General features: G+C 39.4%; 3 protein-coding genes across 3 annotated transcripts; all 3 read right to left on the minus strand.

Annotated features, from left to right (window-relative positions):
* Positions 1–45,006: 45,006 nt before the first annotated feature.
* Positions 45,007–47,158, minus strand: LOC148413672 (eukaryotic translation initiation factor 4E-1A-like). Its single transcript, XM_088431355.1, has 7 exons — positions 47,128–47,158; positions 46,387–46,493; positions 46,199–46,294; positions 46,061–46,124; positions 45,856–45,969; positions 45,644–45,783; positions 45,007–45,557 (listed from the first exon to the last, which is right to left on the minus strand). The coding sequence occupies exons 1-7, from the start codon at positions 47,143–47,145 to the stop codon at positions 45,443–45,445; spliced, it is 654 nt and encodes a 217-aa protein (XP_088287481.1). The 5' UTR covers positions 47,146–47,158; the 3' UTR covers positions 45,007–45,442.
* A 562-nt stretch (positions 47,159–47,720) lies between these two features.
* Positions 47,721–51,318, minus strand: LOC148413673 (alcohol dehydrogenase class-3). The gene is made up of 9 exons (XM_088431731.1): positions 51,226–51,318; positions 50,653–50,754; positions 50,442–50,583; positions 50,269–50,356; positions 49,018–49,237; positions 48,412–48,672; positions 48,208–48,343; positions 48,011–48,149; positions 47,721–47,906 (listed from the first exon to the last, which is right to left on the minus strand). Exons 1-9 carry the CDS (start codon positions 51,241–51,243, stop codon positions 47,882–47,884), a joined length of 1,131 nt encoding a protein of 376 aa, XP_088287857.1. The 5' UTR covers positions 51,244–51,318; the 3' UTR covers positions 47,721–47,881.
* Positions 51,319–52,125: 807 nt separating this feature from the next.
* Positions 52,126–54,981, minus strand: gar1 (GAR1 homolog, ribonucleoprotein). Its single transcript, XM_088431732.1, has 7 exons — positions 54,898–54,981; positions 54,472–54,671; positions 54,118–54,272; positions 53,975–54,034; positions 53,787–53,901; positions 53,267–53,398; positions 52,126–52,427 (listed from the first exon to the last, which is right to left on the minus strand). The coding sequence occupies exons 2-7, from the start codon at positions 54,653–54,655 to the stop codon at positions 52,417–52,419; spliced, it is 657 nt and encodes a 218-aa protein (XP_088287858.1). The 5' UTR covers positions 54,656–54,671; positions 54,898–54,981; the 3' UTR covers positions 52,126–52,416.
* Between the last annotated feature and the right edge of the window lie 17,108 nt (positions 54,982–72,089).

Below are 72,089 nucleotides of genomic sequence, written 5' to 3' on the forward strand. Positions count from 1 at the left end.
ACAAAATGATCCCTTGTGAATCAGTAGTTGGAAACCAATGGTCCAGTCATTGTCCACGTCCATTGCACAGTTCAAGCCTGTGTGTTTGTCAGAAGGCTGACACCAAACAAACTGTCGTCAAGGCCGATTCTCCTTCCCTCCCCATCTTCTGCATTCTCCCCCGCCGGCCTCTGTGACTTTGATTGAGTCGCGCGACGAACAAAAAGCCAAGCGACTCGCTTCCCCATCGTAGCAGACGCCGGGTTGCACGTCAAGTCGCGAGACTTTTATTGCTGAAGCCAGGGCTTTTTGTACGCCGCCATACATCTGCGTCTCCCGTGTGAGAGGGGAATATGTGGGATTGGGCTGTCAAGATCACTGAGGCAGAATGATGGCTATGTGTTTCCAGCAGTCTTAGCAGCCGCTTTGTAATTGGGAACGGTCTGGGACGTGGCCATGTGCATTGTGGGTAAAAAGATGGCAGTAGACTGTAGACAGTCATCTTAATATATGCCCAATACACCAAGAAGGCAGTATTCATAAAACATGTTTTATTTTATTATTGGATAGAGTTTTATTTGTAATTGTGTTATATTACAAATGTAAAGTGCGGTAAAGCATATCTTATCTATTTTTGTCATGTTAGTGTTTCAAGCCAAAGTTAAGGCATTAAAGTAGGGTTTTAAGGTAAGCGTATGGTTTAAAAGTAAGGTTTCAAAACATGAATTGGGTTTCAAGCTCGGAGTAGGGTTTCAATACAGGGAAAATTGGGTTTTGGGTTTAATTCTCAAATTAGACCTGGGTTCAGAGTTTTCAGTCCTTAAGAGTTAACAATTTGGATTTTAAATAAACATTGTTTCAATTTGGGGTTCAAAATTAGGATTTCAAAAGTGAGCTCATTTTTCAAACAATAAATTAACATACCACAAAACAAAAGGCCTCCATTGAAATCTTCATAATAAGATTCATCAATTGACCTAGTTCAACACTGTTATCCATCTACAATATAAATAATTCCTCCGACAGCTTATCCTTGATCATTTTGTGTTTTTGCCCACACCTTCATTGTTTTATGCGATTCAAAATCAACACTCACCGGCAGCTTTGAATTTAGGAACTCCTTTTTACTGTCACAGATCATTAGCATATTGTCAACATTTTCCGTAATGACAATGACAGCCGGCATTGTTGTGTGACTCAAGTTTGATTTGGATTATTTTACTTCATCACTGCCGCCGAGACACTTTGCTTGTCTAAAAATGAAGAAATAAATGAGCCGTCGCATTGGCACGGTCTCATCTCAAATGCACATTGACGCACTTTTGCAACGCGGTGCACCGCGTGTCAAGACAATGACAGTTTTGACAAATTGCATAGTAGAGCCATCCCATTAATTATTTGACTACTGTGAGAGTCATCTGGACTTTGGACTGTGCAATATATCTACTCATGCTGTTTATTTCTATTTTGCGAGATGGCTGAGCGTATTATCTCTTTTTTTGGTATTATTTCTCATTCTGTTTATATCTCCTCTGCCATGTGACTGATTGCATTAAATCTAATGTACAGTATATTTCTTGATCATATTTCTGCATGTGATTGAACACAGTGTGAATCTTTTTGACTGTGGAGCATTTCAATGCACCATTTTATGTTGTCCTTTTATTTCTAAGTGGTTGGTTACAGTAGATAAACACCAAGGGGAGCAAAAATGTGAGACTCATCACAATTAAAAAATAGCATTGTTCATCACATGTCACATATCATTATTTATCATTACCATATGTGACTTCTTTTTTACTCTTGATATTTTTCCTTTATTCTGTTTAAAATACAAAATACTTAGCGACTATAATCGATTGGCGAGAGGAGGAAACTCATTCGTTATAACAGAAAATTTCCTTCCACATGATGGCCAAACTTATAAAATGACCGTTTTTTTGTTTACAGTTGATTATTTGTATTCAACTTTTTTGTTCTTTTTTGTGCAGAGTGATGGTTGTCAGGAATAGCTGGCATGGAATCATTGTGTAAACAATCACATAGTAACACACTTTTGCCCTGTTGCCCAAGTGAATCTTTGGAGTCCATAATTCTAACGAGCACTGGCGGGTATTGGCGGCCCATCTTGACGGCGTAACGTTCAATTATTTTCCACAGCAAAGCACTCGTAACATCCCTCCCAAAGAAGCTAATGCCGTGGCTCGCAATGAACTAATGAGGAGTCGTATTTATGCGACATTTTTATGTATCCTCATGACATGTAACACTTACGGGAAATCAGGGCCACTTACTGTTTATAAATAGGACTAAGAAGATGTACCCATAACGCAAGAGCGTTGCATTTGGATTAATGTAGTGTTTAACCGCGCAGCCACCACATCACACCGCGAGCAGATTACAAAACACCTGCTGTTAATATTCAATTAATCTAACTCTGTGATATTGTTTGTTGGCCAAGAGAAATTATGCAGATGTGATTTTCATTTCCCTTGCGCAGTCCTGGTGAGCTGAGGGGACGAGATAAGACGCCGTGCGGTGAAAAAGCATAAGAAGTTTCAATTAAAAACAAAACCGAATGAAGGGGCATTGAGGCACAAAATGGATCTATTTACTTTACACTATTTATAATGTGTAGGATGGAATTTGGGGAAAAACTGGTGGGACGAAACGTCGCTAAAGAGAGACATTCCTCCAATTCAGAAAATACAAGCATCTCAAATTTACATTGTTGGACAGTTAAGAAAACCACTGGCGGACAAAATGATGTACAAGACCACACTGACATCTGTAAACACCGTGAAACAAATAAGTTGTATCTATTTATTTCTATTGTGCAGATCATCATCATAGAAAACTGGCAAGGGAAGATGAGAGTCACAGCAAGCAGGCTCCGGTCTTCTCAAATAGGCGGCAAAGGTTGTAGAACATTCCGGACCCAGCAAACCTCGTAGCTTGGCCTATCCATCACAGCGGTCCTCCATCCTGCTGATGCTGAAGAGAAATATTTGCAGATGGCCTTGGGCTGCCTATTAATTAAGCAGCCTCATTTACACTTGATTGATAAACTGCTCTGAGTTGCCTGTGTGCACTCACGAACGATTTGAAGGAGTGGGGGTTTTGAAGAGGGGCGTGGGGGGTTACTTTAAAGACATCACACGCTAATGACCTTCTTCATCTGAAACATCTCGTTTGAGTCACTTTGAAGACGTTTTATCACTGGGAGCAGTTTGAACGCTTAACTCAATATAAGCTGAATAATTAGTGCTGTAACAAGGAAAAGGCACGTACTTCCTCAGCAAAATACAACAATGAAAAATCAATACATAATAATAATAATAATTTGATCATAAAACTATTATTTCTTGTTGTAAATATTGTAATTAAACATCAGTGACATTATTCAGTTCTGCAATTTACAGTATACAAGATCCAGTATACAGCTCGTGACCATAGGTGAGGGTAGGATTGTTGATCGACCGTTAAATCGAGAGCTTCGCCTTCGGGCTCAGCTCCGTCTTTACCACGGCAGCCAATTCACCTACCATCTCCCACTCCATCCTGCACTCACTTGTGAACAAGACCCCAAACTACTTCAATTCCCCCACTTTGGGCAATAAGGATACTCCATTTTTTTTCCAGCTGAGGACCATGGTCTCAGATTTTTAGGTCCTTCATCCCTGCACTCTCAGCTATGAACCGCTCCAGTGAGAGTTGGAGATCACAGCCTGAAGAAGCCAACAGTACCACATCATCTGCAAAAAGCAAAGATGTGATGTTGAGACCCCCAAACCAGACCTCAATGCTTCAGCTGTGCCTAGAAATTCTATCCATGAAGGTAATGAACAGAATCTGTGACAAAGGGCAATCTTGGGAGAATCCAATCTTGACTAGAAATGAATTTGACTTGCAATGTGGACCAAACTCTGACATCAGTGGTACAGGTACCGCCCATGTCATGGGGTTTGGTATGCCATTTTCCCGAAGGAGCCTCCACAGAACTACCCGAGTGACACGAGTGTTGAGGAATGTTATCTCTCTTTAGTTGGATCACACCACACAAGGTCCCCCTTCATGCCAGTCCAGAGGCACTCCTCCTGATGTCAATGGGATGTGAGGCGAGTCAACAAGGACAGCCTAACAATATCCAGAAACTCTAGGCAGACCTCATCTACCCCTTAGAGGAGTTTTTTGACCACCTCTGTCCACAACTTCCCCTGGGACGTTAAAGAAATTCTGTCTGAGGTGAAAGTTAAAACTCCTACTGACAGGGCAGTCTGTTAAACATTCCCAGCAGACCCTGGCAATTGATGGGGGTCTGACTGGCATCCTCCCCCACAATCAGAGAAAACACACCACCAGGTGGTAATCAATTGACAGCTCTGCCCCTCTCTTCAGCCGAGTGTCCAAAAGATGTGACCACAAAGTTAATCATTGAACTGTGGCCTGGGGTGTCCTGGTGCCAAGTGCACATATTCTCAATTTATGTATGATGCATTATTTTATGTTTTTTTAGACCAGCTTTGACCTTAAATTTATTAAAGTAGAGACATTCAGGACATTTTTTGCACAACTGCATTGCTTTACCAACGAATGATTGCTTGTAAATATCATATAGTTTTTGTGAATGATTTTAAAATCAGATTGCATTATATACATTTTAACATTATAACATAAGTGTTATGTGTATACAACTGCTAAAAATGGTTAGATTACACAACAGCAAAATATCGGCCATTTGGCTAATAATTTTTTGTCAACGTTTAAACTGATAATAGTTTAATTGACCTGTTTAATCATCCGGCCAATTAATTGGGTCGACACTACAAATTACACTAACCTATACAGGATCTTGTGTGACTTTTAAAAAAAAAAAAAGTCTTTCCACGTGTTCAAAATGCTTTAAAAAGAGCCTTTGAGGGTGGTAATCAAGGTTAATGGTTCCCTGTTGTTGCCTGCCTCCGCACTTATGTCTACTTTCTGTTAATATAGTTAATTCTCATCAATCACACATAAAGCACATGAACAAAAAATCTATACATGGACTGTATGTCAAGTTGCCTGAAAACTTGCTATTTCTGCTTTGAGGCCTGCAGCACAAGAACAATTGCAGCTGAGTGAAGGTATAGTCATGTATGGAACACCCAACCTCTTCTTCAGGCACGTGCTTTAAAGGTTATCTCTCTTTTCATAATCGCAAATGGTGCTACTGCGCTATTAGCTGAAAGTCAAATTGCCCTTTTGAGGTGCAGGTGTTACGCTCCCACCACTGCTGAATAAACGCTGACTGACTCCAAACGTCGGCCCTAGAAAAAGTGCGATAACAAATAATTGAACAATAACCAGCAAATCTTGAGTGCTGAAATACACTTCAGTCTCTTTTATGCATTCAACCTCAGAATTTCCATAACATTCAATGACAACTAGATCTTGTATGAGGATTTTGGAGCTGCTCACTATCGAAATTTGCACTTAATCATGATCATTTTTGGAAAATTTTGCAGATGATTAGTTTTAAACATTTATACTAAAGGTAATCCACAGTCAAAAATGTCCACAAATATATCACATCAATGTGGTCATTTATTAAGTTACAGTTTTGGTTGTTATTCAGTGAACAACATATTTTGTATTTTGTTTTTTTTTTTTCTACAGGAAAAAGTTCCAATGATCCCAGTGGTGCAAGAAGATAACCAAAACGGCAAAAATTGGAAATGCCAGGCAAAATGTGATTCTCTGGACCATTCATCATTATGCACATGAAAAAGTAACACATGAAATTCACACCACATTGCAAGAATTAGATTGGTGCCTGCGAGTAACTAAATGGAGGAAACGTAATTAAATGCAGGCTTTATAAAAGAATCCAAGCGCGGGATTACAAAAAGGCTCAGCCGGGCTAATTCTGTAGAGGCGTGTTTCGCTTGCGTAACAAGTCATTGGGCCACCTCTGGCGAGCTATGAGCATATCAATGATATGCTTACAAAAACTTCATAGCCTTTGCTGTCAAAAGTATAGCCTTGCATTTGTCCAAAGGATGCTTGGAACAAAATTTTTAAAAAGGGTGAGATGGTGCCCTAAACATTCTATGTATGAACATGCACAAAAAACATGTTTTTTTTTTTTGTTTGTTTGTTTTTCCATACCAACACAGGCTCTGGCGCCCAAGTTAAATTCAAAAAGCCTTTGTACTGTAATGCAATCTATTAGAGGTGCAGGGAGGCTTATTGTGTCTTAAATGACTGACCTGAGCAAGCATTTGACCAATGTGTTCAGTGATTTATGTTTCCATGATAAATTAGTGTATCCAGACAATGGAGTGTTCACAATCATATTTAGTCATCTGATTACTGATGTAGTGTCTGTCTACATAAGCTACTGCAGTCTTTGTTTTGTGTGTATATATATATATATATATATATATATATATATATATATATATATATATATATATATATATATATATATATATATATAGTATGTTTAATGTCATTAAGTTCTCATTTTCTGAAGGAGAAAGTTAGAATGCACATTTCTCAGATTTATTTTGAGAAACACCACACCAATAACAGAGGCTCTTCTCTCCGATGGAAGACTTTAAAGTCCAAAATAGACTCGTCCCTTATCACTTCCCTTCTATGCATTTGCACACGCTGTCGCTGTGAGGATAATTCTGCACGTTTACAGGCGACACGCTGAGCACATCCTTCGGGGTGTAATACGGCGTGTCACTGCATTAGGCCGCCATTCAAACAACAACACCAAAGAAGATTCATGTCTCAATATATTGCCAGGGAGCTGCAAGTTGACGGGTTACGTTCCCATACAAATCTCCTGAAACACAGCATTAGGTAGACTGACACAATCAAAATACTGGGCAGCCTTGACTTGCAAGTTTAATTTCTGTTGCGACTTAGCTCATAACTCATTTTTTCTCCATTGTAAGAGTCATGAAACCATTCAATTCCAACTCCAGCTCTCTTCACTTTTCTTTTTTGTTGTTGTTTGTTTTAAATGGAGAAATAAAGCACTGCATTGTAAAAGAAAAAAAAAACCTAAAGTAATGGTATAAGGGTCATTCCTGAATTGGAAGACATTTTACATCCCACTCATCAGATTTTACAATATTAAAAATAAATAAATAAATAAATATATATATATATATATATATATATATATATATATATATATATATATATATATATATATATATATATAAAATATGTATGTGTATATATATATATATATATATATATATATAATATATATATATATATATATATAGTTATAAATTGTTTTAGAAATAATAAATACATCGGGAGTAACCCTAACTCACCAAACCTGGTTAAGCTGCACTCCACTTGGCCTGTCAGCTGCCTTTGGACTCCCATAGGCCAAAAAGCCCGATCGGACTCTTTCTTCAGCTTGATGGCATCTCTGATTGCTGGTGTCCATCCAGCATCAGGTTGGCGACCATCTTACGGCTACAACTCCAATTAGCCGCCTCGACAATGGAGGCGTGAAACACAGCCCACTCTGACTTAATGTCCCCCGCCACCCCTGGGACACAGGAGAAATTCTGCCAGAGTTTGAAACTTTTTCTGGCAAGAAACTCTGCCAGACATTCCCAACAGACCCTCATGGCATGTTTGCGTCTGCCAGGTGTGACCGACACCCTCGCCCACCACACCACTAGGTGGTGATCAGTTGACAGCTCCGCCCCTCTCTTCACCTTAGTGAACAAAACATACAAATCTAATGTTACGACCACAAAGTCGATTATCAAACAACGATGAGATAGCTCAGGCATTTGGTTAGGATGCCTTCTGGACGCCTTCCTTGAGAGGTTAGGGGCGCCCAGGACACACTGGACAGACTATGCCTCTCAGTTAGCCTGGGGACATCTAGGGATCCTCCTCGGAGAAGTTGGACCAAGTGACTGTGGAAAGGGAAGTCTGGGATTCCCTACTAAAACCGCTGTCACCGCGACCCGACCCCGGATGAGGGGTAGAAAACGGATGCACGGATAATGTATTTATATCCATCTATTCATTTTCTAGAGCCGCTTATCCAAGCCAAGGGTCGCAGGCTTGCCGGCACCTATCCGAGCTGGCTTCGGGTAGTAGGCAGGGGAAACCCTGAATTGGCTGCCAGCCAACTGCAGGGCACACAGAGACGAACGACCATCCATGCCCCTAGTTACACCTAAGGACAATTTAGTATGTCCTGATGCATTTATAATTAATTTTTATTTATTTAATCATTTACTTGCTTATCCAGTTTTCAGAACAGTATATATTTTAAATAAGTTTTAGTTCTAATTAACTTTTCAGTACAATACATTTGCATTTGTTTCTATTTTAGCAGAGTATCAATATTCAAACTATGCAAAATGAAACAATGGCTTAGAATAATGTTTTAGACTTTCATAATTGCGGTGAGGGACATGACTTTGGTCAAAGCCGGTGTGATTAGTTCATGCAAATCAGACCGCGCTTGCAGTTTTAAACCCTCCTTATTTTTCTCTACTTGTATTTTAATATAGATGCCTGGGATAGACTTGAAGGGATCAGCCTTGGTCTCAAATCTCACGGTTTTATTTTCCCCCCAAGCCGCCGGCCTGTCACAATCACGCACATTCAAACCAGAACGGTTTGCACGTCACAGAATAGTTTGCATGTCAGCCTCCTCACTGATGCCTGATTGTGAGCGTTGATGAAATCACCAAAGTCATACTTGTACACTTGCACTAAAAGGGCAGGAACTCAACTAACTCGCTAACACTGAGACGCACACACACACACATTCTCTTGCTCTCTCCCACACGAGCATATTGTGTCTGCTGAAAGGCTTTTGCAGAAATAATGCAATCACGCTCATAGCCTGATCGCTTATCGGGGGGCCCGCAAGCGGCGGACTGCAGCGTGAGCGGAATCTTGCCGCAGGAGGCGTTGCAACGCCTCCTGCTGCGATAAAAGTCGGATAGCAAATATGTATTGTCAGGCCTATTATTGGAGAATAATAGAAAAGAAGGGACAAGCAGTGGAGGCACATGAAACTGAAAATGCTGGTCCTTGTCAGCTTTTCGAATCTCCAGATATGGTAAATACTTCCTATGATTTCCATTGTTTTCCTTGTTATGATGCCCCAACCTCATGAGGCAGCGAGATGCGTAAACAATACAGGTGTGCATTCGCACAAAGATGGCTTAGAGGTGCCATATAATGATTATGGTGGCTCCTCTCGTCAGTTATTCACAATAATAGACAAACAAATAGGAATAATCCGCAGTCAAAAAACTCTAGGGAACTCTTGGTTACGCATTATGTACTGGATGTATGTGAGCTGCTTCTGGTTCTGTATGCAATGGTTTAATGGTAAAAAATGGATAGCTAGATTTACTTAAAAAAAAAAAAAATCACTCATTAATTGTGAATTTCAACAAGAAGGGTTTTTGAGTACCTTTATACCAGAGGTGGGCAACTTACATTTTTTTGCTGGTCTGACTTTCGTCAGAGCCCCGCCCCCTTTCCTTCATTGTCAATTCGTCACTTTTTCAAGCCAGGTGAAATTGTAATTGTCAGTCCATCATGTATTTTTGCCCAACCTTCATTTACCTTAACCCAACCTTTAATTTCTATCTCTTTATTTAGTTAGTGACAGCCCATAAGACAAAAACAGATATTTGTATTTTTACATTATATATATATATATATATATATATATATATATATATATATATATATATATATATATATATATATATATATATATATATATACATATAATTATCATATGCAAACAAACAATGTTGATGGCACACACAAGCACATGAAAAAGCACTATAACATGATAATATTTGCAATAACACAATAGAAAAAAACTAAAACTCATATTTTTGGGGGGGTAAAACAAAATCATGGCACACAATCACAAGATCACACAGTTAAATGTGTAGGCTACCCGGTCCTGCCCAAAAAAAACAACAACAAAAAAAAACAATGAAACCTCCGTCTGTTAATGTAAAAAAGCAAACCTCTGGCATCCCATTAAAAAAATAAAAATCAGTTATTTCATCCAAAAAAAAAAAAAAAATCCATACACGCTCCAGCTTGGGTTAAAACAAAATGAAAAACTAAACCTCATCTCAAGGGGTTGAGCAAAAATGTATTTGAAATTGAAATATGCAGAATTTCAGTTTTTAATGGTGTATAACATTTATGGGCATTTAAAAAGTGGCATGATTTAAATACCCCGGCTTGTTCTAATAAGCAACTGTACCACATTTAGGTCAACAAATTATTATCATGGTGTTACTGTAGAGCTTGATGTTGAAGCCACAGGAGACCACTTACTGTGAATGTAGTGAACTGATCTATGTCACTTCACAAACTTAAGTGTGTATATCCCGCCACTTATTGCACTTATTGTACAAAACAATTCCATATTATAATCAATGGAAACAAGCAACGGCACAAACAAACAGGCACAACAGTTGGCTTGCATTTCTGTCGGCAAAAAGGGAGCCTCAGAATGATGGACATCTGATGGAATGCCTACCCCGACGATTAGAACAACGGACATAATGCTTTCCGAGTTTCTTATTCTGTCGTTTTGAGAAGATTTTCCGTCATTTGGGACACCCTGGACTGGTTGCCAGCCAACCGCAGGGTAAACAGAGACAAACATCCATTCACACTCACAATTGCTCCTAAAGGCAATTTGGACTCTCCAATACACCCACCATGCATGTTTTTGGACTGTGGGAGGAGACAGAAGAAGACCCACGCGAGCACAGGGAAAAACATGGTGAGAACATCCAAACTCCGCACAGGCCGGGCCACAGCTGGAAGTGAACCTGAAACCTCTGAACTACGAGGTAGACGTGCTAACCAGTCATCCACCCTGCTGCCTGGGCCCGACCAGTCTTTCCAAAAACCTAAATACATAAAGCCCTTGAGCACAAAATCTGCTCACCCCGATCTTTAAGGTCACCCCCCCACCCCAGAAATCGCAGCTGCTGTCACGAGTTATCCCTGACAACCACTGCCTTTGCAAAAGAGATATCGACAGGAACACCGACAGAGAAGACAGAAAGGGGAAAACAGACAGATGAAGAGACAAAATGGACAGATGGAGGTCAGCGATTATTCCACAACCCGCAGATGGTCGACGGTCTTCTGACAGCCATGCAGGCTGACGCGCTTGGAGGCGAGGCATCGAGTGAGGACAAGGCACTTTCTCTCCCGTTCTCATTACACTTGTGCTCGGAAGAACTCCCTCCCTCCCCGCTGCCGCTGGCTGCAGTTCAACTGGGTGCACCGTGTCACTTCAGAATAGTCAGAGACGGATTAGCACCTGATGGTTCAGCAGGAAGTACCTATCGCGCACACACAGCCCCCCCGAGCTCGCCTGCCCGCCTCCTTCCGAACTCACGACTCCCTGAGAAACTTTTCCATGACCCTGGCGACTATTGTGCACCGCAGAAAGCAAACAAATCGGGACGCCTTCAGTGCGCGTGTGTGTGTATATGAGGAAGCTCGAGGCCACAGGTGATGCTCACACTTGAAGATGAAGGCAAACAACAACAAGGCGAAACCTCCTCACATGGCACATACTCGACCTCCATTCAGGCCTCGCTGACTTCAAAGTGCTTATTATTGATTGCCTCATGGATTTGGAATAGGCCTTGTTCAGACTGACGACCGAAGATCGAATTTTTAGTTCATGCAGATTGAAACTGAATGTCGTCTGAACATTTACAAAGCATATTATATCTGACTAATGCGGCACAAATTGGAACAACAGTCGGGATGGAGTTTCATTTCAAATTTATGTCACAGTCTGAATAGCACCAAACACACAGACTGAATTGGACTTTTTGTTGTAAGCGTCGAGAAGGAAAAGAAAAGTAAGTGCCTGCCTTCAGCAGTATTCTTGAGGTATGTTCAATGACCCTCTCATAGTACAAAGTCTAACATAGAAAAGCATCGACAACTCTCAACCCTAAAACAATGTTTCCATTATAATTACAGCCACCGTCTGCCAAAGTTTGCTTGTTTTAATGTTACTAAGTGATTGTCTGCTCCGTTGCAACGAATCGATTGTTAATGTAATATCGTGTAAAAATTTAATACATACGGTTGGGAATATATATATATATATATATATATATATATATATATATATATATATATATATATATATATATATATATATATATATATATATATATGAAATACTCACTCCTGGGTACCACAGGTACAGTTTATTTTCCAAAAAGAGATCTCAAGACATGTTAATCAAAATATTTAGTCAAATTGTGTCATATAAAGAGCATCCTATACTAGGGAACTGATAATCAATCTCAATCAATAAAATTTGTACCGATCATACAGACTGCTGATGTTTTTATTTTGCCACTTATAAGCTTAACAGTGAACCACATGAGCCCACTTGAATCGATTCTTCTCACAAATTGCCACAACTTATAAATTTGCTGACGCCTTGAACTGCAACGCCTGTTCAAAAATGCAGCATATGAGGAAAACTACAACAATGACAAAAACAAAGTCCAAGAATTCTTGGATGCTCCCAATTTGGCAAGCTGGCCACCTCAGCAAACAATTAGAGAAGGAAAGCTTTTATGTGACTGCAGAAAAAAAGATGACAACGTTGAAATGGATCATAAACCACCATAAAATGTGTTATCCTATTTTTAGTGCATCTTTAAAATTACCAAGCTGCAGTAATTTGCATAATGGTGATTGTCTCAGGTGGCAAAGCAAAACGACACTACAACGTGACAAAAAAACACAGATGTAGACTCAAAAAGATAACAAAAAAGACACGTTACTGTCCCTGTATGTCAATTTTTTTTGTTTATTTCTATTATGCACAATGAATTATGAATTATGAATCATGAATAACTGCAGATAACGGTGATTGCATGAATTGTAGAATGCTTTAAAAATAAAGTTGAGTTGATGTACTTTGCTTAGATTAGATTAGGTTAGATTTGTGTTGTTTCAGTCTGTTTGTAATACCTCAAAAAATATGTGCACAGTCTATGTAAAACTTTATGCGAAAAAGGATGTTGGCACAAACTAAATCGAGCCAATCACCTTCAATAAAAAAGTACAGGGAAAAATTGATAATATTTTAATAATTAATTAATAATATAATTAAAGTGAACCTAAAAGCTTAAATCACTAGCTACTGGTGGGATGAAGCATCAAAGAATTATTTTTAAGCGTGACAAATTGGTAGATTACACCATAGCGACTGTGTGCATAGAGCCAAATGACATTTAATGACATTTTACCTTACATTAGAGAATAAGTAACAAGCACCTGGTTTATACTTTTTAAATACAAGAATTAATTATAAAATGTTTAGCTGACCTTCAAGCTCCACTACAGAGCCTCCCGGTGACCTTTGATACTCACAAAGGCACATAGGAGCATATTTGTGTGACTACTACTCTGCTATCAAAAGATGCAAAGTGTGGAAGTGTTGCTCACATGTGACAACAGTTACAAAAATTGTGTTTATTTGTAACCCTTTGTTACTTTTTTTCCAAGGCTAAAGGCTTTAGTTAGGGTGTTCTTTGACAATGCATAATACTTTTAAAAACACTCTAAGTTGTCTTGGCAGCACTTTAATCCGTCGTCAGGGCGACTGTTCTGCGAGCAGAAGCCAGTTGTTCTTATCTGCTTAAATTTCAAAGTGTGGCTGAGGTGGACAAGAGCTCCCTAATTGGAGCTGCCACGACCTGCCGATATGCCGGGCTCCTTCATTGACATTCTTCTCAATGTCGCCGCAGCTTAAAAAGTTTTATTTTTTTTATTTTTTTTTTATCCCCCATCCACGGCTTTTTTTTTCTCATGTCTCCTGCCATTCTTATAGCATTTGAAAAGTTATTTATGAATATAAATAAAAGTCTATATGGATTCAACTATTTTGTGATCGTTAGTTTGTGGTATGTTTAGAATTAAAACTATTATTGGCAATTTTACTCCTTTTTGGGAGCTTTTTTTTTTGTATTCCCAGCAGTGTTCAGTCTTTGTCTTCCCAATTTATTAATAATATGCTCCAAAAAGTACTTAGTTCTGAGGCAGAAGTTGAAACGCTCACTTATTTGTGTATTTTTGTGTTCTTTCTTATCTTTAAATCTAAAATCCCTAAAATATTACAAGATGGCCCCATAGCCCAGGATAATTATAAAGCAGAAATTGGTTTCAACTAAATTTACCAATATAATCGACTGATATAATTGATATAATTGACTGTAAGTAGACCTTGCATGTCTGTGAAGAGCTATTTTTTGCCAAGGTTGTTAGTAGAAGTCATGGAGAGGTGTTTTCACATATTTGTTCTACTTGGTAGAAATGAAGCTGCTTCAAATTTGTTGAGCATGTTACTGCCTTCATTCAGCCATTTTGCATTTTGAACCACAACTGTCAATACTATCACAGATATTTAGCATTTCTATATTTTTGTTGTCGTTATTGCTCCATTATAATCTAGTATTTTTGATTATCAAAAAAAAGACTGAAGAACAGTACTCATACCGAATAACAAACATTTTATTTTTAACTAATTGCAACAGTATCTATCTATCTATCTATCTATCTATCTATCTATCTATCTATCTATCTATCTATCTATCTATCTATCTATCTATCTATCTATCTATCTATCTATCTATCTATCTATCTATCTATCTATCTATCTATCTATCTATCTATCTATCTATCTATCTATTATCCATCCATCCATCCATCCACCCACCCACCGACCTGTGTATGGATTGACATGGACTGACCCCTTGCAAAAAGTGAAATCTGCGAGGTATCTTTAAAATGCTAATAATGCTAATAATAATATTATGATTAAGCAAAATCCAGTGCAATGTAGCACAGCCTAAATAATAACAAACTAAATAATAAACCATCAACTTAATAACTCAGGGACTGTCCAGGTAAACCTAATGATGTGTGCAATGGGTGCATGACAAATCATATATGTTTTTACTTAATCTGAAATGATGGAAATAATTGCCCAGCGTGGATGAAATGCGTCATCGCAAACACCGCAGACATCAAAACAGAAATCCAATGGCTGGCTCATTAGGCCCGCCGGCTATTGATGTTTAAGGTGAACCGCAGTCAGCGAGCGCTAAGACGCCCCCACTGCTGCCCCTCCGAGGCGATGAGTCAGGGCGCAGATGGACGGCGGCCATTCTGGGTTGTCCGTCGATAATCCTTTCATACATGGAGATCAAAAGATGGAAAGACGGAGACCAGGCGTCTGCATTTATGACATTTATATGCGCCAGTCGGTTACTGTAAATATCACTTAGGAACACAGAACACTGCAAGTAGCCTGCGAGAGAATGAGTAGAAGCCCCCTCGAGGCCCCCAAACGCTCATCGTACACAAACTGGCGCTGCAGAAACACGCTTTGAAGAGAATTACAATGACTTGGCAGGCGCAAGTGATGAATATTGGAAAAGCGCCGTCTCATTTGAGTCAGACAAAACAAATAGAAGTAATTCAGACACTTGAATCACAGGCATAACTATAAGGCCAATTGCACAAGAGAGTGAAAAGTTACTCCAGACCACTTGGTGGCAGTAATAACAATACACAAAGGAGACGTGCTAGAAGCAGTGGATTTGTTTTTGCCTCCAATTGTCACAAAAGTCAAAATTCATTAAAATTGTTATATTAAGAGTCTCCTGTTAACATTATTAAATTCCAAAAATGACAACGTTACATTAACACAATGTGATATGTTTATCTTAACCTAATCTACATTATATGATAGTCAGATAAATATAATCTAGTATTTTGCTGTAAACAAGACAAAACATTACAAGTTAGATTTCAAACCATTATGTCATAAATATGTCGCTTTCCTAATTTTTCCACAAACACAATAAATAATCAATATATGTGTTTATTTATTTATTCATTCATTTATTTATACGATCACTACCATACGTCTTAAAATACTGCACATCTATGTTGTCTATAGCTATCAATGGCAGTGAATGAGTTAAAATGACTTTAATTTTAAAGTTACATTACCAATAAAGAATAACATTATTAATTTGTCAACTTTACATTTGCAGCATTGTATACATGATCACAACCACAGTAACATTAAAAAAAAAAAAATCAAGCAGATTGGTCATGGAGACTGTGAGTGGTCTTTCCTTAAACTAGTGTTGCTGAATGCTTCCTTTATTATGAAAATGTTGTGCAGATGACAAATAACTGTATTAATACTTAAAATCTTATGTCAGTAATGACTTCACCAAACTTTAACATGCCCCAAGGAAATAAAAAAAAAATTGGCTGCATTTGGCCTGAGAGCTTTCAAACGTGAATCATCACACCAATGAAATTATTCTTACAAAGGCAACTGTAGTATTTGATCTCAGTGGACTTTGCAGGCATACCTATTGAAGTGTCCGCCGAGATCTATACAGTATTCTACAACACACTAACATTGAACTACAAAGGATTTTTTTTTTTAACCACAAACACTTTGATAACTTTGAACATTGTGTTTTTCCCAGATAAAAAAAATATCAAGATTGTGGAAAGACTTTTCCATGTCATTTGCAAAGTGATGAAGATGAAAAAGATTTTTTTTTCCTTTCTTTTTCACAAACAGGTGTGATCCAAACGGACCACGCTTCCTGGAGGCTGCTCGGCATCTATTTCAATTGAACAGAAGGCGCTTAATGGAATTTCCTCAAAGTCAAACATTGCGTACACATGAATCGCATGGATGCAAACTGTGTGTCTATGCTCGACTATTTATTATTGATTGGGCTTATGTGTTGTTGCTTCATCGTCTGCACGCTGTATGTGCAGTGACTTCTACCAACTAAAGTGAAAATATCATGGAGTGCTTTCATACCCTACAACTATAATTCATGCAGCCAAGACTTGGGACATGAGTGTAATGTGTAGTAGCTCAAAATGCTTGTGACTTAAATCATATTTTCACATTTGAATGTATGCAAATAGCAATCTGTTTGAGCCTGCCAGCAAAATATAATGTTGGGTTAAATTGGCTTGGTTGCAGTTTTTAACTGATAATTTTTTTTACCATGACGTGAAGGGGTATGTGCATGTGCAAGTCAATGCCCCATGGCATCCATCTATCCATCCATCCATTTTCAATATTGTCACAAGGGTCGCAGGCTTGCTGGTGCCTATCCCATCTGACTTCGGGCAGAAGAATGGGGACACCCTGATTGAGGGCTGCATGATTATGGCCAAAATAATAATCACGATTATTTTTCTCAATAATGAAATCACCATTATTCATCTTGTTTGGTCTATTTGTTGCCCTTTTTATTAATTGCAACACAGCTAACTTATTTTCTGAGTGCAAACCAATGAAAAAAAATGAAGTATTTCGAGCCAAGCACATTATTTACTTTTAAGTAAATTTTAATCTATTAGCATTCATTTTCGGTTGAATGGTTACAATGCATTACAAGTTAATAAGTCCAAAGATCTAAACAATGTAGGCTGTCTATATATCTATAATAGCTGACACATATCAAGAATGATCAGGATGAAACTACTTTGATATTTTGACTTAGACCTTCTCTGTGTGTAACCAGGGCTATTTAAACACACATAACTCTCCCCTCTCCGTGTGTAAAAAAATTTATATTGATATAGGTTTGTTTATTAAAAAAATGCTGTTACACGACTCCACACAGTGCATTTTTAAATTCATATATCAGCAGACCAAGCTGCTAGGCGACAGTAGTTTAGCCAAATTCTGTCCAATCAGAAAGAACTTCCATCTCTTAACGTCACAGACGTCTGCATCTTTAGCGGTAAGTATGCCTTAGTCATACTGTTATATGCCAAAAAAGAGGCGGCCCTCTAGCCATCCTTTGCTTGAGAGCTTTGAAGTGGCACATAGTTGGGCTTGCAACAAAAAGCTAGCAGCTAGCACATTGAAAATGGTTACAGCAAACACAGGTTTTTAGGGGATGGGCATCCATGTTGAATCTCAAACACAAGTCATGCATGTGACCTCAGGGCGTGTTTGTTGCATCGCGATGAAGTCAAACTCCCGTATATGACTGCTATACACAAATGCGGATGCGGAGAATTTGCAAATCTCCATTTTTCATATTTACAATATATGGGTTATCTCGTCACTCCAGTTTACAATACTGAGTTCTATTTTATTTTTGTATTTATTTATTTTTGATTGGTGTTTTGTTTTTCAGCCAAGCATTTCTTATTATCCACCAAACATTTCCATTTCGGTGCATCCCTAAATAAAGCCATCAAAATATTAGGAATGTTTACTTCAAACTTGTTGCTATTACATTAGGTAAACCTAATGTTGAGAAAATAAGTCAATAGCCCATGGCAAAAGCATTTTTGAATGTTTTTAGTATTTACCTACAGGTACTTGTGAATGTATTTTCTTCTTGCAAATGTGCTACAGCATAGTCCGCATAGTTTGTTTTTCAATAGTTTGGGAACACAAACAATTCTGATTTTTTTTTTTATTACAAATATTAGTATGACATTTTTTTTATGTTTTTTTAATGAAACCCATCTCATGTTGTGTTTGTCTTTCACAACACGTCTCCTAAAACTGTCTCCAACCCGTCGTTAGCTTTTGTGATGTAGCCTATTCCTTGCACGCAACAAGTCCCAAGCTGAGCTCTTTTGGGTTGAAATGAGATGAAAGAACAACACTGATTGTGCTTCTTTTTCTTCCACTCCTCACCGCAATTGAAAGAAAGGAAAACACAGGCAAAGAGAGAGCTTTTGTTTTTGTAGATGGAGGTCTGCCACACAGCTGAGTCCCATCACCAAGTAATATTATGTTCTGCTGCGTCTATAAAAGGCATTTTTGCATTTTGTCACCATTTGAATAAGCCTCCAAGTCACTTAGTTTGTAGTATAGAGAAGACGTTCTTGTGTCCGCTTCAAAAAACGCTTTTGAGGTAGAAGTCCGAAAATATGATGTGATAAACTGTGGATTTGAAAACTCAAAGCCACAATGCCAATGAACACCATTAGAACTAGTCAAGAGTTACAAAAAAAATCCACGTCATGATGGATCATACAACATGAGCAAACACACGCCCGCAGATGATCATCTTGCTGATTACTCACGAAAACTACCACCTTGCAAAACAGAAAGAAAAAAAAACAGGAAAAAAGAAATGAAAACAGGTCACGGTCATCATCACAATAAAGTCTTTTTTTCTTGCCGGTTATTTATGAAGCCCATCACCGTGCACAATGGAAATAAACTGAATGATGTGCCATAACTTATTTTGAAAAATATGTACACAGCACACTATGTCACAAATGTAGGCGGTGATCTTTGCCAGTCATTCTCAACACTGATAAAACAAATGGTTTGGAGCTTTTGCATATAGCTATAGAAAATAATGCGAGATGAGCACTGTTATGGCAAGGCTGTGTTTATAGGAGTTATTAGCGCACACTTGATTGCTCCCCAGGCACCGCTGCTGCAGTTGTTTATTGTGGCAGGATGTGTATAATAGGTTTGCGATTGGTTCAAGAATGGGATGGTACCATGACAGGAGAATATATACCGTCAGTAATTACATGTGAGAATTGGTTGCTTTGAAATTTTGCTTCGCTCCGCACCTGCCACTATCCCCCTGAGGGACACCGCCACACCGGAGAAATTTGGTTCCGCCATTCTCCAGTCATCCTGCTAATGAGAAAACTCACAGCTTTCACATTTAAACACAATTTAAATTTGGTGGCGGCCGAGTGAATCCTGCGGTGATATAATCATACCAGTGACAGATGTGAATGCTTTTTTAACAAATTTGTGGGCAATTGGATGGATTCCGTAGGAGGAATTCATCCTTGTTACTGATGGTTTCAGATATGGGCAATATGTGTGGCTGCACACGGCGGGGTCAGTGGGTGTCAACACATACGCCTCCAAAAAATGCTCCATCAAATGATTTTCTATTAGTATCAAAACGTGTACTACCTCTTCGTGTTGCACCAAGAGTGAGTGATGTGTTCTAAACAATGAATCTTTTGAGTGACCGTGAGCCATTGCATCACTCCCTGAAGTGATTAATTTTTCTCTCAGTTATGACCAAACAAAAGGCAGCATAAGGTGGGGGAGGGACTTTACTAAATGCATTGCCGTTGACAAATGAATGAGTGAATGAAACATACGTCATTTACCATCCAGAACGAGTCAGTGAGTGTACGTACTGCTTTCTTAATTATTTGTTTATGTCCCGCTAGCCAATAAATGAGGGAATCATATGTCATTTTTCGCACAGTGCAATTCATCTCCTGTTCAGAACGAATCAATGAGTGAACAGGCTGCCCCTACCAGTTCAGTAGTGAACGTGAGTGATTTTCACCATAGAGGAAACCACAAATGTTACCACTCAGTGAGCAAATGTCCATTCATCTTGCAAGGTTTGGCTTCCATTGTTCATCCACTGTTCACAGTTGATGCAAACCGCATTCAAAGAAGCACATGTTTTGATAAAGACTTACATCAAATTTGTATTAATAACAAATGTATCATGTGCACGTATAGTGGTGATTCAGTAAACACATCTAAAAACTATTCTTTAGAATGAGCTGATCCTAATGATGCAGTAGACTTAAAAGAACTGTTATAAGGTGCATCATCTAAATAAGAGTATTTAGAAATCATTGAGAACCCCTTGGGTATTGCAAAGGTGATCGAACGACAAGACTGTCCAAGGTGAAAGAATGTTCACCTTTGTGACAACGTGCATATGTTGTAAAGCAAGATTTTAAACTTGTAAGATGCTGTCATATTGAGAGATTGAGCTGCAATCAGGTGGAATCAATCGGATGAGTTTGTTTTAGTGGAACCTGTGAAAATAACCCAAATTCTGCTGCAAAGTTCACAGCAGCTTTTTGTTCAGTAAAGCTAACAAACTGACGGGATGGCATCATCTTGGTAGTGTTCTCGTGTGTTTCCTCAAAGGTCAGCGTTGTCGATAGCCAACACTCTCGCGCTGAAGGCAACAAAGACCTTGGTACTGAATTACTTGGGACCCTGCGGGAGAATTGGTTTTGATTTCTGGAATTAAAGTCTATAGATTTTTTTTTTTTTTTTTTAATGAAAATTGACTGTGGTACTTTGCCACTGAAATATGTACTGGCCTCGTCTTCACTGAAATGAGGAAGAAAGTGGCTAAGACGTTGGTTTTATCAGGGCAACAGATTAAAGCAGATATGACACAATACAGAATGAAAACGGTGGCAGGGTTTAATTATTATTATTGTCATTGTTATTGTTATTATTATTATTATGTAGCTTGGATAAAGTCCTCAAACCATAATTTAACTTTGTTGCCTTGCTCTACCCACACAAGACACTGCATTGCCTTCGGATTTGAACATTCAAATGAAGATAGCTAAATTCCTATCCTGTTTTGGTGAAGGGTTCTGGAGACTTGTTTTGTGTGCAGTACCTTGTAATTAGAGACTCGTTCACCAAATTTTATGCTGATTACTGGAACTAGTACCTAGGTCTTATTCTTACTAACTTTCAGACAATCCACAAAATAATCATTGAATCATTGAACTTTGATCCTATGCTTCTGTCTCTCTAAGTGACCTGGGCAAAAAAGTGCTGCATAACCTTCTTATTTCAGTGATATCCCCAGTTGGAGTCTGTCAAAAGATGTGCCCAGACATTCACCCCAAATTTTTACTTCAAACCAAAAGGCTGAAGTCCCGTTCAGATTACGGCATTGATACTTTGAACTTTTTTGTACTTCTTATGAGAGATGCCACAGAGCTTACTAAGGCCCCTAATATAGTGTTCAGATTTACGTTGTGATGGTCTCTTACTCTTTGTGTACACCAATCTAAAGCATAAGATGGCCTAAAGTAATGATATGAACTCATGATCCAAAACCTTTCAGCACACCCGTGTGACCGATTCCCCACCAAATGCAGCAACTTTCCGAAAAGCGATCAATAAATATATTATTTTGAGTCATTATGGAAAAATCCATCTTTTCTGTTTTCTACCGCTTGAGTTGCCACTGCCTCACAGGACTTGCAATGAGGAGAAAGTTACAAGTATTTCAAGGACTGAGCGAACGTTGAGATTAATGGAGCCAGACGAACATCGGAATGGATGGAGTGGATACCGCTCGACTTTTATTTCAACGTCGACGTGCAGAGATTAATGTATTGTTGCTATTTAACAAACAGCTTCCAATCAAATTCTGGTTGGCTTTGTTTTTCCACATTGATGTAGCCGTATGCCGGCTGTTTGCCACAACCCAATACAAAAGTGCTGCTGTTTGTTGATACCGATTTAGCATTTAATCTTTCATTTCATCATGGAGTCATTTATCAGGCAGCTCATGCACAGCAGGGTGATATTATTCATAATTAATAATAATGGACTGTATTTGAGATCCGCCGGCTGCTTGTTAAGCCGTTGCCTGCCTCACAGGCACTCAGAGATGATATATCGACAACAGCAAGAGTCCTACTCACTCCTCAAAAAATGATATTTGGCAGTACAGTACTGCATATTTTTAAGTTGTTTACACTTGTTGCTTTCTGCTAGATTTAGCTACGCAACATGGGTAGGGAAATAGGACGCAAATAACGATGATTACATCCACCATAATTTCTATATTAACATAATAAACCTAGCTCCTCAGCCAAACATATAATGGTCTTAAAACTCTTGAGATGTGTCACTATCGCATACTTCTTTAACTCGAATTACTATTTTGATTTTTACTAACCAGAATTTTGGCTACGCCGTGTGCCATCATAGGGAGTTGTCAAAAGTGCACAAGTGAGTATGCTTTTAGTAAATAGATGTGGATAGTTTCCACAGAGAAAACATAGTGCACTGTAAATAGATAGGGGTTCACCCTAAGCAATGACAATAAAGAAGAGCAAAGACAAAAAGGGCAATATTCTCCTTAGAGGAAAATGGTGCATGTTTTCCTTGCTGGAAAGCTTTTCCAGTTGACCCACTGGGACGAGCAACACAGAAATTGGGGTATTCTTGGTCTAGTCCTCCCTTTAATAAATTATTTCCTCTGTATATGCACTTTTTCACTTTTCCCTCCATCAGTCTTAAATAGGTCAAAAGGTCCAGGAATGTGCAATCAAATTTTGCATTTCAAGTCTGAATGCAGCTACAAGCCACACATACAGGTATTAATAATTTTGTAGAACAGACTTCCAGAAAGCAATCAAAAGTATGTATTTAGGCTGTGACGTTGACAAGGCTTTTTCCATTTTAGTTTTCTTTCTTTCTTAACTACAGTCTTTTCTAGTATGCCAATGTAAGTGTCACCTAAAGATGGGACATGATACAAATCCCAACAAATGAGATGTGCCACATAATTGAATCCAGCAGAAAAGATATTCATGCAAAAGATGTAGCTCATCATAATGCCTAGTATGAATTCCCCCTTTTTCAAAAGGTTTGCTTTTATTGCGCAGACTGTCAGCACATTCACAATCTAGAGCTAATGTAAACATAAACAGTAGTCAGTTTTGTTTCAGGCTCAAGTAACAGTGCTGTATGTGGCTGCACAGTAGGAGGAGAGCAAGACAGATATTAAGCTGCAACATACAGCCAAGATCCATTTCAAAGTAAAATCATTCTAAGTCATTTCTGTCTGAACATTATGTGGTATGGCAAGATTTATTTTGAAGTTGGCCCTTCAGTCATGTGTTGCCATGCTAAACTGTACTTTCACGCAGAGCATTAAGATTTGTTGCTGCGAGTGATTTGTTCTTCATGACGTGTCCATTAAGCCAAGGGAAAAAAAAATATTCCAAGAATTTTAGTTGTATTTGTTTTGCCCGTATCAAGATAATTGTTCTGCTACTCGTTGCTTGCTGCCACTCAACCCAATCGGCATCTATGAAAAACAAGAAAACGTTAAGTATGTAACCGCTGTGTGAGAATCTTGGCCTCCATGTACCTCATCTGCCTTTAAGCTTTGGCACACGTCGCCACAGCCATCCCAATAGCATACTGTAAGAAATGAAAATCACTCATCTGATTGAGGAAGTTAAGAGACAATCAAAGTGTTTTGATCGCCATAATAGCTGCACACGGGGTAACTGTCACGATCATTTGGGAAGGAGACCCTCTGTGTTCGTATCAAGGGAGCTGCGTAACTTTGAGGGGTGCTCCTCTAATGCCCGACAACAGAAAAGACAAGATGGAAGACATTGCCCGAAGCTATTGGCGAGAAAGAGGTGGGGGCACCAAGAACAGCTCAAGTGGCCCCTGGCGAAGTGCGGAGCACATATGCCGATTGAAGCGATGGTCGCATCCAGTTGGTTTGGCATTTGACTGCAGAACCCGAAAACACCTTAAGATACACATATTTAGGATACAAAAAAAATCTGTGATAATGAAAATTAATGATGTCGAAAAATAACATCAGATTGCAGATACATTTAAAAATATGTATTATTGTGCAGGGTTACAATTGTTTGGACTATATTATCAGTACTTGATATTTGCCTTTTGAAATGATATACAACAGATTGTTAGTTTCCTTCTCTCTGTATTTGCAATGCACCATCATGCACCTTTCCCTCTTGACAGTGGAGAGTGAGAGTTTAAAGTGCTTTAAACGCTTGAAGATATTTCACCTTTTAATCCAAGGGGCCTCTCAAATTCAGAGAGGGCCATCAGCTGTTTCAGCTCCCTAAGACTCCAAAGCGGTTGGTGTAAATGAACCATATGTTCTGGATAACCTTCCTGATATATAAAACAGGGTTTTTCGACATTTCCCAGGTTTGAAAATACTGGCACCTGTCACCTGTGGCTCCAAATTTGATTAAATCTGACAGGCTACTCATAATTACAGAATGTATAAAATCATGCAAAAACCTTTGCTGAGGCACCGCTAGATTGAAAGTTTGAACCAGACCTATTGAAGCTGTTCTACCAGACAATCTTTCTACACACTACAGAATCTTTGTACATTTTAACTATACTTTCATGAAAGTACAGTGTGACGTACGTTTGCCATTCCTACAGGGTTAGATTTGTTTCACAAGCATAATGTGTGTTTTGTGTGCGCAATAAAGTTTTGTGCATAAGAAACAACCCATTCACTTGCTCAAAATGTGTTGAAATGCTTGCAAGCCAACTCTCTTATATGTAAAATAAAACAACCTGTTAGGATATCATAGAACGTGGCATCCACCTCAAAGATCAGGGACCCGAGGTCAAATCCAGCTCACATGTTCACCCCGAGCACTCCGGCTTCCTCCCACACTCTAAAAACATGCATCCTAGGTGTATTGGACACTCTAAATTCTCCTTAGCTGTGATAGGGTAAATGGGTGTCCCCCGCCTACTACCCAAAATTAGCTGGAATAGGCACAGGCAAGCCTGTTACCCTTCTAGGGACAAGTGGCTCTAGAAAATGCATGTGTGAGATCAAAGAAAGTTGCAAATCACTGCATTGCTTTTCTGAAACCTCAAGAGCTGCATTGTTCTTCAGAACCAGGTCTTTGGACCTCAAATTGAGCATGTGGCTGCCTGCAGTCCGCTAAAAAAACACACCTTCAGGTCACACATGAACCATTTCTGACGCCTCTTCAATAATCCCATTGATCTGTTGACTCTCCCCCACCGGCTTCACTCAGCATGCAGACTTCATTTTCTGAGGTAGCGCACTCGGCTTGAACTGGCATTTTACCGAAAAAGAAAGAAAAGAGCCGGCTCTACACAAAGACATTTGCATACTAAAGCGGTATTATTGGCCGACACAGCCGACTTAAAAATGGCTCCTTCACTCACAAAGCCCCGCTAAAAGTTTTCATCGGTGATTGACACAGAGCGAATTGCGAGACGCCTTCAGAAAAAGGATTTGAAAATATATCCGAAAGCAACAGAAAACAATCTTTATAATCCGTGAATCATAATTGCCATTTAGGCCCTACATAAACTATCAACAAGGCAGTTTGTCTGGAGCTTGACTTATTTTGGTACAGAAATCTCTTTTATTGAAGGAATTTGACTTTGGAGTCTCTTAGTCATAATGTGAATTTCACTTTCTGTATATGCAAGGCCACCTTACAGCCCATGTTTCAATCCCAGGTAACAAATTCTGTAAATTGATAAATATGATGTACAAAACACAAACAGTTTAATAAGTGCTGAATTAACCTGAAAGAGGCCATATATCAAAGTGAGGAAGCAATTGTTGTGAAAAAGCTCATAGGGCTGTATATTCAAGGTCAGCTCCACTTGAGCGTAAAAATCTTCCTCATTTGGTTTCTAACACTGCTACGAATGTGCCAAAACATGGCAACTTGACTGCGAGTGACATAGCTAATGACAAAATAAAAAAGGATAAACGTTTTGGAAAGGACAAATCTGATCCCAATACGTCACAGCCAATTGTGGTGGACACTACTGAGAAGTAGCTTCAATATAAAGCAGCTCTTATAGCCACGTAAATTCACTTTGGCCTAATCCACTGCACACTTTTATTTGTTATTCAATGTCTCTTTGATGGAGCTAAATGGATTCAAAGTGTCAGAGATGCTGAATTACAAGTACTATATGCTAGAGTCCAGCCTTGACTTCGCAGGGGAAATCTGGGACGTTCAAGATGGCTACTGCAACCATTATCATCTGTTAGCTCTGTCCTAGCCGCAAGGGCGCAGTGCTGCTGACCACATTGCTTTGACCTCACCTGCAAAGCTGCAGTGACTAATTTCTCCCATGGGTGATGATGGAGGTTATTGAAAGTGCGGGGAATAATTGGCAAGCCAAATGTGACAAAGGTGTTTGAAGGGGCATGTTCGTGTCCTTGTACAAGTGAGCTGCAGCGACTAGGAATATTGAAAGATTCATCAATTGAGAACATTCTTTAGAAGGAGTCAACAGAAGACTGTGGGTCGGCATGAGACGGCGGTAGAATCGCACTCCTAACCGAAAAGTTGTGGGTTCAATCCCCTGACTGTTGTGACTATGTCGAAGTGTCCTTGAGCAAGAGACTGAACCTCCTGATGATGCGTTATCAGCAGGTAAATGAGTTGTCAGTGTAAAGTGCTAAGAGTACCTACAGGAGAGAAGCTCCAAAAATCCATTGTAGCAACGTGGACCATGACACCAATAGAGAAAAAATTGAAACACTTGGCATTTAAAAATCATTGGTTCATATTCTATATGGGAACCTAAATAACCATATTTCTGTCATGTACCAATAATACAACTCATCCTTACTTGTATCCTGAACCAAGCTATCTTAGTCAACTCTAGATGAGGCTTGGTACATTAGGAATAAAATTTGATTGTTGAGTTTAGGAGAAGGGTAGATGTCTATAACAGAACATTTAATTAGATAAGCTTAAGAAATTGTAGGTTTAAAGTTGGTAGAGGAGTACCTCAATTCACAAAAGTAAATTCAATATAGTTTTTGATGTGGTATGAAAGTATTTAAGATGCGTATGTTTGGAAAGTACAATGATTTGGATGTTTTCAATTGGATTCTGATTCAATTTGTTACGGTACTGCATAGTTTGAAAGGATATAATAGAGTGACATTTTTGTTGTTATATTACATGCATTTTAAATAACTTGCCAGTTCTTTAAAATTCTTCCCTTTTTAAGATATATCTCTCCATTCAAAGGATGTTCAATACATACTGTATCTATGTTTTGAAGTAAGGTGACTCAGTTCAATATAATGCAGCTTTAAAAAGTTCAGAACGTTTCTTCATTGCACCACTAAGAGTTTGTAGGGTCAATGTTAAATTACGAACCCTTCGCCATTAGTCACCAAGTTTGACGTGCAACAAAAGGATTCATTTCAGCTCCAGCATCTGTGAGCCAGTGGCTGAGTTTTGCTGTATTTGTTTACTCAGTAGCCATGTGGCTAGAGCAGAGCCTGTCACATTTCCTATCCCTTTCCTAATGTGATTCAAAGAAAGCACTCACACATGCCTGTGGTTATTACCGTCTCCTTTCCAAAGGTTAATATTTCTCAATGAAACGAGTGCCTTGTTTTTACACGCCCGTTATTGTACCACCACCTTTCCTGATAGTGAAATAATCCATTCTCCACCCTTGGGATCCGCCTGTCCCTCATCCAATAAAAGCTCTGAGCGGCTCCACTTAAATCCTGGCTATCCTGCATGCCGTAGGTACACAGTTGTAATTAACACAGCAAGGAGTGGTGGGGAAGTTACAGGAGGCTAATACAATCATTTGATGAAATATTGTGAAAGGGCTACATTGTGGATTTTGCCTTAAAGAGTTTTAGTGACCCAAAGCTGTTATGCCAGATGCGTGGCCAAAATCCTCTTGCGATCATAGCTTCCCACCATAGAGTCTTGCTCGAGTGTAAATGCGTTCAAAGAAGACCCTAAATCATATTTAATGTAGGATTATAAACCACGGGCTAGTTTCCCTTTTGTTGACGAATACAACCTAAACCCTTATCCAACCCTGCACCCTACTAATTTAATACTAATGCTACCTATTGTAACCCATAGAATGGCAAGGCAATACGATTATTAAAACATCCTTTTGCTAGTTATCATGCTGTATATTGTGCTTGCAATCCATCAATCAATACTTAAAAGACAGAAAACATATGAGATTCAATTGGCCCCCGCTATTTGTATAGTAATAGGCTCTGGGGTATTGTGCAGATAGTGAAAAGCCATACATAATTCAACTGTATAGTTGTTAGACATCAATCACCCACAGATATTTCTGACGTGATGCCAGAAGCATACTAGCTGTGCAAAAATAACATCAGCCTAACCCTTAAATGAGTCCACCTAATGCCTCCCTCGTCACAGAATTCTAAATTAACTCTGTAGCCTTACCCTATGCCTCCATCCACCTGTGTCGCCATTACTCTACCCTTCCAACACCAACCACACTGAAAAGCCATCGAGGCCCACAAATCAAATCACATTATATTGTCATTTTCCATCTTTGCCTCACGCCATCACTCTCCCCTCCTGTCATCTCAACCCCTGCCCAACTGAGCCTCTCAGAAAAAAAGCATCAATGAGTCAAAGGGTTGGGAATTTTCCCCATTCCCAGCATGTCATTCCTTGTAAGAGCTGTCTGCCCCCAAAAAGCTCTGAGGCTTGCCTGATTGCGCCTTTGTGTTTTGCTGAAATGACATTTCAATGTCACAGCAGCGGAAAGTTTGCCGGTTCACTGTGACGAGAATTCTTTACATTTGAGTCACGTTCTGCACAGAAATGGAATGGTCTTAATCTTTAAAGATATGAACACATATACACGCCAAAGACTCCTTGTAACACTTTGTTTGTGAGAAAATTATTACCCTCTATTTTACCTGGTAAGCCATACAGGGAACATCTGAAGCATAAACCTGAGTTCTGATTTTAAAATCGGTGACTTGACCAGTTATTTGACCAATATAGTGAGGAAACGCTTGAAGATTCTGTTAGACCGAGCTAATTAATCATTCAAGGGGATACAATGGCCAGCCACGTTCGTAAATGGATAAAGGTCAGCAATGGTTCAGCATAGAACCTTTCAGGTCATGATAGATGGATGGATGGATGGATGGATGGATGGATGGATGGATGGATGGATAGATAGATAGATAGATAGATAGATAGATAGATAGATAGATAGATAGATAGATAGATAGATAGATAGATAGATAGATAGATAGATAGACTTTGCATCAGTGTGGAAAGGTCTAGATAGACTTTGCATCAGTGTGGAAAGGTCTAAAACTATTCAAGGGGTCGTTCCCTCAAGCGGAGTGCAATAAAAGACAGGTTGAGGATTTCAATAAATTATAGTGCAGAGTTGAAAAAGACACTTTCCCAAAACCATACCTGCCCAGACCCACAATCATCAACCTCAGACTCCTCGCTCTGCCTTGACCATTCACAATCAAGATGTGATAAAACACTTAAAGCAACAATGCAGGTTTGAGTTTTTGATTCAGTTTTTCATTACTGTACCTTTTGAGCTAGTTATAGTGCCATTCTGCTTCCGCCACCAATACCTCAGTCGCCAAAAAAGCTGTAATTTGAGTGTGAATGATTACAGGCTTGTCACTCTGACATTTATGATCATGAAGTCCTTTCACTGCCTCATGTGCGACCACCTGAAGTGCATCACAGAACTCTCTGCTGCTCCCCCTACAAAGAGGTCTGTGAATGACACAATCAACATGGGAGTGACAATACTTCATCTTGGAGCACAGGGACGTCTGCAAGGATCTGGTTCAAGGGTTTAAGGTATCCGTTCATCCCTGAACTCTTTTCCTCTAATCTCCTCCAACTCAGTGTCTCCCCTGCCATCTGCCAGTACACTTATAGCTTCCCGATGGGCAGAACATCACAAGTGTGGCCGGGTGGGGGAGACAACATCATCAAAATGCACCATCAGCACTGAGACCCCCCAAGGATATGTTTTTTTCTTTATTGCTCTTTTCTCTCTCCTTGAAAGACCACACCTCAACGACTCAGCATATCGGCGGGAAGGGGAGAAGTCATTTGTGGCATTTTGCACATCTCTATTTGTTGTGACATTACCAATTTTTTTGTCGTATTATAATGACTGTTGTTGATCAGTATTACCACACTGCTGGCCATATTAAAGTGTTTGAGAATGTTAAGTTCTACACTATTTGCAGAATTGACTCAATATCAGCATTATGGTTCTAGCAAACTGAGAGGGGGGGAATATAATATTGCCAAATATAACTGATGGTCTATTGGGCCAGTATCCTTAAACTTTAGATAGTCACTACAAGATACTCAAACGTTAATGTCAAAACCTCTTGGGCTCTGGCCAGTGAGTGTTTTACAGATAAACATGGACCAGTGAAGTTGTCTGCAAGAGTGAAAAGAGAGACAATTAACAAGGGAGTTGAGTTCTCAGTGTTGTTAAAGGGCACAACTGTGACAAAGCTGATGGCAGTGATGGTATATGGTGTCTGGCTCGTGGAGGAGAGTTTGTCAGGATGATCTATATAGTACAACACTGTAATCAAGGGTTGGGAGGACAGTCATTTTAATGAGAAGCAATTTAGCAGAACGTGTAGATAGTACAGAGGACCTCATCAGCTTTTAACTTTTGGGAGAAGAATGTTGATGTCTGTTGCAAATGAAGCAAGCGGCCTAAGCAGGGTTGCAGCAATTTTCCTTGAGAAATGAATGGAATTGCTTCACTCATTATTTGCATTTAAAAGTAACTTAATTACTTACTGATTATGTCATTTTTAAAAATAACCGTTAGATTTCATGTTACGTCAATAGTAACAACCAGCAGATGCTGATAATCCCTTTTATTTCATTCAACATGAATGGGCTACTTGTTTTTTTTTTTTTTTTTTATTTAATAAAAAAACCAAACAATCTTTCTAGACTGTATGCGTTTTTTATTAAACTGGAATGCATACACTGCTGCAATCCACATATTTGTTGTTACTTTGATGCATAGTTTTTGAAGCTAGATAACACTTTGTTGAGAGCAGCGTGTGCAAAAAAACCTTCATATTTTTTTTTCTTTAGCTGAATGAATGTATTTATTAACAGTATTTCCAGCTTGAAAAGACAAACTTGCCTGCTTTCTCCAAAGTTTGTGTGGTATGGTACGAGCATATGAGTTTGCAAAAAACGAGAAGTGGAATGTTTCAATTCTAGCTGTAAATGCTGGAATTCTCCTTTTTTGTACATTTTGAGAAGTATACAGCTGTTTGGTGATTTCCTTTTGTAAAATTGCGTGTTGGGATTGAGGTGTTCAAATGTATTTTAGAATTTGTTAGTTATCATTGCATGCATAACACATTGGATATTGAGAGAAAGTCATTTCAGTTACCCATTTCAATAAATCGTTCCAGAAAGTAGCATGGAATAATATTTGAACTTTTTTTTAAATAAAGCCAATTCAAAAAGTACAAAAACAAGCTGCAGATTTGAGACATGGCAATTAGGGGAAGGCCCAGCGGTCTTCAGGAGTAACATGCATTGAGGCACTGCAATAACATTCATTGGACATTCAACGCTGGACTGGAAGTAGCTGCTCTAGCAATGCCCGCTTTTTGAATAGAAACTGAGCACTGCCACAATAGCAAAAATTGCCTCATGATGGCAGATAATCCCCCCCATCCCCCACCCCCTTAGACAAGCCTATGACCTGTCTGTGTGAGTTTTCCTACCACAGCATCAAAGGCTGAGTGGTACCGCTCTATTGTAATTGTATTCAATATGTCTTAACATACGTATGAATTTCAAAGGGAGTTGCAATTTCCATGCATCAGCTATGAAAAGAATCATTAGGAGGAGTTATGTCAGTGTTGATTTGGTCGTATTTCCCCCAAGTTTGCTGCTGTTTTAAAGTCAAAACACTGGAGCTCTTTTTTATCTTGATATGTGAAGCGAGGAAACATCATCTAGGAGAAGAAAAAAAATCTAACACAGAATCTCTATTTTATGTACAAAACATTTGGGCCTTATCTCAAAGCTTTGAGCTCCCACCGTCTTAATCAGTTCACGCTCCCAAAGCCCATGTGGGAAGAAAATTCTCCACGCAGCCACAAAGGTCTTTTAAAGAAAGGGGGAATTTTTTTTTTTTTTTCATCTTTCATTCACCCACTCAGACAAATATTCCTTTACTCCTCACATGAGTTCATGTTGTGGACAAAAATCAGAGCTTCTGTTCTGTGCAGTGTTGTGAGGAACAAAAATCCACTAAATTAAAATATGGCAATGATTTAACTAAAGCAATTCATTTAGCGCTCTGGTTTTATTTGGCCCAACAATATATTTTTCGATGAATGCAGTGATTAGACGAAAGGTGTCGCAGGTTATTTATTAGACGGTTTAGTTGGCGAAACAAGTGAGTGGTCGATATCCTCCATTTATCTTTCAATCAAAACTACCATCAGGCTCCAGCTGCGTCCCACATCCATGGAGGACTTTTTATTTAAGACAAATGGGATTTGAAGTCATGAAGCGTGTCAGTGGATTTGTAGTAACACTCCTTATTTGAAAAGGATGGATAAATAGATTTGGATAACTGAGAAGGTATATGCACTCAGTGAAACAAAAAAAAAATGAAAACGTGTTTAGGTTCAGGTACAGGGCATCATGTTATTTTTTTTCTTGGTTTTTTTTGTGGCTAGCATGATGTGTTTAGAGGCTTATAGACCCTTCCAGGGCTGTGTTTCCATCCATCACTGTCATTTAAGGCTAAACCTTTGCAAAAAAAATCTCATCATATCTTTTTCTCACCCACTCAAACTCGTGAGACATCTCGTCTTGTGGAATTCGTATCTTGTCTCTAGTTGCCTAGTGTTTTTTTTTAACCAGTTTTGGGGCATTTTCTGCCACATCATTCTCCCAGTATTTTAGCCAAGGGACGACACACTCCTGGTAGTGTGACAACTAAATGGCCGTGCCATGTTGAACTTTGGCATGCTGTCGCCATCTGGGTGAAATTTCAGCTCCCTAGTGTTTCTTTCGATGCTTTCTCTTTTTTTGTGATATTCCTTTGATGTAAAGCTCAAAGGATGAGACAAAATACTGCACAAAGGTTAAACAGTAGGACTATGTTAATTCACCCCCAGTCCTTTAAAAATGTGTCATTGACATCTATTTCCGTCAGTGAAATAGAATGAGTTTAGTGTGGGCAAACCCCCATTGTTGTCTCCTATAAGCCAGCAGCACTCCAGATGACTTGAATAGTCATAAATCCGAAGGAAAACAGGAGGGGTGCTCACCTCCACTTCAGCTAAGAAAACTGCATTGTTGTCAGTGCATGTGCCTGAAAAACATAAACCTCTAACAATAAAATCTCAAATTGAAAACATCCGCCTTGAAGTAAGTAACGGCATCATCTGTGACCCTCCACTAATGCCTACTTCACAGCCCTGAAGCAATATCATTTCCCAAATGACAGCAAAGGGAAATGATTTATCATTTTAACATAATCCTGATCGCCCACGTCATTAGTGACAGCCAAGAACTAATAATGTATCGTAAGTCTCGTGGCGGGGCTCGTTTTTCAGACATTTGAATGCCCCCACCCACCCCTCACGAATGTGTTCCCGCAACCAAGATTATAAGGACCAAGCTACAACAACAATGTGCAAAGTCTAAGCTCTTTATTGGCTTCATCTATAAAAAGGATAATACCGTGACTTTCCTTTAATAGAGAATGTGTAATGAGGCAACTTGAACTATTCTATTTATTTCCCGAATCATCCACAAAAGTCATTTTTCATTGGAAAGAAGCTCCTTAATCCCTTAATCTGCTGGACTTGTACTCCAAATAACTGAATAGGATAAAAACACTTAAAAAATTATGAAATTTGGAATGCAAGCCACAGATTTCCGCACTAATAGCCCTTCAAAAAAGAACACAACATCAGAGGGCCATCAATTGAGTTAGTGACGAAACGAATGTGATTTTTTTGTTTCTCTTTTTGCTGGGGCAAATCTAGTTCACCATATTAGGGAATTTTAAACTGTGCTACAATAGTCCAGGTGTTTTGGTGGACCAATGGAGTTTTCCATTACATGCCTTCAACACATCTGTAAATTTGGAGACAGAAAGTAGACTAGACTTAGACCAGGTGAAATCAGGACTAAATTGTGGCACAGGTGGCTTAGCAAGGTTTTGGTAGATTTGATCCTTACGCAGGCACAAGCCTGTTTGCATGTGTGATAGACATCATTGTATTTCAATAAATAAATAAGACAACAATCAAGTCAAAAGTCTACTCACAATTAGTTATATAGCTCTCAATCACAAAGTCACAGAGAACATCACAAATTCACAACAGCATCCATTGAACCAAGCTCCAGGTTTCCCGTTGGAACACACGGGTCACGTGATTAGCCCATCAGCAAGCTCTGCAGAAGCTCCATAATGATTCTGATCATTTGAATCTGGTGTGTTGCAAGGAGAAACTTGGAAAATATGCGGTTTGGCACTTTCGGGCCTTAACGGGTTAAACAATAAGTGTCCGTTATGAAGAAAAAGATAAGATAAATGTGGCGCTTAATACAGTGAACCTCTGCTTGCCTTCTGGCCCATCATGAACGAAAAAGCTGATGTGGGAATGGTATTATGTTAATCAGCCGAGTTGTGATGAAACAATTTAGAGGGGGCCCCCTCACGCATTTTCAGCCTTGATCTGCTTATTAAAGATTAAATTGGAAGTTTAAAGTTGTTGATTGGTCGAAAAGGTACTCTAAAAGACCTTTAGTATACACGCAATAAAAATATGGCCAAAGAAAAGAATGGCTGCTATCAATTGCCTCAAAAGATGCACTGCTGTCTTCAATTAGGCGCCATAAATTGCAATTATCCCCTGTGTGTCAGCGGTCAACAAATCAGGAAGTAACAAAGATCTGGTGGTGTCTTTTGCCAGTGACAAACAACACCACGGTGTAATTAAAGTGGATTTACCATGGGCTTAAAATTAACACAACTACATCAGACCAATACCAGGGTCAATATGTTCCGAGGCTGGGAAATTAATAATGAATGTTGTTAAATAAACAATTGCATCCGAATGCTAAACAGTCATGGCCCCATCTGCTATCGACCAAACTTTTTCCTGTTAATTGCCCGGCAACACGGCCAGGATGTTTTCATTCCTTTCAAGAGACATCATTGATGTTTCACAGAAAAGACATCTCACCTTAAAAAATATATGGATTGATTTTTGAAAACCAACAAAATAAATGGAGTGCTCACCCAAAATGGTGGCTTGCAAGGTTTCGCTGGCATGTCAGGCACTCATACTGGAAGTAAATCCCCAGGTCTAAACCCAATAGAGCATGCTTTTTTTTTAACTAAAAGGAAGTAACAAACATTATTTATTTATTATATAAACCGTACCCAGAATGTGTTGGCGAGTGCATTTATGGATCTGCACATGCATTCCACATGCCACAGGTAACACGTTTGTGTCATCCCTGATTACAAGCTATATGCAAATGTACCATGTTTATGCCGGTTTGCACCTGAAGTGGCTTTTGCAGCACGAAAGAGAAAAATAACGTCGCCTACCACCACCACCCCACCAGCCGGCACATCCCCTCCTCACCTCACTCATTGTGCGCTGCTTATCGTAAGCACTCAGCGGTGTCGTCGTCTAAAATTAGCTCGTGCTGGCTGAGCACTATCAGGGCGAGATAGAATAAGGTGGCTCTGGTTGAGTATTGGAGGAGGGTGGAGGAAGAGAGGAGCTTCTGTTGCTGCATTATTAATCTTCAGATGTGGTCTTGAGGAAGAAAAGGGGTTGATTCCTCCCTTTTTCCTGTGGCTTAAAAAAATAGAAATAAAAGAAACAAAAGCACAGCTAAATGAGACTGCCATCCTCACCTGGCACAGCAATGTGAAGTGAGACACGGGAGATAAGCGCCCCCTAGAGGCAGGCGGGACATTAGCACAGCCAGAGGGCACAAACACACATACGTACAACTTCAGAAACATGACTGGTGCTTTTTTTTTTTCTCCAAAACCTCTGCCCTCTAGAGGGGATTCGGGATGGTCCTGTTGCACCCAGTCCCGCAACGTGAAGTCAGAACAATAAATAATAATAAAACGCGTGTGTGTTTATGTGTGTCCATATTTGTGTGTCTGTGCTTCGACTATCAAATGGACTTGCTCAGGTTCCGCTACAAATTGTTATAGATTTTGGCAATCCATTTTGTTGAGACGTTTTCTGGAATGTGTTGCTGGGATTAATGATGTTATTTGGGGCTATGCCACTTTGAATGGGTGCAATTCAAACTCAGTTCAGGACTGGCCAAAAAACACTTCTTAAACTCTGCTAAACAATAAACTAAAGAAAACTATTGCAAACCTTTTCCACCCCTGGATTAAAACCTTGAATACAAAAACTAAACAAGTCCATACTTGTTTGAAAAACTCATTTCGAAACCCTAAAACTTGCACATTACCCAAAACGTACCTTAAACCTTTTGTTAGCAATTCTAACCTTTTTTAAAACCCTGGCCTGAAACCATAATTTGAAACCCTAACCATAAACCTAACTTGAAAGAGAATCTCAAGTTTGAAATCCTACTTTGAAAGCCTATTTTCATTCTTATCGAAACCCTCAACTTTCAATCCATGACACTACTAAAAATGTATAGAGTTGATCAGTGTTTACTTACTCTTATCCCACCCAGTATATTGGATGGAGGTCCGTGTCTCAGTTTAAGCCTGATATACTTTTTTTAAGCATGTGATATTTTGGTCATTGAGCTTCAAGCTACTTATCTGGGGCAGCCATACAGGAAGCGGCTGACTCAACAGCATTTGGACTGAAATAAAGCGTGTGGGCTCGGGGCAGAGAGGATATGCAAAACAGCGGGAATGTATAAATAAATCTGTTTATTTCCTCCACTATTTGGAGCCACTTACATTATCATATGGAGCACGGTGGGTCATGCCGCTGAGTGAGAATGACATTTCCCAAACTGGCATCCATGTATGGAAATGTCGTCAAAGGAAAAGAAGAAAGTGCATCAGTGCCACATTCACAATTTATGAATCAATGCGAGTCAGGAAAGACGGGATGGGTTAAAAATAAATATATAAATAAAACGCCAAGGGTGGCACTTCATCCACCTACACAACTGCGACCTGGTGAGGTGGTCCTGGACTGGAGATGGCTTTTCCAAGATAAAGCCACCATGAAAAATGAATAACTGCAACAAACACAGTGGCTACTGCATGATTCATGTGTGTTGTAATGGGAAAAGTGAAGAACAAATGACACGGAGAACCCTTCATCCATAAAGACGTCTGCAGAACTGCAGCGTGTATAATGTCGGAGAATCCAGACTATAACATAACAAACCATCATTCACATCATATATTTATGTGTCCGTATGTAACCCAGCAAAACCTGGGCGATTATAATCTCTTAACCTCCAAATAAAACTTTCTCAGTTAGAGGCCCCTCGCTAAGCTTTAACATTCCAACTCTAACAGACAAAAATAAAAATAAGTCTTAAGCAGCGACAGAATTTTAGTTTGAGAGGGAATTTTAAGGGGAATTTCTCCTAGAAATACCATCTGTGTGCAAGCGAATTTGAACCATGTATATTGGTGCCTTGATAAACACAATCCAATTTATGAGATAAACCTTATACAACTTATGACTTTCTCGAGATACCATTCCCGAGATGCTCGGTTGATGTTTTCATCACAGGTTGTGCACAGGTTCAGTACAACCACATATATTTGCCTTTAAATCTACTATTTTAATGCTAAAACAAGAGAAATGCCATAGATGCGCTAAAGATGAATTTTTATATGGTAATATATACTATAACATTTTGAGAAATGGATATTTGAACACATATTGTGCAGCAAAAGATACAGACAAACATTATAACAATACAAAAAATGATATATTATTTATTTTCCTCTGTGAAAACCAGCCCAAAATTCCTGGCTGGAAAAGATTAGAGGCATTTTCATCCACTGTGGAAGATGATTTGCGATACAGAATAAATGTGATCACGTGACAAGCTAATGTATAACCTCAAGGCAGCACTGTGTACTAAACAGATGGAGAAAAATTACATTGTAAAACATTAGCGTTGTCAGTTTGTCTTTATTTAGTCACATGTTTATAATTATTCTCTCATTGATAATTTAAGCATTATTTGCTTTTCTATCAGGGCATTTGTTTAGATGAATGAATCTGGTCACCAAAGGTATGGTTCATTTGAAGAAGTAAAATGTTGATTTACTTTTAATTACGTTTCATTCATATTTTTCTTAATTATTTCTTTGCACACATTCTCTCATTTCATTGTTTTGGTTTGTATGTAACTTTCAGTGAGCACTTCCACACATTCAGTGACTAGTTTATGATGTGAAACTTCATAAAAATGCAGAGACTGAGGACTGTCTGTACTGACCTCCATCAACAGACGTAAACTCTCTTCTCAATCCGTGTATTTTTCTCAAGGTTTTTCGTCATAGAGCACAGAGAAGCGCTGGCCGAAGGTTGGAGTTTTTTCAATTTGTCAACAGATTATCCAGCTCTCCTCGTGTGGAGGAACATAAAGACGAAACATAATGAGATGCCGTGAAGTATGAACTCGTTGAGGCTGACCGCATTCCATCTGGGAACAAATTGCAAAATTAGTACTTGTATACAGTATCTTAACATTTCAACCTTTGCCGACAGTTTCAATACGCAAAGCAAAATTCGGGTCAATATATGTATTTGGAGCAGACCCACAAAAATGCCCAGAAAGTAAAATTAAGTCTGCCTTTCTGCATTTCACACAATCAAATTCAAATGTTTTTTTGTCATTTCAAGGTATCATTCTTGTCATTTTGTCCAACTGCACTAAAATAAAACAACAACAAAACCGATGTTTCGCTATGGGATGCGTGATGGCTTTGCCATCAAGAGTAGAACCACAACAAAAAAGCTTGAAAAGACATTTGTGAAAAACCATAGGAAGTCTTCCATTCTGATTTGAAGCATCCATTTTAGGACTATTTCTACCTTTTCTCTATGTCGTCAATGCGATATCAGGATTCAAATCTTTGCACTACTTTTGTGCCTCTGACCAAGAGATATGATTTGATGTGCACCCAATGTAACATCGTAATGCACTGACAGTGAATGTAGAATCAGATGAGATGCACGCAGGCACATACTGTAGACACACAGCTCATTTTCAAACATTAATCCAAGCTTGCTGCAAGATGTCCGACTTTAAAATCCCATTTCAAACTCAACAGTTTTTTTTTTTCATCCCACTCTTCAAGATGCAGGAGGACGAGAAAATCAATAGGCAAAATAATGATGCTGTTGTCTGTGCAACACTGCCATGACTGCGCACATCCGGCGTCATTAATTCACGGCAGACCTGCAACCTCGCTTTTTATTCATGCTCTCTCTTGTTTATTTGTGAGGATGTGGGGGCGCCCGGAACACACGCGTGTAGAATGCAAGCGGGCCAGGAACATGAGGCAATGCATGAAAGGAGAGAATGTAAAGAAAAATGAAATTAATTTGGAAGTAAAACGGGAAGCGGCCTGTCGGAGGGGTTTGGCTCGTAGTCCTCGCACGCCCGCCTGCATAATGATGGGGAAAAGAGGAAATGTTCTTTCTCTGAGCTGGAGATAAAAGGATTTGTAAGGCTATGTAAGTACAGAAGAAGAGTTGGGAGAGCGATCAATAATTAATTTACTTTCAACAGTCAAGGGCAATTAACATGTTTTTTTTTTTTTTTTTTTGCCCATTACCCACCTAAGAAGGGGTAAATACACGGACCGAGCCCCAAATCTCACTAAGCGTTGTCACTGTGGAGTATTACATAGCTCACAGATCAATATGTCTACCCAAACAGCTCCGATTACTGGCATTTGTGAATATTTGCCAGTGTGGAACCTCTTTCTTCAATAACAGCACATCAACCTAGTGTTAAGCCAAACTGGCGACCAGTTTAGTACCTTATAATTTTGTAACTTATGACTACTGGAAGGCTAGCAACAAATTACAGGCCCCCATACAAACTGCAAGTCTCTCAAGGACCCTGGATAAAAAGCTAGGGTACTTACTTTTCCATTACTGTGATTTCTGAATTGTAATTACTGAATGACTAATGTACTAATAGCAGACTTAATGAAAAATATAGTGTAGGGATTTTAGCACTCACACTCAGGGACAATGCAAGGGGCCTTTTATAAGTTACAACTTGGAACAACATCTAGCCTGAATATGAGGATAAGGGTGACCCCATCGATTGATTTTGATTGACAAATTACTTGTGGATTAACTTTCCCATTGCATTTCAAATCTGCTTTCATATCATAATAGTGCAGTAAAATATATGTATCTGATCAAACTTAACTGAGGGGTGGATTGTACAGTTAGGGTTTCACAAAATAAAGCAACTGCATTTTATTATCTAATTTAAAATGTACTGGTAAATTAGCAGGTAATATCAGTAACTGACTGACATGTGTCGAAGGGAAAACATACTGCATGCATGTAAAAATGGCAGAAAAATCTCAAATTTTTTCCCCAGGTGTGTGGGTGGCCGAAACATCGTGCCCAGAATAACAAGGGGCGGCTTTTGCCACCATGTAACCCCATTCCTGTTTGCAGCCTTATATTTGCATTTTGGACAAAAGGATCATCCTGACACAAAACATTTATTCATGGCAACCAAAAGCATGTGTGTGTGTTTTGAGTGAGGGGATCGGCACTTCTTTAGCACATCATAACATGTGTTTATAAATAGAACACTTGGGCAGCGGCAGCCAACAACTGGAAGAGGCCCAGGTCCTGGCAGCGGGTGAAGGCAGGGGCCAGAGGCCTCAATCTCTGTACATCTGGAAAGCCACCAGCTGGTGCTGCGGCGGAAGCGTGGGACTAAGTGTGTGTGTGTTTGCATGTGTGTGTGCGCGTTTCTTTGTACATGACTATCCATTGGTGTTTTTCCAACCCAAATGTCAGTCCAATTCCTTATTGTGCCACCTAAGAGATGTTCCACTTTCTAGTTTGCATGATTTACATATTTGTGGTAGTTGAAAGTCAGTTATTTCAACAGTCCAGAAGTTGGTGTTTACAAATCCTGGATGCATTAATACTTTAGCCTATGCCATCATGGTTTACAGTTCAGCAGTGAAAAACAAGCCAATGCACTTATAATTATCCAACAGTTTTTATCCCAATGTAATCAAATTTGTTTACCCAGCCTCTCAAATATACGTTGACATGTGGCTGTTTTCATTTTGGGTCATCAAATAAATTATAAGATGTTTCCACGTACCCCTTTAAATGTGCTCAAGATCCAGTCTACTGTTTAGTGCATTGAATGAGGTATTTCTATAGACAGGGGTGCGCATAAGTAGTACGCAGGTATGCAAATGTGATGGATATCACTGATGTGTGATGTTGTGTGCCTCGCTACGCGCATTTGCGTCCCTTCCTTAACTTTTATCTTTGACAATCGAGCCCGAGCTGAACAACTGTTTGGTTTGTTTCCTGAAAAGTTGCTCTAAATTGCGCCATGGCTTAAAGCACACATGTGCTACAAAATTTACTGCTCGTATCCTCGGCTAATTTTCAGTCATTCTTTGTTTGACAAGTATGAAAAGAGCAGGTGAATGTAGCGCAAGTTAAGTGGGTGACGCAATGAGGGTGTGAGGAAAAACACTTTATCCCGAAACATGTCCTGTGTAAATTCACGATGTAGGAAAACGCACGTTGTGACTGAAATGACCAAATGGTGAAAAAATTAAATAAAAAATAAAAAAATAATTAAAAATACAATTAAAGCAACTAATTGACGTTGAGAAAACAGTCATCTCACATTATTCACACTGTCAACAATGTAGACTATTCGTGACATCCCCACTGCTTTATACAAGTGAGTGCAGTTTTTGCTTTTTTTTCCTTTTATCTATGCAGCTATCGATTGTTGACTGCAAACTTTTTTTTTTTCAAAACTTTGATTATAAAAAAATAAATGAAAAACCCCACAAAAGTCAGTTCTTCGTGTAAGCTTTAAATGTAAACATGCAAGTAATGTCACACTGCTTGCTGGGATTTATTTTTTCCTCAGGAATAATTTACATTGGCCCGACAGGTTTGTTGAATGGCAGCAAAATCAACTTGTTTTTCAGGGGGCTGCCAATTTGCCGCTTGCTGTCACCTAAAAATAATCAAAAATGACATCACCGTTGCTCTGGCTCAGCTCACCTGTTTTCTGTGGTTTTGTGACATTCTCAAGCTGAGCCATCTGTGATGTCATCGCCAGTCAATGGCAAGTGGCAAAATGCCCCTCTCCCTCCAATACGGATGAAAATGGGTGATTTTGCTGCTTAATTCATATTCCACAAAATAAACGTAATATGAATATTGTGTTTAGAATAGCGTATTATATATAATACATTTGTGACTTGGCTTCTCTGTTAAATAAAACTGCTCACACACCAATGATTCCTAATCTTTACAAATGGACGTCATCAAATTGATCAAGTCTGCTGGTATCCATCAACATTAAATAATATAGACTATTTTAGTTTATTAACCACATTAGAACTGTTCTGCCCACTCTTTGAATGTAGTCGAGCCGAAGGTGATATGCTATATATGCAAGAGCCGCTGCGACAAAATTTCCTGTCATACTTGAGAATTCTTTCGGGCTCCGGTCAGAACAAATGAAGCAAAAATACAACAGTATATTTCCTCCAATTTTCGCACAGGGAGGGTGGCCAGGCCAGCTTCAGGCACTTCTTACATGCATCTTGTCATACAATGTTCCCAGAATAGCACTTGGCAAGAGGATTCCAACATGTCAGATTGAGTAGTGACATCTTTATTAGCAACTGCAGAACACAGTCAGCATCCTCACGGTTAATATCCTACCCTGCTGTGCACGCCGACATGTGTGTCAGGGAGCACTTGAGGAGGAAGGCTGGGAGAACATGCACCTCCTGTGGATGTGGGGCCAACTCGCTTCATCTGTGTCATGTCTCAGGGGTTGGAAGTTGTGCACACAAGCAGACAGTGAACCCTTGCAGGGTCATACCAGTATTCAGAAATATGAGAATAAGATTGGCTTTAAGAGTGATAGAGTCCTCGAGTAATTTGAGTACCACAATTCCAATTTTTCCTGCCTTGGATACCTGTGTACAAGTCAGAAAAAAAATTCAAGCCTAGGGCAGAAACAATTCTTCATGCTCTGCATGACAGTAAAACACAATGGAAAAGCGGTCAGTAGGCCAATTCCCAAATAAATCTACTTACCAAATAATATGTGGGCACAAATTTCTCATTTGTTTTTTGAAGTTGTTGACATTTAGTCTGAAAAATTAGCTTGAAAAAAGTTGGAAAAACACTGGCTTAGTGCTTGATGTTACCATAACAACAGTCACCAACTTCGGATCTCAAGGGCACCTCTCCAGGATGTTTTAGGTGTAACCTTCTTATCCGACACACATGATTTATAAAATGACAGGATTATTATCAGGCTCCCTTCCTCATGAGCTGTATGAATTGGGTGTGTTGGTGGTTGGAAATTTCCAAAACATGCTTGGATAAGTGCCCTCAAGGACCGGAGTTGGTGACCTCTGACATCGGCTCTTTTTCCGTGTTTCAATTTCAACATGATCTACCATAAATGGGGGATAGCTTGTATTTGTTCAGTCGGCGTAGCAACGTTGCCTCTCAGCGGGCAGAACAGGGATAGCCTTTTCACGCGTGAATATTTCCAAAACCTGCGTGAATCTGAAAACAGCGTGTCTCAAATAAAATGCGCGTGCCCGTGTGAATGTCCATTCAACACTTCCCCAACTGAACTTGGCCGGGGGAAAATAGTGGGAAAGTAGTACATGAGACAAGGGGACACGTAACTGATGAGAGCTCGGTGGAATCATCATTTTTACTTATACCGTATGTGTGCGTTTTACTTGGCTCTGGATAACCAATAACGGAGCTATACTGACATCTGCTGGAATTATGGAATAAACAACAGCAGATGCCATAACTCGGGGTGAGTATACGTTTGGTTCTTTGGGACATTCAAAATGGCGACCAGAGTGCCATTAAACATCTATTTTTGAGTGAACGTTGAAGTCCTCAGCCCGAGAGAATATTATTTCAAGCAGGACTGCTGGTAGTGCTTCTTAAAAGTTTTCTTTGAAGTTGTAGGCTCGTCACCTGCCTTTTGACTACGCCTTTTCCCAAAGATGTCTGTTTCTTACTCATTTTACTTCTTTGCAAGTAATTTGACGACCAGTTTAAAAAATAAAACGTTTTTCAAAATATTTCAGCCTCAGATAACACATTAAACGGAAACAGCTCATTATTTTAGGGGCAGCTCGGTACCAGTTGATCTACGAACTGGTGGTTGGGGACCCATGCTGTATACCATGGGCATAGATTTTGAGCTTTTGAGCTGAGACTAACTCAATCAGTCAACAAATTTGCCAACAGTAAGAGCTTGTGAAAAGAAGAACACTCAAGTTTTAGTTGACATCTCTGGTGTGCACATTTACTGTTGAGGGACGCGGAAAACAGCATTACTACTCACGTCCAAAACATAAATTAATGGGAGGTTTACTACAAGAAAAACACAAAAGGGAGCTGACAAAAATAATTGCATTACGTCAGCTTCCTCGACAGACTCAGTGAAACAAATAGCAATAACAACCACATTAATTTGTCGACAAACGTAAATGCTCCACAATATTACATAAGCATGTGACTGAACTCATCAAAAATAAGTCTACTTTTTTCTAAACTATTCACACTTTGTACAAGTGGCTTGAGAAACAAAAAAATACTCTTGCAGGCATTTCATTGTACTGGATCCCAGAAACGTATATACACCAATTTTGATGTGAAAGTGATGGCAAGAAAAAAAAAATTGACAATCATTAGGCAACAAATTTGTTTTTTGTAGTGGAGCCGCTCTTTGTAGCCGTGTCGGCATGCGACTGATAGCCAATGACCACTTTAGAAGGGACTCCAAGACGCTCTTTGTAGACACGTCTATCAAAAAAGAGAAACCGTTACACAAATAGTGTCAAAATATATATATATATAAATAAAGGCCAACATTACAGCTGTCTGCTAACCCTATGTTGGTGATGGCCTCCTTGTTTTCAACATCAGTGGTCCAGATGGCGATCTTATCCCCTTTGGCTCGGACATTGATGACTGCGCCGCACACATCGTCGCTGTGGTCGTCAAACGCTTCGCCCACGAGACACAAGAGCTGCAGTGCAAGGACGTCCTCTCGTATAAGGACATTACGGGGACGTTACGACCTCTGGGTGCAAAACCCTACCGTCTCCAACCAGAAGCGATCCAGGTCGGCCTTGCGCTGCTGCTTGGAGAGCGTGATGAGCCAGCGGCCACCTCGTCGGTTCCGCTCGTCCTCCCACATGGGATCAATACCATCCTGTAGACAAAGACAGGCAAAATGCAAGACATGTTCCTAGACCCATCAAAATACCAATTGAGTAGCTCTTGACGGAAGTGAGTATTCATACCTTAAAGAGTGAATAGTCACAGCCAGACATCAAGTTACTGGACAGCTGAATATGGTTATACAGCCTGACGTGGAACAAAAGGACACATCTTGATTAACCTCAACGGTTACCTAAATGTTGCAAGTCACAGAAACTTACGCCCAAAAGTCCTCCACAGTGTCAAATTTGGAGATGAGTCGAAGGTTGGCCTGCCAAGTTTTGCTTTTGTCATTCTTGAAAAACCAAAGAGCCCACCTGCACATGTACAACAACGCTGTTGTTGATGTGTATTCAAAAGTATGTTCATGAGACTAGCATGTAGCGAAGACTCGGATTCTAGGACTGACCTGTTCTGTAAGGGATGCTTGATGTATGATTCTGGACTTTCAACCAATTTTTGAGCAGCCGTCTCACCCTCTTCCTTCTCAAGGTTCGGCGTGTTGGAGGGTAACACCTAATCAACAAAACAAATACACAAAGGTTGATATTAACAAGAAGAACCAGGTCATGATGAACAGACCTTACAAGAAAATCTGAGGGGATTTTATTTCAATTGTTTTCCCTTTCTCTTACAGGAGTCACTTGTAAGTAGATATCGGATTTGGCTGCTTGCAAAAAGCAAAACATATTTTACAAACTTCGAAGCAAATACATTTCTGTCAGAATCATTTAAGCGATTCCTCGAATGACATTAAAAAGCAACAATCGTCCAGTACCATTTCACTGTAAATTCGTGAAGACACTGTGTGACGTCATTTCGGATTATTCCATGCAAAATGAGCAAGTTTTTAGGAAAAATCTCAAGACGTACATATTAAGAACATAAGCGCAGCTGGGTATCCACCAGCACCCTGGAGAGGGACTGATGCTTGCTGGACTGATTGATGTATGCTGACTGTACCCTAAGTGAGTAGAACTTTACACGTAAAAACGGCTTTTTTTTTCACTCGGTGGCACTCGTGCGCCCTGGTTAATTTTGCGACTCAATGCTCAATGGTTGTCTTTGGCAAACATACACGCACCCAAAAAAAATGTATAGGCAAGCCTGAAGCGACTTTAAAACGGCCAGTAGCACACATTGCACTCACCGTAAGAGCGGTCGCCATCTTGGAGGTAAAGCCCTCCTCCGTGATTTTTTTCTCTGTAAATAAGCTGATTGGACCAGAAGCAACGCTGCAGTACGCATGCGCTAGGGACTCTGACGTCACGTGACGTTTCGTTTTCGCTCACAGGTGGGCCAATGAAATGCCCCCAATATAGAAATCTTAAATATATAAATATTGAAATGACACTACTGTACAGAAAAACTAAATAATAGATTACATATAACTAATCGTGTCTATTTTAGAATAATTAATGTTGATATACATGGTCAAGTTGTTAAAAGCAAAAAAATAAATTAAAAAAAAAATCAAAGGTATCCTTTTATTATTTTAACCTTTTTGCGGAGTGCACTTTTTAATGATTCGTCAGTCCATTGCACTTGTGTGCCCTGACTTCATTCCCCAGCTGAGGTTGTGTGCACGGTTTATTTATTTTGAATATCTTTTCACTAGAATATTACATCTGAATCAATCAAATATAATTACTAAAGTAATCTGGTTATAAGTGTGCCTATTTTACTGTGATACACTATTCATAAGTGGATCAACATAAATATATATGAAAAAGTGGACAGAGGCAACTTTTGGATGCTTTATTTTAATAGAACTGCTGCAACCGTCATGAAATTCTTCAGACAAAAATCCTTTTTGACTATGAATATTATGTGACATGAAGTGCTTTTGGAACGCTGAAAGGTATATGCCACTTAGAAAATGCTTCACTGGTGGTTGAGGCACTTTAGAAGGTCAGGACTGTGCGGATGCTGCACAAAAAAAAAGAAAAGGAAAAAAAAAAAAGAAAACGTGGCAGTGTTAGGGACAAAGTTCAATCAATCAAAATAAAGGACTACGGCATTAATGAGCATACCTCTTTCCAGAATGCATAAGGTCAAATCCCTCATTAATCTTGTCGAATGGCAGTGTGTGTGTGACAAATTCATCCACCTTCAACTTCTTGCTCATGTAATCCTCTACCAGTTTAGGGACACTTTCCACGCTCTTCCAGCCTGTGGGGGACAATGTTAAGGGAGTCTTCAGATAACATACAAACAAAAAATGACTCACCTCCAAAAGCAGTGCCCCGCCACACTCGTCCAGTCACTAGCTGAAAAGGCCTGGTGGAGATTTCCTGTCCAGCTCCGGCAACACCGGCGATGATGCTCTCACCCCAGCCTTTGTGGCAAGCCTCTAGAGCAGCTCGCTGGAATATCCAACTGCTTGATTTCTTTTCCTACTAAGACTGACAGGCTAGCGAACACGACATCTCACCATGATCTGCACATTGCCGATACACTCAAAAGAGTAGTCCACGCCGCCGTCGGTCATCTCCACCAGCACCTCGTTGATGGGCTTGCTGTAGTCCTTGGGGTTGACAAACTCTGTGGCGCCGAACTCCTTGGCTTTGTCAAACTTGGTGGGGTTGATGTCGACGGCGATGATGCGTGTCGCTCCGGCCACCTTGCAGCCCATAATGGCCGCCAGGCCGACAGCTCCCAGGCCGAAGACGGCGCACGTGGAACCAGGTTCCACCTTAATGGAAGGCAACACACAATACTCTTCGGGCACTTTCATAAGGCTCTGAAAGATGTACTGTGACATGTACAGGAAGTGCGGATATACACTCGTAGCAGGGCCAAAAGACTGTGCCAAAAGACTGCACAATTTGCTTTGGTTCCCTTTCTTTTTTTGAGGAATTCCCTTCTTCTTTTATATAACGAATACTTTTACCACACTTTAGGTTTTGCTTGGCCTCAGTGGAAAAGTATTAATTTAAATGGAATAATTAAAGAAAAAAATATCTGTGAGAATCCATTAGAATATACCAAAGCGTATGTGGCCTATATCCTTAGAGCTCTTTCCAACAAACCCACCCACCTTGGCAGTGTTCAAAGCAGCACCGTATCCCGTAGAGATGCCGCATCCAAGAAGGCACACCCTGTCAAGTGGAGCCTTCTCATTGACTTTGGCCAGGGAGATGTCCGCCACCACAGTGTACTCTGAGAAGGTGCTGGTCCCCATGAAGTGGAACACTTTCTTGCCCTTGCAAGTGAAACGGGAGGTCCCGTCAGGCATCAGGCCCTGACCTTGGGTCACTCTGGAGAGTGGGAAGAGTCAAAGGAGCAAAGTGTTTACTAAGTCAAAAAAAAACAAAACAAAAAAAAAACAATACTGAAAACAGTTGGTGGTAAATAATTGTCCAACATGAGCTGTCACATAACAGTAAGGGACTTCAAAAGCAGGAAATAATGAGCTAAATTAAATAACCCACATTTTGTCAACAATTGCGTCAATTGTTGAGGAAGTTGACTGATTTGAAGTGTCCCAAACATGAAAAGTCCACTCTTTGGAGCTTTAATCCATGCTAAAATGTTGATTTATCACCCCAAAGTGTTATATTCCGTGCATTGATGCATTTCTAAGCATCCGGTGTTTATTCTGCACTCTTACACCGGTCCTGCCCAAGTAGGAAAAAAATGACTTGAGAAAAGCTTATGACTACATGAGTAAATACACGCCAACCTTATCCACTTTGTTATCTTTTAGTTCCAAAGTTGAGGAGGAGAGATTTGGTAAGAGTCTGCCAAGTAAACACCAACATTTCATTTATTAGTTACTATTAGTTATTAGCCAGACAGTTAATGTCAATCACCGTGGGCAAAAATTTTTTATGAAAATTACAGGAACAGATTTGATAGAAGGAATGTTTGTCAGTCAGTACGATCCATAGACAATGTTTTGCATTTTAATGTCTTTAAAATGCCTGTTTTTGGCTCCTTCATTCATTCTGCGACCCTCATGAAGATAAGCAGTTAAGTTGATGGCTGAATGAAAGTTTCATGGCTGGAGAAATTTAATGGCATTCTCAAAGGGGCGTGGCAGTCACACAATGAGAAGTAAGGCCCGGCAACAAAACATTTAATTTCTAGGTTACAAACATAGCAGTCCCATAAAACTCATATTTAATGGGAAATTAAATCGTCATTGTGCCAAATGTAATTGAAATGCATATATTTAATTGTGCAAAGCGTAAAAATACCATCTACGTCCTTTAAATCTTAGCACAGAATTAGATACCTTTACTGCAACATGCGAGAACTCATCCATGCTGAAAACGGTGAAGTGTACCTAATTTTCTGGCAGAGGTTGGTCTTGGGATTCTTGCAGAACTTGCATTCTCCACATTGAGGCACATACAGGGGGATGACAGTATCGCCTTGACAGAAACACACGTCATTATTCTATCAACCGACGAAAATGTAAATTCTTTTGAAATCCCAAATGTGCCCAGGACTGCTTACCGGGCTTAAACTTCGTGACTCCCTCCCCAACACTCTCAACGGTGCCAGCGCCCTCATGGCCCAGAATTATGGGGAAGACGCCCTCTGGGTCACTGCCGCTCAGGGTGTAGGCATCAGTATGGCAAACTCCAGTGGCAAGGATCTGGGAAAAAAAAACAAAAACGTGAAGTTCCCAATTAAGTGTGCACCACGCAGGTCAGCTTTGCCTTACCTTAATTCGGACCTCATGGGCCTTGGGTGGAGCTACCTCCACCTCTTCAATGATCAGAGGCTTGCTTGATTCCCAGGCTACAGCAGCCTTGCACTTGATCACCTGAAAAGTCAAATCAAGCAATGGGGCCATTTTGTATGGAATCAGATGTTTGGCTACAAATGCAGAATTTCCATCGGTTAATCTCTGGAGGCAGAGGCGTGCTGATAAAGTTAAGAGAGTGTGTGTGTGTGTGTGTGTGTGTGTGTGTTTGCGAGTGAACTTTGAACTGTATGTGAAACTTGTGGGGGGAAAAAAAAACGGTCACTCTTTCAAAAAGTGTTCCGTTATTAGCGATACATTATATGCTTGTTAGTTTACTAAGACCACCCTGCCAACGAAACCTCTGTCATTTTTCTTCACTAGAATCTTATGTAACTTAACCGGAGTACCGAACTACTTGCATTGTGTAGAACAAAAAAAAAAAAACGCCAAGGGAACGTAAATCACAAAATAAACTTTAGAAGCCAGACGAATTTACTCTAAACTGGAAAATATTGACATTAAATCTGTTGAATTGCATCTTTTACCCACCTTACCAGAAGTCGCCATGCTCCTTCACTGTCTTGAAGTCGAAGGGTGTAAGCAAGGTTTGCGCAGCCTTACAGGACAGTTTGACCAATCAGATACAGGGAAAGATATGACGTATTTCCGGAACAGCGCCAAACGGTAATTTATTTATCCTCATGAAAGGTCACTGCTTCCGCAATCCCGCCAAAGTTTGTTTGAAAAAAAAAAACAAACATAAATATATGATACGTAGAAGGCACAAAGCTAGTGCCGTTTTCTCTAATTGTTTACACACTCGAGTAGTGAGAGCCGGAAAAGACGCCTTGACCAATGCGAAACGGGAATAGTAGTGACGTTTTATCTTAAACCAAACGGAGCAAATTCATTGAAAATGCTCCTAAGTATTTGTACGCCGCGACACTCTGAAGTTATCACCAATAGACCTTATGAGAAATACTTGTGCCTTATGTTTGTTTTTTGAGCATTTTGGGAGTTCATTTATTACATATGCCTTGTGAAATGCTTTTTTGAACATTATTGGTTAGATGGGAAAACTACTTTAGTATATGAACGCACATACATACATGCGTGTGTATATATATATATATATATATATATATATATATATATATATATATATATATATATATATATATATATGTGTGTGTGTGTGTGTGTGTGTGTGTGTGTGTGTGTTTGTAATTTTGATATTTAAGATGCACAGAACAAAGAGAACTTCATCCACTTTTAGCACCTTTTACCCCTTGATCTGGGTGTTGCTTAATACAACACTTCGGACCATAAATTAGTCGAGACTTAATATCTATGACCATAAATCAAGATAGCAAAAGCCCTTATGTACAAAAGCAGCAGATAGTCAAACGAAGACTTAGGAATGATAAAAAAAAAAAAAAAAAAAACCAATATTTTACAAAAAACATTTAATCAAACAAAAGAATAATCATTTTCAACAAAGGTAGAACTCAGGATCCAATTCCCCTGCACATACTTGTCTGTTACTGTTTGATTCATGAATGTACATGTTCAGATTATTATGACATGCCAAGTTTATCTCATAACCTTTAAAATAAAATAACAAGATCCATAAAAGGGGGGGGGGGGGGGGGTCAACACAACAAAAGGAAACAAATTCACTCGGAAACAAATTTGTAACCCTCACAGAGGACTAGGAAAAATGGAGGACCCACTGGAAGATCATCTGCCACCTGCAAAAAAAAAAAAAAAAAAAAAAAAGAGGCTCAGCACCGATACAATGACACAGTAAAGGCTACATTCACAGTGCAAGATGTGATGCCAATTTGGTGTGTTTTGGTCAAACCTGATCTTTTTATGTACTCATTCATATTGCAACAAAGAAATGCAACTTCTCATGAACAAAACGTGTCAGGATGTAGCATGCCTGGACAAAATGCATGACATTGAGTGACCCCCGGCCTCTCCTCCCCTCAGATAAAAACGCCAAGCCACACTGTTTACACAAGCAGGAGTTCTCGTTAGAATGTCATATTGCCCGAGTTGCGATGCTGGAGGAGGAAGAAACATTTTGGGGATATGAGGCATCACTCCTCGTTCCATGGAGACATTAATTAAAGCTGCCGTCAAGTCACAGTCGCACATAATAAATGAACCTTCGGTGTAAATGAAATACTACCACCACAAATGTCAGCTCATCAAGTGGGATACAGTAAAAGGCAAAAACGAAGTCAGCATCGTCATACTAAAAAACCTTGCAGACTCATTGACGATTGCCAGGAGTAGTCTCCCCTCTCCTGAGTCCTCTTGCCAACACACACAGAGCACATGTAATATTGTGTAGGTCGGAAGTGTGCGAATGAGCATTCATGCTGCAGATCCATCACATCCATATCCAATTTATATCCACATATTAAAGAGGCCCAGGTAAGATTTGGAACAAAAAAGAGATATCTGAACTGTACTTTTCAAAATGCACAAAAAATTCAGATTCACAAATGCATATCAGAATTGTGCTACAGTGTGATTGTAGCCAAAAGACATCAAAATGCCAGTCAAAATGTGTCGCTACCTCTGAATCCACGTCCTCCGCCACCTCCTCTTCCTCGAAAACCCCCACGTCCACCTCCTCCGAATCCTCCACCTCTCCCACCTCCTCCATAACCACCTCTGCCTCCTCCTCCTCTCCCACCCCGGAATCCACCTGAAACAGCAGGAGTTTAGTGACAATTGTTAAGAGAAAGTCATCATACAGGTACTGGCTTTCTATACAGTAGAAAGGCATTTCAAGTTCCGTACATTTAGGTAAGGAACAAGACTTGTAACCGCAACACCTTGGAAACTTAAATCTAACTAGCAAAAAAACTGCATGACTCAAACCCTGGCCAATAAATCGCTAATGAAAGTGGTTTTAACAGAATGTCAAACCCATGTAAGACGTGTGAACTACTTTAAAAAACACACACACAAATGATACTAAGGAGGGGGGGTGCAATTAGATGATTATTCATTGTTAATCTCGAACATATAATCATCAACATAAAACCAAGATTATAAACATAAGACCAAAATCATTTAAAGAAATTCATCACCTCCACGACCACCGCCCCGTCCGCCACCTCGGCCTCCTCTCGATGGACCCTTTTCACCAGGTGGCCTTGGCAGGAATCTTTGCAGTGGAAGAAGCTTCATTGGATCTATATAAAACTGGACAATAACATTGGTCAATTACAAGACAGTTTAATGCCTATTTGCATGTAAACCAGAAGTGAATGATTACCTTCTGCAACTTCTTAAACGAAGATGCCTTCATGTTCTCAGACAATTTGACGGAAAAATACTGAAAAGGTGAATTAAGGAACACTGTAGCAGCAAGAATGTTCTAACAAAATATTGAAAATATGCTCTGATTAAATAAGATACAAAGTCCCGTAGCTGTCCAAATATCTCATCCACTTTTCCGATCTGCTCCTTGTTTTCCAGGTAAACTGGTGCGTTGAAGTAGGGAACCTTGTTTTCATCAGTCGTGCATTTGCACACGATGTCGTCCTCGCAGGGATGCACAAACTCTCCCAAGGCTATGCAACAACAGTTATGGTACAATTTTATCCAACTGTTTAGTGGTATTTCAAATTGGCGTTATAATTGTTCAAACTAACGTTAAAAACATGACAATCTACATGCTACTGCTAATTTAAACTGCGAAATATAGTCTGCAAAGAAGATCCATACGACCCTCAATCGGCTTTCATTAATTGTCATAAACGTAGCACTCACCAACAACGTAATCTGGGGGTCCATAATCTTGTTGTCTGAAACCACCACGACCCCCACCACGGCCGCCAAAGCCACCTCTGCCGCCGCCACCGTAGCCACCTCTACCGCCGCCGCCTCGGTTATTATATCCTCCTCCTCCCCGGTTATACCCTCCACCTCTTCCACCACCTCCTCTGTAAGACATTCTTTAAAATATATATCTGGAATAAAAGAACACACACACACACAAATCAGAATGTTGAATTGACGGGTGAGCACAACGGACTGATGATAGCTAGCAGCTAGTTTATCTCCAGCCTTATATGTATCAATTTCTAAGCAAATTACTGCGTGTTTGCATTAACTTGCAACGCAAAATCTTTAAACGCAACGTCAACACGCTTAAAATTGTACAAAATCATCTCGATTGCATTTCAATTACGTTACCTAAGGCTTTGGCATCGACAACAATTTCCCACAGCTCTCCATGTGACAACACGTGTGACTACATTCTGCCGTAAAGCATTTTGTCAGTTGACTGTCGCGATGAAAAGACGGTTGAAGACGAAAGGTGTCGCAAAACCGATTGGCCATGTAGAACAGTAATTGTTGAGCCAAAAAAGTAATAAACAGCGCTAAATATTTAAACGCGGAAGATATGAGAGAGTAATATATAAAAATGATGGTAATATTTGCATATATGGGGTTTCGATCATGTATTTAGATTATTCCAGAATGTACATTGAGTTTTATTCAAATGTCTTTTTAAAGTCAATGTACTACGTACTACACTATTAACTGTCAGGTAGCCTTAAGGATAAACACTATTTACTACTTCCATAACTGGAAATTGTGGTGCATACTAGTACGTATTTGCCTTCCCAGTGTTATTCAGCAGAGGGCCTCCTCGTTGGATCTAGAGGTAAAACTCTCCTCCGTGATTAACCCTAATCCTATTTGTGAATGAATTCTGCCTACTAGTTTGGTCCAGGACTACTACTACTAATAAAAACCTTTGAAATAACATCCACATTTAAACGCATTCAAAAATATAAATATTTCCTGTGAGGTGTAGTCATTCTAATAGCGTGCCATATACATAGTGCGCAACTACAAATAATGCGCAACACGGACCTTAAGATAGATAACAAGATAACAAGGATTCGCGTGAAATCAAGGATAATTTTAAATGATTGTTTTATTCTTGTTTCGTTTATAGTTTTCTTGGGTTATTTTATAATTATAGTCACACATGCGCCCATGTCAACGACCAATGGGATGACGTCAAGATGATGTGAATGGCCACTAGATGACAGTGTTCTTTCAAGTAAAAAGCTACGCATTCCTGTCCGTACATTGCCAATTAACTTTATATCGTTGCTTTTCTATTCACGCGTCCTTCTGTTCATCCTTGAGACAACATGACAAATTCTTGCCACATGCGACGCCCTTCATTAAAATGACATCATTCCTACTCGCATCTCGAGTTACTCTGTTGTCTGTCCAAACGCTCATTTTTGAGTAGGATGTTGAGCAGAGGGAACAGGTGCGAGCGGACATGCTGTAGCCGATTTACAAAGGGAGGCCTGTGTCTCACGCCACCGTGATGACCTATATCATCTTTGGCGGAGAAGACGAGCGGAACCCATGCCTTTGAACCCCGCAAACCCCCGGAAGGGTCACGTAGTTGTGTAAAGTGATACTGCCAAGAGAAGGATCAGACATCTTTCTTGTCTCACCCTCATATGGGAATACTTGGGAGCGAAAAGTAGGATGAAGAATCGTAATGAAGTTAGAACCACCACCACAACTACTAGTACTATTAGATACTACCGTTACAAATACAGTATGACAATGACTACTACAACTGCTACTACTACGTTCACTCTACTAAGTGCTGCGACCACTACTTCGACTACTACTATTACTACTACTACCAACACCTATAATAATATAGGTAATAGTAGTAGTAGTAATAATAGTAACTATTGTACAACCACCCGGTACTAGTTGATGGTAGGACACATTTTTTGCATAACGGGAGACGTCAGTGAACAAAATTGTGTGTGTGTGTGTGTGTGTGTGTGTGTGTGTGTGTGTGTGTTATTACTTTTTTGAGACGGGGAACAATTATCGTCTTTTAAGAGTAAAATGTTCTCCACAAAATTTACTTGTAACAATAATTTCAGTCAATCTGTTCAGTACTAAATGATCCCCAGGTTGCAGACCAGTGATTGAGAACCTCTGCTGTACTTAACAACTGCATTCTGTAAATGCAACTATGTGCATGATAAAGTAGTTAGCAGTACTGAATGTAAAGGCAGTAGCTGTGGTGGTAGTGATAGTAGTAGAATGCAGTTTAGTCTTGTCATGGAGTGTTGGATTGAAGCAGATAATTTTTCATGTCTTGTGGAGATGAGTCTCTCATTTACAACTTTATAACATCGTGTAAGGCCGAACGTATCAGTACATCCTGTATTGGCGGAGCTAAAGCTAGCCTACAGTACATGTGACAGGAATTAGCTGCAGAATAGCTGGGATATGCTGGGGGTTTGCAGGCTCGACGACGGTCTTTACTGACTTAGGCAGGACACTTTTCCATAGCCTTTGCTGAGCTCTTTGGCCCTTCCATCCTGCTTTGCTCCTATTGCTTCCTGTGTACTTTTTACACCTTCTTTTAACTGCTACATTTGTGATTCTTTTTTTTTCATTATCTTACAAAACAAAAATATAAGTAAAAAAACTGGACAATTAATCATTAACTAATTAATTAAACATTAAACAGATCACAAACACACATTAGAATCACAAACTGACAAAAGCTTTTTAGCACATTTATCTGATTGTAAATAAGTAAATAGTGTTAGTAGTAGTAGTAGAATTAGTAATAAACAGTTAGAGCATATGTCACTATAAAAAGACTATTTTGTCTCACTATTAAGATTGGACCAGCAGCTACTGCACTATGAAAACAACTACTAATACAAGCACTACTTTGACCACAAGCATTTTATTTACTACTACTAATCTTACTAATACTCATGCTACAACCAGTGCCACCGACACCATTCCTCATATGACAATGGCTACTGTCACTACCAATGCAACCATTGTTATTAATGATCGCTTCTACTACTCTAATTGCTAGTATAACCAGTTGTCCTAACTTCTCATTCTGATGGTGTCATGATTCAGCATGAAGCTGTGCAATGGTGGACCCAAAGGCAGGGAATCGGGAAGCAAGTTGTACTCAAAAAAATCATATTTAATGAAAGGGGGGACCAAAAATCAAACTAGCAAAAGAAGGGTGGCAACCTGAAGGACATGAATAACTAAAGCAGCAGACAGGGGCAGGCTCGAAGAGGGAAACACTAAACTAAGGCGAACAGAGGCAAAGGCTTAACTAAGCGCGGCGGGGTAACTTGGCTACGAACTCTGATGAAGAGCAAAATGACAATCTGACAATGACCCGACACGAACTGAAAGCAAACTCAGACTTAAATAGACTAGGGACTCGACAAGGAAACGGGAAACAGCTGGGGAGAAACAAAAGGCAGAGGGAATTGATTGGGTGGTACAAGGAGGTCGAGTACACAGGTGGAAACAAATCATGCTAACGAGGATCGACACATGGGAAACCAAATGAGTGCAAGACACAAGAACTAAAAGAACTCACAACTTGGAAAAAAAACAAAATGCCCCAAAACAGAAAACCCAGCCCGAAACCACAATGGAAACATGACAGATGGGTGCCTATGAATACTACAACTAGTACTACAACTACCACCACTACTACTGAAATACTGACTCCTTTACATTTTAGCACAACTACGACCACCATGACTGGAATTTCTGACAACTTCTATTACTGTGCTACTGCTCTCCCTCCACCTCCAATTTATGAAGTGTTCTCCAGAGAAGTATAATGGTCACAAAAGTGGCCAAACTCTCAGCTTGAGTGCAACACTTCTTGGCAAAATTACTTTTAAACGGGGGCCCATTATGGCGTTTTTCCACACGGTAACTTACTTTGACATAATACACTGGTACCGGCATTACGTTCCAGACTTTGGTTTACGCAAAGGGGGCCGATTAAGTGTCTTGCGCAAACACCAAAGCTGCCGAGAAGTGTGTGGAAAATATAGTGATGACACACGCTAAGAGGGTAATAGACGTTATTAATGGAACGTTCAGAGCTAAGGTCTGTGTTTTGGGTTCAAACCACTGGCCTTGATAATGACTGTATCATACTCTTTTTCATTGAGACCATATGTCTGCCTATTCGGTAACCTGCCAATCATGTTCAATATGTGTGCATGTGTGTGTGCGCATATATGTGTGTGTTTTACAATAAACCAAAATGGACGATGTGAGGATGAAAAAGACCAAACTGCCCAGCAGCGGGTAGATAAACATACCATACATGAGAAGGTGCATGCTTGACAACTTCTAATCCACTGCTGTATTTTACTTGACTAATGGCGTCGCTGAGGTACTTTTATTACCACAACGAATATGACAATTACTCATACCTACTACTACAACAACAAGATAATGTGATCAGATACTGAAACATTTTTTACAGTATTTCTACCTCTATGGCGAAATAATTAGACAAAAAAAAAAACATGAAAACAGTGTTCATCCTGTTCGTTTCGGACTCACTAAAACCCAGGGTTTTCTTAAGTTTAAGATCTTTGCCATTGTTCCCTACATTACATTACAATACATTAAAGTATTTAATGCTATCGTTTGCTGTGGCTGCAGTTGCAGCTGCGTGCTTTGCATTTATGTGGTAGGCTAAACCTGAGCTGCTTCTGTGATAAACAAACTTTCTTCCAAAGAACACAGACTTTTATCAAAGGCACCATTGTGGGATTTTTTAAAAAGTTAAATTTACTATCAGACTGACAACTCTCACAGGCTACTCCATTTTCACATCCTTCTTCTGAACTTGCCCTCCTACCCGCAATGGGAGCCTATCAGGTTATGGCAAACACAATAATAACGGCGTGTCCAGTCAAGCGGGCCTCCTGGATGCCAGATGAGAGATGCTCAGCGAGTCCAGTGAGGGGGCATCCTGGATGCCAAATGAGGGGAGCTTGGTGAGAGTGTCCTGGATGCCACACAGGAGCAGGCTATGGCTGCAGGCCTGGCGCCGCTCGAGCAGGGTCGGACGGCGAACGCAGGTCCGGCATCGCTGGACCTGGGTCGGAAGGTGGCCGCTGGAATTGCACGGTGGCTGCTGTTGTTCATTTGACTGTCCGCTTTGAACAACAAACACTAATATCAACCCAGAAAATAACTGGGTCGGACCACACACAGCATTGTTACCAGCGGTATCAGATAGGATAGGTAAACACACAAGAAGGTGTGTGCGTGACAGCCTCTAAGCTGCTGTTGTGTTGCGTCTTGACTGAAGGTAGTAGTTGTGAGATTAGAGCTAAGGCTCTATGGCGGTGCTCCTTTGTGAGTCTTTGGCGGTGCGGAGCTGGTGTGATGTAGTTTGACAGATAAGCTGTCTAAAATCATCAGGCACTGACCTTTGTTCCATTCAATTATCCTCTGTTATGGTTTGGTTTTCTTTGGCACACTATTTCCATAGGGTCCCAAAGTGTGAACAAAAATCACTAACATTTATTTGACATCCATGAGTCAATCTTAAGGTCTATGTACTACACCGTTTGCCATTATTATCACACTAGTGGAAAGTGGAAGAAAATATAAAGACTTTACAAAAGATTGTATTAATTCTGTTTTGCTATACTTTTCAAAGTGTACAGGTGAATATAGAAAATACCAGAATTGGTGCCCCGAATTACCTGTTTTATACACAGGTAAGTCTTATATTTGGGGGAAATATCGTATTTCATTCACTAATCCTCGGTATGCTTCATCTTGCTAAAAATATTTCCACTTTGTGATGCGGATTGTTCATGGAAAGAAGGAGGCCCATGTCTCGCTGATGACTTGTGATCACAGTAGTCTGTGAGTGAGACAGGGAGATGCATCACTTTTGGTTTCTTGTTTTGTTATGTAGAAATGAACAATGAATGGCCAGACTTGTGGAGTGCAAAACAAATTGAAGAATTCCAATAAAATGTCTAAAAAAAAACCCCAAAAATGTTTGCCTCATGATGAAAACATTTTACATCCACCTATTCTGCTTGTGTGACTAGGAATATGTAAGTATAAACTGCACCTAATTAAGTCATGATACTTTTATAATACTAAGTAAAAATTACAGATTTTTGATTAGTGTTATCCTATATGCCACTTGTTCTCAAATGGTCTGTTTTTTAACTATTTAAAAAAAGGGTAACATTTGGAATATACCCACTTATACTACTTTTACTGCTATTACTACTAGTTCTACAACCACAACCCACCTAGGAATGACAAGTTCGACAACACTACCCTTTCAACTATCACTTCTACCACTATTACAATTACAAATACTACAAACAAAACTACAAATAATAATACAGCCATGACATATATTACTGCCACAATCACTACTACTAGTGCAACAACTACTACTATACTTTCTAACACCATGAACACTACTATCACGAATCCCACTACTAGTAACACAATTTTTTACAACTATGACTTCCACAAGAAACTACACCAACAAATACTACTACTACTTCTGTGAACTCAGTTTCTTATAGCCACTATTAATAATGTGTAATAATTATGCCTTTTCTTTTCATACTAATGAGATGACTAGTTGCACTTACTACATTCTACTACCAGTGTTTTCATTGTTTTTTTTTTACCGGGTGCACCTTCCGTATTTCTGATATAAAAACATGCCTTATGACTTCCTCCCTCAGGAGCTTATGATGGAGAGTAATGTCTAATAAGTAAATATGTGTATGAGGGTCCAGCAGGGGAGCAGGTGAGGGGCCTTGAGGTTGGACTATGTTATTGCGAACATACCTCGGTGACATTTTATTGTGTGCACTCGCTGCTGCCGATGATATTAAAATAATGTGTGCATGTTTGTGTTTGCCAGCAGGGCTTTGGAAGATAAAAGGCAAACATGAAGGCCTGTAGAGATTTTTACTAAAGAGAGTGAGTAGAAGGTGGCAATCAATTATTAGCTTTCCCTGTGTGACCTACTGATAAAACATGTTAGAATGGCAAAGTTAAAGTTTTGGTATTCTTATAAATACCTCGTATCATAGAAATTCAACTTTTTGGAGCTTTTAACAATGTTACAATGTTGATTTCTTACCATAAACCAGTGCTTCTCAATTAACCACATGTTGTTATACAAAATGTAATCTTGAATCTGATTCTTATAGTAGTGTGATTAGAAGGTAAGAAATCTTATCAATCATCTACATTGCTGCTAATTCAGTGGTGTGGCTGTACAAAGTATGTGGACTCTTGAAAAGGCAAATGAGAATTAAAGCTAATAATAAGCAGGCCATCTCTAATCTCTTAAGCAAACCTGCTCTCTCCCTTTGTGGCCTTTTTCTTTCTTGTGTGAGAAATAATGTATATTTTGGCAGGCCCCCTCTCCAACCCTTCAACCTCCCCCTAAAACTCACAAACAAACAGGCTCTTTCACCCCATCGGCATTCCCCCCATGTCTCTTTTGACTTTTGAATTGTCGTTATAGTTCAATCCAGTCTTCAAACATGCCTTATTCTCCCTCCACTGCCACCTTATTGGTTTACTTTAATTAGTGAAAGTGAAGACTTGGGGGGGAATGGCTGGGCAAATGAGGAAGAAGGGTGATGATGAGGAAGAGGTGGGGGGTGCAAATACTGAAAACAAACATGGCGTTTGAATGGGGAGGATGGCGGCGGTTGCATCGCAGACGGAGGGGGACACATGGTGTAAGCAAACACTCGTAATTGCATTAGATTCCCTATGGCACATGGGTAATCTTCACCGCAGAACCCCATACACCGCCTCCTACCCCACGCCCCCCATCCTCGAATCCCAAAACACAACAGGACACACACTCCTTCCTCATATTATTTATATAAAACCTCCAACGACGTCATTGATCATATAGGCTAAACATCCTTTATGAATGTGTGTGCTATGGTGTGTGTGTGTTTGGCTCATATCTTGACAGAATGAGCAAACAAATATGAGGGAATTGTGAGGTTTCTTGGAAAAAACATGTTAGCCATTCAGAGTTACGCACAAACCAAAACCAGTTCAATATCTTTTGTGAGTGCCCTGTCCCTGAACCGACAATGAATTGCCTGAGTCCGATAACGAGTCTGGATTCTGTGAACTGATACAATCAAGTCAATGTAGGCCGCTCGCTTGAGTCAGTGAGCTGATACCGCCTCATAATCTGAGTCTGTGACCTAGTCTAGCAAGTTGTGTAGCTCAGATCAGACATTTAGAAAAGTGTGGTTTGCAACATCATGGGCGTCAATCTAGCCAACCTGATTCACAGCCATTTGTTTCCTCCAAATACACCATGCAAAGGGTGTACAAATATCTTGGTGTAAGAAGAAACAGAATTTTTTTCCTGTCGACAGGTGGTCGAGGTGCACAAATGACCAAAAAAATGATATTTGGTAACAGGCACAACAATGAAATGTTATTTTGACCAGGTGCTTGGCTGTAAGGTCGACCTGTATAATCAGTACCACTTGCCAATTATACAAGAGTATAATCATTTTATGTTCAGTTAAACAGGCTGAGACTTCACACCAGGTCAATTTGTGAGTACCAAATCGGATCATTATTATATTGTTATGTACACTAGCGATTTGTGTGTGTGTGTGTGGGTGTGTTTGTGTGTGGTGAGATGTGAGAATTTTCAAATCTAAAATATGTGCCCTGAGCTCAAGGTTGGTAAATACCAGTCTAAAAGCACAATGGGCGGCTTGCTTGTGCTCTGTAGCAAATTCCTTCAGTTGGCAGTGTTTTGGCTCCAACAGTGCCAGTATATGTTTGTGTGCTTTTGTCAAATGGCAGCATACAAACTACATTTAGAGATAAACATGCCAACAGTCCTGTGCATTATCTAATGTTTTATCAAGATTTGACGGTATTATACCGTATTACTTTGGCATATTTTTAGCCATCTTTTCCCTTGCCATCTTGCTGGTGCATTGTGAGATGATATCTCTGTATATGGCTGCAATGATTTCGATTGTATTTTAATTGATCTCGTTTACAAGAGAAATGCTTTATTTTTCAAGTAAAACACTCTCATTGAAAACTCTGTCGCATGCCTTAACCGTCAGACCTCATTTGAAATCACAGCTCAAGTTTGAAACTTGACATTTGAAATCAAACCTTTAAAATCTTAACCATGGCTTGAAATCAAATGCTAACCCTTGTTTGAAACTTTAACACTGACTGAAAACTCCATCTTGACACATTAACTCTGACTTGAAACTTACTTTGAAATCAGAAACAATATTCTAACCCTAGTTAGGAATCCATTTGAAACATGGCAGAAATGATTTCATCTTGAATTATGATTATCAATGTATTACTTTACAAGCTAAATGTATTTTATTAAACATAGTTGAATGTGTGAATAACTATGTAAATTGCCTCCAATTACTTGCACTTTTTCTATTCATAACCAATCTTTTGAAATGTTAGCATGAATATTATTGTTCAGTTAATATTGACTCCCTGGATATATTATTATCACGATACACAACAAACAAAACAAGGGTTAGGGTTTCAATAGGTTTACTAAATAGTGATCTATTTTGATCTAAGGTCAGTTAAATACAATTATAACGTACAAGCATCGTTAAACAAATAAATACATACATAATGGACTTGCTACCAGCCTTGTTTTTAATTAAATATTTCAGAAATATTTGTAGCATGATTACAGCTGTATAAACTAACATCCTCTATTATTTTATATTATATATTGCTGTGTGTTACAAAGTTATCATCACATCTAATATTTTGGCAGGTTTTTCACTGCCAAGCGCGAGGTACCACCGGTAGAACTCATTTAAGTCAAGCAGCAATTGGAATAGTCGAAGCTAGCACTACCGTACTTACGTACTCTCGGACATGCTCGCATCGGAAGATTGTGTTGTCCTGCGGTGCAGAAGATGTTATAATGTAGTGGTACAGTCAAGTCGTATATTAGTTGAACCGAGAAACATGAGGTTATTTTGGAATCTTAGACATGAGGCAGCCATTTTGTGATGCTATCCCTTGTGTCAGCTGAAGTCAAAGCGGCGTCCTATGTGGGTGTTCGTTGTAGCTTGTCAGGACACATCTGCGCTTCCTGGGCCGGGGGAGGGAGGGATTACCCCTGGGCACAGGTGAGCCGAGTCAGACATGGCAGACGCGGTTGGGGTGGGGGTGTTCTGGGTCTGGGCTTTAGGGGATCACACTTTAAAAGCAACTCGCTGGGTGTTCCCCTGCTGCCCTCGCCCTGTCTCATCCCGCTTGTTTGTTTGTCAGTCATTAGAGCACTTTTGGGAGAGTGTGGGCGGAGCCTCTTAATCCTGGCCGGTAGTGATTACGAAGGACGGTCAATAAACGCTAATTGCCTTCACTGAGGGTTAATCCTGATGAAGATGTCGGACGTTGTACCATTGCTGGAATGATGGAAATATTGTTTTGGGCTCCTTTGACGGAAGAGCATTGTAAGGGAACTTCATAAGAAGTCACCCAAACTGTCTGCGGGCCTTCATAATGTAATAGGATGGATCAGTGTTTCCCAACCTTTATTTTGCCACGAAGCACTAACGTAACCTGAATTTACAATGTAAATTCTTAACTCTTTGAAATGTTATAAATTGACTCCAAGCTATTTCCTTCATTTTGCAGCATTTCCATAATTGAGCTTCCTTTCAGCCTGTATGAAGAAGGAAAATTATTTTTCATCCCCTACATACCAGGACGTCATAACGTTTTTACACCAGGGTTAGTTCAGGATAGGGTATCAAATTTGGGATTGTACATTTCGATATGGGGGTCCAAATTAGAGTTGGGTTTTAAATTTAGGTTTAAAACTGTGGTTAGGGCTTCACATTATTATTTATTTTATTTTTTGACAAAAATAACATTCTGGTTGCAATTCTACTGAAAGCCATAATTGGGTATTCGTAATGGAAAAATATTATTCGTACGACAGTCGTTGTCTTAGTAAGTTTAGCACATGAACTTTAAGATGGACATCGAGCTAATTGAAACACACACACATAAACACAGACACACACAAGATCAAACAGCTCTCGAGCTGTTCATCTTGTGTAGCAACATCACAAATCTTTGTTGATGCAGTAACGGCTAGACTACACCAGGGGAGGCACTTTAGCACAAAAACACATTTCCTCCTCGTTGATTGAAAATGATGTCGCCTGTGCTCAAAGCTATTTATTGGTCATTCAGAAGCTCTTACTCCCGAATATAGGTGCCATTTAAAAGAACCCTTCTTTTGAAAATATTTGAAAAAGAAAACAAAAAGTCCAATCCTTTCTTATTAAGGAAAGCATTTTGAGGTCCGGTATCTTTGTCTTTAGTGATCCACAAACAACATTACATGATTTTCATAGAGCAAACTAATTGCCCTTGTGCATAGCTACATTACAAAAATGCAGACAGGAAATGAGCAAGAACTGAAATCAACATTTGAGGTGCTTTTGGCAATGGTCACATTATTCACTGACTGCACTTGTGCATTTTACAGACTGGTTTTTATTATTACCAAAGAAAAAGAACAATACTCCGTAAAATACAGAGATTTTAAAGATAACTCGCTCCCTGCCCATTACATTATAATAATTAGTTTACGACAGTCATTTTTGGACCCATAACAGGGTTATTCTTAACTGAACGTTTTTTAGAGTAGGCACATAGATAAACAACGCCGTGCTTATAAAGTAACTATCCAGGTCTTTATAGCTTTCAAATAGTCTTTATTTGTAATATATTTTACATGTGGCTCTCCGTGTTTCAAGCTTAAACCATTGGTACATACAACTAACTGATAACACATTGATCACTTTTGGGGTGAATTTTGTACTTTTTCTAAATCTATACTGTTGATCAATTTTCACATATGGGTGTTATCTTTGGTAACTATTGACTAATTGAAAGTGTTGAAAATGCTGGTCGGACATACTTGCCATTTTGGGTTTTTTTATGAAAAGTGATGCTTTTGGAGATAAGAAAATTCCGCCCAATGCCAGTAATATTACAAATATATTTTATATCCCACAAAGACTAACCCATACTTGAAACCCTAACCCAGATTTGAAACCCCACTTGTAAGCCCAAATGACATTTTTGCATCCGACACTTTTTTCTTTTGAATTCAATATGAGAACATGCTTAAATTTTTTCGATATACTGTACACATAAATATAGTGTAATAAAAATGCTCATAATAAGTTCAAAAATGGGGAGTTGTAGGATGTGTGGGATATATGCGAACCCCTCACACAGTGCATGCAGTCTTATCAAGTGGAAGCACATGAATCACTTTAATATTACACAAGCATTCATTTGTTTCACTGTAGCCGCAGAAAAGAAAATATGCTTAAGTCGTACATTATGCCTTTATCTGTGTTTAAAAAAAAAAAAAAAAAGATAACATATCATTGTGCGTGTTTGCAAAGTTAAAGTAAAATTTCCAAAAGACTTGATTTGAACTTCATTTAGTTGTCAACCCTTCCAGCGTTCCCACGTGGATTTTTCATGTGTTTGCTTTGGAATCCCGAAAATCTTCGCACAATCTGCAAAGAATAAAACAACTTATTAAGTTAAAAACAGTAATTTCCCACGAGCATCCACTCTCCAAATGCTTCTTTGGCCCACAATCATGTTCTCAATTTCATTTTTCTCTTAACGTCTTAATGAACAGAATGAGGATTTGATGTCCTCCGCGCACATCACTCAGAGGACCCATGTGCACGTCTTTGTGTGTGATGCCACTTTTTGATATCAAGAGAAGAGCTAATACATAAATTACAAAAATCTGAAAATGTTTTTGGTATACTTTACTTGTTTAACATAGTTGTGACAGTTAATAGGTTGAAATTGTATCATACACTCATTTGAAAATTGCTGTTTTTTTGTAAAAGTGAAAGCTTTGGATAGAGGAGGTAAACAACTAGACTTATTGTGTCATTAAATGCTTTTAAAATTTGTTCGACTAATATTTATATCATTGTATTCGTTTTTCCTGAAATAATCTGAAGTCAACTCGAGAGAGGCATTTAAAGAGTTTTGATGGGCTACTCGCCCAGTCAGTGTCTCAAGTAAATGAAGGCACAGGGTGAAATGTACCTCGGCTTTGTGCTCCACAGTAAAAACGCCTCATAAAACGTTACGGCATCAAGTCGAGAGGTGCAGAGTTGAAGCCATAAATCACCTATCCTCACCTCTTCATCATCTTGTCCTCCTTAGCAGACTCTTCAGAGTTCCTGGTGGACTTTGACCTCGTCAGCATGACGTGGAATCCAGACACAATCCACATTACACATGCGCCCGCATGCGTCTTCTGTAAAAGACAAGCAAAATACATCATAGCATTTTACAAAGCACGATAAAGTATTTGGTGTTTAAAGTTTGAAATCCTGAGGCGGAATACATATGTAGATCTTTGTTAAATGTTCAAGTAAAACACCATTCTAGTATGATAACATTCTCGCAAAATTTACCATTGAGAATAAAGTTTAAAGTTAATTAAATATTTAGCAATTATAAATTGGAAAAGTAATAATATTTTAAATGCCAAATCTGTCGTAATATATTGTGCTTTCAAGGTAAAAATGTTTTAAAAAAACATTTGAAACGTTGCACTTGAAAGTCAAATAGTAAATACACAGAATACAATATGTTAAAAGCAACATATTTTTACATTAATAAACAAATAAACATTTGTATTTACCAAGGTGAATTTGTTCCTTTTTGAGTAAACTATAGGGGTTAGGAGTTAGGGTTAGGGTATAGTATAGGGTTAGGGTTAGGGGATAAGGTGTAGAATATAGTATTTTGTGCAAAATACATTAAAATGGAAGACTTGCAAAGACAAAACCTAACATTTAAATTTAAATTTCTATCAAAATATAGTAAGTAAATTGCAATCATGATATCTCACTGTCACAATAATAGAATGTAAGACACTTGCAAATTATATATTTTTTGTGTCCAAAGAAAGAAATAATAGCATTTAGAGTTACAAACATTTTCAATGTAAATTACAAGAAAATTTCAATACCAGGACAAAAACACAATTGAGTTTCAAATTAATAGGAATAGAACAAAAATGTAGTGTAAAATAAACTATGCATACATATTAATGGAGAAATGGACGAATACAAATTATAGAATTTCCAGCAAAATGTAATATTTTCTGTGAAAAGGCATGGCACACACGTTCACGATTAAAACACAACAAAAACAAAGCAAACAATTACTAAGGTAGAACAGAAGAACATCAAATCTGTTTGAATGTGAAGTATCAACAAGTCAGCAAAATATGCATCTGACATTTTCAGTTTAGCTTGAAAACTGTTTTGTGGGTTAAAATCTGCCTCGAGATGAGGTTTGCGCCATGTCGATAATCTGAGGGGTTATACCTTAAAATGACAAAATGAAGCATCTCCCTGCCCAGCATTTTAGCGGTCCCTACATTCAAACTTAGAAACACGCCATAAGAAGCCATTTCAAATGCACATGCCTGTTTAAATGTGTGTGTGTGTGTTCTGCTCTACACACATGCGGGCGAGCATGCACACACGCAGATGGTCCTTCTGCTGTCTTGCACACAGCAGACCTTGAGCATATCCTTGTGCAAACTGAGGCAGAAACTTCATTCCGCAAGTTCATCTTCTATGTGTAATGTTTTTTCCACAACCCCCCTATTTTGGACACCCTTCAATTAACACAATGCAGTGCGGCAGAACATCACACATAAAGAGTTAGCCTAACCTTACTTCAAAACAATAACTTTGACTTGAAACCCAAATTTGAAAGACGAATTATGGCTTGAGACCATAATAATTTGAAACCATAACTCTGGCTTGAAGCCATTTTTGAAAACCTTGATGTTAACTTGAACCTTAAACTTGAACTTTAAAACTTAGTTTTAAAATCTGAGCTCTGTCTCGAAACCCAATTTCTAAACTTCTCGTGCTGGTGGGCAGTTGGTCAGTACTGATGGACTGTATATATATATATATATATATATATATATATATATATATATATATATATATATATATATATATATATATATAATGCTGACAGTGTATGTTTGTGTGTTTGTTATTCTATCAAACCAAAAGGTATTGACTATACGGTAAATTGCAAGAACGCATACGAGTAGAGCACAAGACTAAAATAAATGACCTTTATTGCGTTTTTCCTCAACCAAATTTCCAACCGCTTGAATACAAACACCCTATTCAAGAAGCACTTTGCTGCTGAGTGCACTTGGAGACGCGTTTTGTTGGTTCAGCCATGCAAAGCAGCATTTGCCAGGCATACGACTAAGGAAATATTTGGCTCTCGCTTTGCGAGACAAAATGTCTTCTTCTCCTCCTTCGCCGCACTCGGCGAGCGGCAAAAACCTGGAAACTAAACAGTGGAGAGGATCACAATTGATCCCTCGTCTAAGCCGCGCTCAATCGCACTTAAACGGGCCGGCTTCTCCGAGCACAGGAACCGGTGCAAACCTTTAAGTCCGCAGCTAATGCCGCTTTAGTCAGGACGACATCAGACAAGCTACTAGTTGAATGAGGCCCTCTACATTTTTTGCCCGGCCACCCTTTTCAAACACTAACTTGAAACCTTAACCCTGGCTTGAAACCTTACTTTGAAACCCTAACCAGACCTGAAATTCTTTAATTCAAATCCCAATGCTGGTTTGAAACCTTTATTTGAACTACAGTCTCTACATTAAAAATTTAGCCATTGTTTGAAACCCATAACAAGCTTTGAAATGCAAGGTCTTGTTTCAATCCTGACCCTGACTTCATAATCTCATTTGAAAAACCCATCATGGTTTGATAACCGAAACTGAAACCCAAGCTTCCAAATTGAAGTCTTCTACTTTGAATATTAATACACAGACACATGAAAGGAATTATTTACTAAAGTTAGAAATGTTATTTAAACCAAGGAATGTGTTAAAGGGACAGTGTATAAAATACTGTTTTTCATTAAAAGGAATTCTTTCAACGATTGTAAAATTCAAAAACTTGCAAATGATTGTGTTCTTAATGATCAACAGCATGTTTTGAATATAATCATAGGTCTAGTTATCATTAAATTATATTTCGTGGGGGTCCTTCTTTGGAGGCGGCCATGTTATTCATAGCTACGGACAGTGGTAAATGCAGAACTTGCAGCACCTCCTGCTGTTTTTTTTTCAGCAAGCTTTCTGATGTGGGTACTGCTTTATGACCTTAGTTTGCCTTTGTGCATTTTGAAATGTTAATAGCTCTATCTATCTATCTATCTATCTATCTATCTATCTATCTATCTATCTATCTATCTATCTATCTATCTATCTATCTATCTATCTATCTATCTATCTATCTATCTATCTATCTATCTATCTATATCTATCTGTCGTCCGTCCATCCGTACGTCCCAATCACGATAAATTACGTGAAACCCATATTGTGGCCAACGCGCGATAACTACAGTGAAAAACAAAAGTGATTATTTTAAAAATATTGAAGTAATCTGTCAAGGCCAATAATTCTTCTTTGATCAATTTAAAAAAATAAATTGGTGTAACACGAACTGAAATCTTTTAAATTGATCAAAGCCTAAATATTGGCCCTCAGGATTATTTAAATATTTTCAAATTAAGATCATGCTTTTTTGTCACTGTAGCTAGCTATCTAGCAAGCTATCGAGTTAGTTAACCATCTTCATTTTGTTTCAACCCTTATTGATTTTTCATTATTGACCCCATTTCCAAAAAAATGTACATTACCCTCCATTTCTTGGAGTCACCTTCAAACCCAGCAAAGTGGCCCACCTCCCGAGTCCCGGTCGCCCCGAGAACGAGGATGACATTTCCTCACCCTTCCTCACCTCCCTCTAATCCAATCAGTGAGGTCCACGTTTTCTAATATACTGGTGGTCTCATACTCTGACTTGATCCCTGCAGCTGTGCCGGACCGCTCATTGGCAAGATTAAGGCCTGTGCAGCCCCTCTGATCATGTATTTCAATATGAATGGGACCAATAAGGGGGTGGATTAGGGCTTAGTTACTTTGGAAATCCGAGGCCCCCCTTTGATGCCCCCGGGTTCGAGCGGCAAAGGCGGAGCCCCGCCTGGTCGGTGTGGCGTGGCGTGGCGGCAGCGATGGCGGCGCCACCTGGCAGTCCAATGTTTGCTCATATGCACTCATTAAACAACACCGAGCCTGGCACCGCCGCGCGGCGATGAGCGCTGGCCCCCGATGGCGAGCGCCGGCCACGACCAGATGGCGCCGTCATCGGCGTGCCAGGTGGGGCCTTCGTCGACGCCCGCCGCTCGTGAGACGCGTCGCGGGCGAGGGATTTGAGATTGTGCGAGGTGAGGGAGAGGCGACGATGGACCGAGAGTGTTGCCAAGGAGGACAAACAAACAAACAAACAAACAAGACAAAGTCAATGCAAACTTCCAGCAGGGTACTGATGGACCTTTTATGGTGTTCAACAAT

The sequence above is a fragment of the Hippichthys cyanospilos genome, chromosome 13 (genome assembly GCF_059441005.1).
Source record: "Hippichthys cyanospilos isolate Australia breed blue-spotted pipefish chromosome 13, RoL_Hcya_1.0, whole genome shotgun sequence".
Classification (NCBI taxonomy): Eukaryota; Metazoa; Chordata; class Actinopteri; order Syngnathiformes; family Syngnathidae; genus Hippichthys; species Hippichthys cyanospilos.

Coding starts and splice junctions, on each gene's coding strand:
- LOC148413672 (XM_088431355.1), bottom strand. Junction 46,295..46,386: donor AAGCATCCCTTACAGAACAG/GTCAGTCCTAGA, acceptor GTACATGTGCAG/GTGGGCTCTTTGGTTTTTCA. Junction 45,970..46,060: donor GTGACTATTCACTCTTTAAG/GTATGAATACTC, acceptor CTTTGTCTACAG/GATGGTATTGATCCCATGTG.
- LOC148413673 (XM_088431731.1), bottom strand. Junction 50,357..50,441: donor AGTCACGAAGTTTAAGCCCG/GTAAGCAGTCCT, acceptor GTTTCTGTCAAG/GCGATACTGTCATCCCCCTG. Junction 49,238..50,268: donor AACCTCTGCCAGAAAATTAG/GTACACTTCACC, acceptor CCCACTCTCCAG/AGTGACCCAAGGTCAGGGCC.
- gar1 (XM_088431732.1), bottom strand. CDS start 54,655: ATGTCTTACAGAGGAGGTGGTGGAAGAGGTGGAGGGTATAACCGGGGA. Junction 54,273..54,471: donor ACCCCCAGATTACGTTGTTG/GTGAGTGCTACG, acceptor GTTGTTGCATAG/CCTTGGGAGAGTTTGTGCAT. Junction 54,035..54,117: donor TTGGACAGCTACGGGACTTT/GTATCTTATTTA, acceptor TCACCTTTTCAG/TATTTTTCCGTCAAATTGTC.